Genomic DNA, 72,089 nt, shown 5'->3' on the forward strand with positions numbered 1-72,089 from the left:
GGGTGATGAGGGGCAGTGTCTCTGAGAAGGTGACATTTGATAAAAAATAACCGCAGAGCATAAGGGAGTGAGGCATTCAGATGTCTTGGGGCAGTGCATTCTGGATAGAGGGGACAGCAGGTGCAAATGTCCTGAGGTGGGGCTGTGTTTCAGAGACAGCAGGGAGGTGAGGGGGAGGAGGCGAGGGAGAGAACAGGCTTTGCAGACTACCGCAGAGACTTGGGCCTTTTCTCTATATGAGAGTAAAGTATTTTGAGCGGAGAGAGGACACATCTGACTTGCATTCAGAAAAGACCCTTCTGGCTGCTGTTTTGTAAATGGTCTGTGGTGGGGGTGGAGGGCAAGGACAGAGGCAAGGAGACCTAGTAGGGATATTGCAATAATTCCAGCCTGAGAGAGGAAGGCGGCTTCAGCCTGGCCATGGGGTCCTGGCCATGGGAACAGTCAAAAGTAGAAATGAAGGTATGAGACACAGCCAAGGAACTGCCTGGAGTCTGTGCCTCCTGTTTCCGGTCTTTTCCTTGAAAAGCCTTCATCTAGCTCTGCAGACTGCTGACTAATTGGTTGGCCAAATCAGCCACGAAATGTGGGGATCTTAAACTTTAGAAGTGGGCACAGCATGCCCCCAAAGATCAGCCACAACCAGTCATACCTCCACAGCCACCAGGGAGGCTGCTATGGGAAACCAGAGCCCCGTGCTCTGCCCCATAGAGAATATGGAAGCTTCCTCCCAAGCCAGAGACCATCTGGGAAAGGGGTGGAATGGGCTTGTTTAGAGAAGGGAGACAGCCCAGACAGGCAGTTCATCTTTGAAACCCCTGGATGTTGACTCAAAAAAGACTGTTTCAAAATGAAAGAGTCAGTTACATTTAATACCATATTAAAAAAATTTTTTTTCTCCACCATCATGGAGCAGGTCATTTCAGTTATAGGAAATAGTTTCTTCTTTTTTTTCTTTCTAGCATGCCTGAGTCGTAGGCTGTATATATATATTTTTGCCCATGACCAAATCTAGCCCGTAGACACTTTTTAAGAGGCCTACTGTGTGTGTAATTGGATCGATCATATTTTAAAGTTGGGAGATTTCACATAAACATGGAGAAGTTTGGGCTCTGAAAACTTGAAAACAGTTGCCACTCTGGGCCCATGTTCTGGCTGGCTAGAGTCAGGCAGGGCCCATGACCAAGGTCGCTGCCCACTTTACATGTGGTATGGGCTTCTCGGCGGGGTGCCCGAGACTCAAGCACCCCTGGCTTCTCACTCCTCATCAGCCTTATTACTTCCTGCTACGTGCGAATTCCCGTAGGGCTTTTTAGTTTCTGAGCCTCAGTCTAAGTACTTTGATTGATTGAATCATTGACAGGTTCCCTGGTTCATTCATTTCTACCTGGATTTATTGAACATCTCTGTGCCGGAGGCCGTGGACACAGCAACGAATGAGACAGACCCAGCCTGTCCTCTCTGAAGCTTAGAGTCTAGGGGCAGAAATGGGCATAACCAAACACGCAGTTGTGATGAGGCTGAGTGGAAGAGTGTATGGTTGATAGCACAAAATGGGGAGTTTGGCTGAAATGGAGCCAGGGAATACTTCTTGGAGGAAGTTGTGGCAATTTAGAACCACATGCCCCAAGTTCTTTGACTGTCTTCCAAGGGAGAGATGGTCATATGTACCCTTCCCCTGGAATCTTGGTTTTGTGAGTGGCTGAGCTATTAGTACGTGTCGATCAAAAGAAATTGGTGTGATGCCCGTTTCTGGGCCGAGGCTCCAGGAACTGGCAGCTTCTCCTTCTCATGTCTCGATGCTCCCTGTTAGCACCCAGCCATGGCCATGCTGTGAGGAAGCTGGCAGCTTGTGAAGAAGCTCAGAGGGAGAAGAGCCACAGCTGCTAGGTCTCAGCCCTGGCTGAGCTCACATGCTGACAGCCAGCTCCAAGTGGCCCCCCATGTGGATGCGCCATGTTGGAAATGGACCCTTCCAGCTGCCCCGGCTAGTAGTGCTAGAGACAGTCCTTCCCCGTTTGCCCAGCTCAAGTTGCAGATTTGTGAGCGACATAAATGTGTGTTGTCTTGAGTTCTGAAGTTTTGAAGTGGTTGTTCACAGCAGCAGTAACTGGAACAAACATTGAGCTAAAATCTGAGGATTGAATGGGAATTAAGTAGGTGAATGGGATGGAGAAAAGCCCTCCAGCGGGGGGGTATATCATGAGTGCAAAAGTAGGGAAATGTGTGTGGCTGGGGCGGAGGGAGAAAGAGAGGACTAGCCCATCCAGAGTCTTGTGGCCCCTGCTCGGACTTGGGTCTTTTTCCGGTGAGGAATGGCAGCCATTGAGGGTTTTAAGCTGAAAGCATTTTATGTCTTGAGAAGATCACTCTGGTTTTGTGTGGGGAATGAGGCCGAGGGGGGACACACATTAGGAATTTACCTTCCTCCTGAGAATTTGAGGACAGTCCTGGGGTCACAGAGTTAACTGAAACATAGGACCAGAATCTAGGTCCCCGGATTTCCATTTCCACAAGCTCATTATTCAACCCTAGAGCTGAGGGAGCCACAAGCAAATACATGGGCTTGCCCAGTTGTACTGGGCCAACCGTGTCCCCCGGTGGTTTAGATTACATAGAAATTAACCCAACTGTTCCAGTCCTTGATCTCTAGTTTTCTGTCCTCCCTTCAACCACGATAACAAGACAAATTCTACCCCTTGTTTTTTTTCACCTTTTCAGCTAAATCTGCAACTGAAAAACGAGGTCATTGAGCACAGTGGGAAAGACTGCTAGCAGGCAGAAATCTTTTGGGACATGCTTGATTTTCTTTTTTCCTTTGCCTACTTTGTCAGACTTAGAACTTTTGTCTGAAAGAACTTATCCTATGGTCTTGGGTCCAGCTGGGGTGTGGACGTGGGAGGGTGGAATAATCCCTTTTGCTTTTATAATGCGCAAGATCAAATACCTTGTTAAAAAAGTACTTTAAATGAACACTTGTCTTTTTGATACTTCTGTGATTGGAAGTATATTTATAGCATGCGGCTCTTAGATGAGAGATGCTTTCGAGCCTGCCTGGAAATGAAGATTTTTAGCCATAAATCTGAGGATTTTAGGTAATTGAGGCCCAGAGAGATCAAATTCACCTTATTGCATAATGATAGCTAATAGTTATTGAGGGCTTCTCGCCTAGTATGTCAGACTCTGAGCTAAGCATTGTTTCATTGGATCCTCATAACAAACCTGGGGGTTCGGTACCATTCACGTGGGTGAAGGAGGCTCAGAGAGGTACAGTGACTGGCCCAAAGTGAAACAGTTGTATGGGGGAAGTAAGGACTCGAACCCAAGTCCTGTGCTCTTGACCACCACTCTGTACTGGTATGGAGAATCTCCCATTGCTATTTTATAAACCCTGCCTCCCCACCTGCATTTGGTGGCTATGCAGCAGTCATGGCCTCCACTTTTATTTTTTTTTTTTTTTTTTTTTTAATGATTTTTTATTATATTTTGTTAGTCACCATACAGTACATCCCCAGTTTCCGATGTAAGGCTCGATGATTCATTAGTTGTGTATAACACCCAGTGCACCATGCAATACGTGCCCTCCTTACTACCCATCCCCAGCTTATCCCATTCCCCCACCCTCCTCCCCTCTGAAGTCCTCAGTTTGTTTCTCATAGTCCATAGTCTCTCATGTTTCATTCCCCCTTCTGATTACCCCCCTTTCTTTATCCCTTTCTTCCCCTACTGATCATTCTAGTTCTTATGTTCCATAGATGAGAGAAATCATATGATAGTTGTCTTTCTCTGCTTGACTTATTTCACTTAGCATTATCTCCTCCAGTGCCGTCCATGTTGTAGCAAATGTTGAGAACTCGTTCTTTCTGATAGCTGAGTAATATTCCATTGTATATATGGACCACAACTTCTTAATCCAATCATCTGTTGAAGGGCATCTTGGCTCCTTCCACGATTTAGCTATTGTGGACATTGCTGCTATGAACATTGGGGTGCATATGGCCCTTCTCTTCACTACGTCTGTATCTTTGGGGTAAACACCCAGTAGTGCAATGGCTGGATCATAGGGTAGCTCAATTTTTAACTTTTTAAGGGACCTCCACACTGTTTTCCAGAGTGGCTGTACCAACTTGCATTCCCACCAACAATGTAGGAGGGATCCCCTTTCTCCACATCCTCTCCAGCAATTGTTGTTTCTTGCCTTGTCTATTTTTGCCATTCTAACTGGCGTAAGGTGGTATCTCAGTGTGGTTTTGATTTGAATTTCCTTGATGGCTAATGATTTTGAACACTTTTTCATGTATCTGTTAGCCATTTGTATGTCTTCATTGGAAAAGTGTCTGTTCATATCTTCTGCCCATTTTTTGATCTGTTTATTTGTTTCTCCTGTATTGAGTTTGAGAAGTTCTTTGTAGATCTTGGATACCAGTCCTTTATCTGTAGTGTCATTTGCAAATATATTCTCCCATTCCGTGGGCTGCCTCTTAGTTTTTCTGACTGTTTCCTTGGCTGTGCAGAAACTTTTAATCTTGATGAAGTCCCATAAGTTCATTTTATCTTTTGTTTCTCTTGCCTTTGGGGATGTGTCATGAAAAAGGTTGCTTTGGCCGATGTCGTAGAGGTTGCTGCCTATGTTCTCCTCTAGAATTTTGGTGGATTCCTGTCTCACATCGAGGTCTTTCATCCATTTGGAGTTTATTTTTGTGTATGGTGTGAGATAGTGGTCAAGTTTCATTCTTTTGCATGTAGCTGTCCAATTTTCCCAGCACCATTTATTGAAGAGACTGTCTTTTTCCACTTTTATTTTAATAGCCAGACTTGTGCAGCTCCTAGAATCCACCAGGTAAGACACAAGGAGACCAGCGTCTACAAGAAGGACGATCTCATGCATGTTTAAGCTTATTAAACTTTAAATAAACCATGTCTTGCACTCTGAAACATGGATGGGAGAAGAGAGAATCGTGTTCTATGACCATGGATTAAAACCCCATCCAAACAAGGGAGACGTGGCAACAGAACTAGTGAAAAAGTTGCAGGAGAATCTTTAACAGAGGCCTCTCCCCCTTCCCCAGCGCCTGTTCGTTTGCCCATTAATCTGAGCACAGCTCCTGCAAGGAAGAGCCCCGAGTTCATTCCTTTTCTTTGTGTCGGGGAAAGCCAGCCAGCTGGCTGGTGTCACTAGGAGTACCAGGCTCTAAGCCCCAGCAGGCTCAGGCAAGGCAGACTTTGCACTAAGCTCTTGGAAGCCTCATGGAAAGAGTAAGAACCATCTTACTCAACACGTGGCCTTCTCTCTATCATGTGCCTCTGTCCCATGAGCCGACTTCACTGGTGGCCCATTGAGGGGCTGGATGCACGTGACTCAGGTCATGACTTGCCTGTTTTCTTTTCACTCTGAAAATAATGGTTCCAAAAGATGACACCATCAATGCCCTCCTCTTTCACCTCTGTCCTTCCTAACCAGAAATGCTGGCCACAGGAATTTCTGCTGGGCTGATACTGATGGGTAACTACATCTCTTTCTATTCAGCATTAAAGATCCTACTCAAAAGTCACACTTCTGGGGATTCTATCCAGACTCTCTTTTTGCCCCCTACCCTTGATGGGCTTTAGTGAAATAATAGAAACAGTATCTACTGTTCTCTGCCCCTGGCTTCTGGCACAGAGCTCCTCAAACCCTTGTAGTCTCTGAAGTGGTAATAGTACTAGGAACGTCTTTTGTTCTAATATTTGGTCTTAGACTCTGGTTCTTGACACAGAACTCCTAAATCCTTTAGCATTTCCTGCGTGGTAGGAAGGTCTTTTGCTCTAAGGAGGCAGCGGTTGCGTGGGCTCCTGGATAGCTTCAGGATAGGTGCTGGTCACCACACCGTCTTTAGAAGCCTGGAACTTTCAGCCCCAGTTGTCATCCTGCAGGAAAGGGGAGAGGGGCCGGCGATTGAGTTAATGATAGATCATGTCTATATGGTGAAGCTGCCATAAAAATCCCCAAAGTATGGGATTCGGAGAGCTTCTGGGTTGGTAAATGTATCCACGTAACAGGAGGGTGGCACTCCCCAACTCCATGGGGACAGAAGCTTCTGACCTTGCCCTGTTTACTTCTTCACCTGGCCGTTCATCTGTGTCCTTTATTATATAATTAACTGATAAATGTAAGTTAGTGTTTCCCTGGGTCCTGTGAACCACTCTAGAAAATGATTAAACCCAAGGAATGGGTCAGGGGAACCCTAATTTATAGCCAGTTGGTCAGAAGTACAGGTGACAAAGTGAAATAAGTCAAGCAGAGAAAGACAACTATCATATGATTTCTCTCATCTATGGAACATAAGAACTAGGATGATCAGTAGGGGAAGAAAGGGATAAAGAAGGGGGGGGTAATCAGAAGGGGGAATAAAACATGAGAGACTATGGACTATGAGAAACAAACTGAGGGCCTCAGAGGGGAGGGGGGTGGGGGAATGGGATAGACCGGTGATGGGTAGTAAGGAGGGCACGTATTGCATGGTGCACTGGGTGTTATACACAAGTAATGAGTCATCGAGCCTTACATCGGACACCGGGGATGTACTGTATGGTGACTAACATAATATAATAAAAAATCATTTAAAAAAAGTACAGGTGACAATCTGGGGCTTGTGGTTGGCATCTGATGGGGGGGGCAGTCTCGTGGGACTGAGCCCTTAACCTGTGGGGTCTGATGCTACCTCCAGGTAGGTAGAGTCAGAACTGAGTTGGATGATGGGATGCCCTGCTGGTGTCTCAGAGAATTGCTTGGTGTGGAGAAAACCTCACACATCTGGTGTCAGAAGTGTTGTGAGTGTGGTCATGGCATCAGAGTAAAGGCGAAACACCGGGCAGGAGTGTTTTTCCTTTATAGGTACACTTAATGGGCCCTTCAGTGGACACCCTTGGGTTGCTTTATTGTGCTTGTACTGTATATGGTGGGGACTGTCCCTTAATCCATTTCACATCTCAGTTACCCCAGAGGGCATGCACATAGTAGGTCTTCAATATATAATGGTTGGTTGTGCAGTGAGAAGGGGCCTGGAGCAACATAGCCTCCTCACCCCCAAAGTTACTTTGCGACTGGCTAAGGCGAGGGTCCAGGACTGTCTTACAGTAAGGGGCCATTGATATCTCACTGAAGATCTTGTGGGGAAACAGAGAAAGGGATTTATGTCTCATACTATGAGGCAGAACCTCATGAAAATCCCCTTAGATGTCTCTGTTCTCCCCCAGTGGTGGCTGCTCTCTTTCTCTCTTCTCTCCCCCAAAGGGTCCCTTCTGCTCACACTCTTGGCCAGTCTTCTGGATGTCTCCATTCTGCCTCTTACGTAAAGCACGTCTGCTCTTTGTCTTTATCTACCCATTCCCTTGAATACCTTGGCTATCCAAAACAGGCTTCTCCTTGGGATGCCCACTCATTGAAAGGGATGGTCAATCATACTATCTTCTCTTATCGTAGAATGAACAAATGAGTTAATAAATGAGTGCACAAATGATAGCCCCGCTCATTTAGATCGACCCTTACGGTAAAAATAATCACAAACATTGCACAAAATAGAAAAAATAAAAACAAAAAAAAAGCAAAGAGCTGACACAGAGTGGGAATCTCTAGACCAAAATGAAACCACGCTTCTGAGCCTCCAGACTACAGAGGTAAACTAGCATGGCTGCTGCCCTGGTCTTAAGGACATTTGCCAATTTAGAAAAAGTTAACTTTCCTTCTAAAATAGCATACAGGCCAAGGGAAACAGAAACCATAGCCCAGGGTCTGCACAAATGAAGTGTCAAAGAGAAGACCCTTCTTGTAATAAGCTGGGATTCCCAAGGGCCGCACTTTCTGGGAGGAGTAACTAGAAAGGTACCAGCCCTTCATGGTCTTGCACTTGGGGTTTGCATCCATCACCTGGAACCTTGAGCTTTAAGGAGATCCCCGACCATTAGTGTCCAGCCCGCTGACCCTCACTCCAGGACCTCACAGACCAGAACACCCCCCTTTTTTTCATTAAGGTGAAATTCATGTAACATAAAATTAACTGTTTTAAAGGGTGCAATTCAGTGGCATTTGAACTGATGGTTGTGCAGCCATCAACTCAGTGTGGTTCCAGAATATTTTCATAACCCCCAAGGGAGGCCCCCTACCCACTAAGCAGTCGCTCCCCACTCCCCCACTCCCTCGACCCCTGGCAACCACCAATCTGCTTTCTGTTTGGGATAAGCCTCAAAAGCATTCTGGTAAGTGAAAGAAGCCAGATGCAGAAAGGTCACACATCGTAGGATTTCACTGATAGGACCCTTGTTTTTAGGAAGCACATATTGAGGGGCCCCTGGGTGACATAGCTGGTTAAGCGTCCGACTCTTGGTTTCAGCTCAGCTCATGATCTCAGGGTCCTGGAATCGAGCCCCACATCAGGCTCTGCACTCAGCTTGGGGTCTGCTTGAGATTCTCTCTCCCCCCCTCTCTCCGCCCCTCCTAGAATTTCACTGATAGGACCCTTGTTTTTAGGAAGCACATATTGAGGGGCCCCTGGGTGACATAGCTGGTTAAGCGTCCGACTCTTGGTTTCAGCTCAGCTCATGATCTCAGGGTCCTGGAATCGAGCCCCACATCAGGCTCTGCACTCAGCTTGGGGTCTGCTTGAGATTCTCTCTCCCCCTCTCTCTCCGCCCCTCCTGCTCATTCTCTCTCTCTCTCTCTAAAATAAATAAATAAGTCTTAAAAAGAAGCACATATCGATACTTCTCTAAGTTAACACTGTTAAGAAGAGAATTTGGGGGGCACCTGGGTGGCATAGCGGTTAAGCGTCTGCCTTCGGCTCAGGGCGTGATCCCAGCATTATGGGATTGAGCCCCACATCAGGCTCCTCTGCTATGAGCCTGCTTCTTCCTCTCCCACTCCCCCTGCTTGTGTTCCCTCTCTCGCTGGCTGTCTCTATCTCTGTCAAATAAATAAAATCTTTTAAAAAAAAAGAGAGAATTTGGGACATATTGAGAAGGAAAGGGGGTATCTGCTGTGGGTTCCTTTCCTCTTTAGCTGGCAACCTGGCAGTTTGGGTCCTTGAAGCCCTAGCAGAGTGGCTCTCAACCTTGGCTCCACATTGGAATCGTTGTGGGAACTTTAAAACATACTCTATCCAGGCAATACCCCCAGGGAGTCTGATGTAGTTGGCCCGGGAAGCACCATGGGCATTGGTATTTCATGTTATCTAGTTGTATCTGTGGGATGAGGTGAGCTTTGGGTCCTCCTCCGCCATCTTCCCTTGGGCATTGGTATTTTGAAAACTGCCCAGGTGATTCTGATGTGGAGCCAGGGTTGAGACCACTGCTATAATAAGGACAGTGGCTATAGGGGCAGCCTGTTTCTACCATCCTTTCCTCTCCCCTGCCTCAGCACCTCCTTTCCATCCCAGATCTGTGCCTCATTCAAGTCTAAGTATCCTAGGAGTCTGTTCATGCAGAATGGTGCCGCCTAGGGATTTTGGTGTCACTCAGATTGGGACTCAGGGATGCTTTCTAACTTATGACCTTAGTCACAAGGGAATTACGTGAGCATTTCTAAACTTCATTCCTAATCTCTAAAAAGGGGGTAGGTAATAACAGTACCTATCTAAGGAACATTTTGAAATTTCGATGAAAAGATGTGCATAAAGCACAGAGTAGACACTCATTGTAATTATTGTTGTGGTTGTTACTGTCATCATCCCTATGAAAAGATGTGCATATAGCACATAGTAGACACTCATTGTAATTATTGTTGTGGTTGTTACTGTCATCATCCCTATTGCTGTTGTTATGTGAACAGAATTTTGTAATGGACCAGTCTGTCGATGGTCCTCTCCCAACCAGAGGAAAGACCTTTATGGAAAGAGGGGGGCTACTTTATTCAGCAAACCAACAAACATTCCTTGTGTACCTGCTTTGGGTGGACATTGAGCTAGGATGTGAGGGTGCAGCTGAAGGTCTAGAAGAGAGATACTGCTGTGGGGTTGAAGTAAACCAGCAAACATGTTACCAGAACCCTGAGTCTGAATGGGTCTTGGAGGGGGTTGGTCTGAAGTCCAGGAAGTATCAGGAGAGGGCAACATTTACGCTGAGCTTTAATAAGTAGAACTTTAGTTGGAAGAGGATGTGGGGCAGGGTATTGAAGGCCCAAGGAACAGCATGAGGAAAGGCCTAGAGGTAGGGGCAAACCTGGTGAAGAGAGGGCAAGAGGCACATTTGTTGACCAGCAAGGGTCCTTGGATAGCTCTTGGCATCAGACATGAGGACAGACATCTGTAGTACAGGGTACTGCGCTGAGGGCCAGGAGGTGAGGCTGACAAGGTAGGATGGAGCGGACTAAAAGAAATGGCCCTGTGTGGCCTGGGCTCCTGGCCAAGGCTGCTGTCTCTCAGATTCACCTGCATGCTCACATTTGCGTCACACGCTTCACAATGGCTGCAGAAGCGGAGTCAGTAAGGTGTGTCAAGTACCAGAATTGAGACTTTGTGATTCTTTTCTTGCTGACCCAACCACTGTTTCCTAGCCAGACATCTTGATACTGGCTTGATGCCAAGATGTTCTGTGCCCGATGGTCTACACACCTCCCCCACCTTGCCATTGGTCACCTTGGGGTTGGAGTTTGGCAGCATTCTGGTGGAGAAGGAGTGAACACATCTCTCTGTTGGTCCACCCGTCTGACTCTCTGGGAAGGTGTCAGGCACGCTGTTGAACCCCACCATGTTTCCCCAGGCATGAGTGTTGGTTCTGGGATTCACTTTTATTCTCAAAATTTCCTCTTGAGCAACCAGTGTGTGCTGGGGACTGTGCTGACTGACCGTTGGGGACACAGTGATGAACAGGATGCTGTTCTAAGAGTAAATCAGTGATGACACAGGATGGGAGTGGGAAGGACTCTGAGATTCTAGGAAGACGGGACCTAATTCAGACTAGGGGGTGGTTGGAGACATCTTCCTGGATGAAGTGAGACCTCCTTTCCTTTGTTCTGAGTAACCACTTTCTGTCTCCTTGTCTTTCTCTTGTGCTCACCTTTGGATGGGAATATTCTCGGCAAGCTCTCTTGGTTAGATTCTTTTTTTTTTTTTTTAAAGATTTTATTTATTTATTCGACAGGATAGAGACAGCCAGCGAGAGAGGGAACACAAGCAGGGGGAGTGGGAGAGGAAGAAGCAGGCTCATAGCGGAGGAGCCTGATGTGGGGCTCGATCCCATAACGCCGGGATCACGCCCTGAGCTGAAGGCAGACGCTTAACCGCTGTGCCACCCAGGCGCCCCTCTTGGTTAGATTCTGATAGGATTAATTAATCCTTGTTCATTTTCTAGGAAGAGTTAAGGTATTACTGAGGGCATTTGCATTTCAGTAGTGGATTCTTGTAATGTCCACTGGAACAGTGCTGGGAGGCAGGAGGTGGAGTTTTTCCAGTATTTTTCAAATTGCATCACACAGTGATGAAAAGTTTTTCATTCATTTATTTCTCTGGCGGACATTGTCTGAGAACCTGCTAGTCCAAGCACCCATGAGGATACTGAAGTTACACAAAACAATAAGATAAGGCATCTGCCCCCAGAGAGTTCACAGTATCATAGAGGAAGCACACCCACAAACATACACTCTGAGTGCAATGTAGAAAAAGCTACAGGGACCTAGAGAAATCTAAGAAGGCTTCCTGGGGGAGGTGACATTTGGGATAAGTAGGAATTTACCAGTAGGAAAACATGGGAAATGGCATACAAGTGGATGGAATAGCAGTTATAAATGCAAAGAGGTGTATTATGTACTAAATGTTCATGTCCCCTCAAAATTTATGTGTTGAAACCCTTCCCCCAGTGTGATAGTTTCAGAAGGTTTGGGGGAGGTAATCAGGATTAGATGAGGTCATAAGGGTAGAGCCCTCATGAAAGGGATTAGTAGCCTTATAAGAGTCATGGGAAAGCTTCCTTCCTCTCTCTGCTGTCCACCATGTGAGGATACAACAAGATGCCAGCAGTCTACAGCCTGGAAGAGGGTTCTTACCAGAACCTGCCCATGTTGGCATCTTGATCCAGACTTCCAGTCTCCAGAACTGTGGGAAATAAATTTCTGTTGTTTGCAAGCTACATGGTCTATGGTACTTCATTATAGCAGCTGGAACTGACTAGGACAGGTGAGTCTGAAGATGGCCTGTTAGGAAACTACGAGTATCTTTAAAGAGCACAGAAGAAATGTGGGAGAGTGGCCAGGGCTAAAGCTGGCAACTAGCAGGGAACAGGTGGTGCAGGGCTTTGGGGTCTGGATTGAAATAAGCCCCAATCTGGGAGTTGCTAGAAATAGAACTTCTAGAAATGCTTCAGGAATCTGCAAATGTTTGAGTTTTCATGAACAATTTTTCAAGCTAATAACAATACAAAACCACAAAACATCCTGTTGTACACCAGATCGATTTATTTTGTACAAGCTTTTTCTGCCATTTCTACTGTGTTGACTAGTTCTGCAATGCACATTTTTTTCACATCTTAACACGTTTGAGACGAGGGTGTGTCTTACAGCCACCGGCAGCCAGATGGCAGTTGTATTGTGTTTGTCATCATCTACACACTCAAACTTGGTTGTGACTCCGGACAGCCTGACCACACAATACCCCCCCTTGATGTTTTAGACTACAAAACCACTGGATCATGAACTGGGGTCTGAAATGTCCCTTTTTTCTTTTTTTGACATATTCTTATAAAATCAAGACAGTGGCAGTATCAAAATTTGCAGACTGGGGGTCAGCAGCTAGGAAGAAAATCTTGGCGACAAGGACGCTTGGCAAAGCATCCTTTTAAGAAATGTTGCATCCAGCGTTTTTGACTCTAATGGAAACACGTGATTCAGAAGAGCTGGACTTTAAATATGAAGTTTGAAGAGTCTCTTAAGCAATGTATTTCTCTTATATTTTTCCCTTTTATGCAGATGGAGAGTGGTATTTAAAAATTGTCTAGAAGAGTGAAGAAGAGCTTTTAAAAATCATGACCATATTTTTATGAACTAGAAATTCTGAAAGGATAACAAAGCATTGTTTTAATTTAATTGGCAGTGTTTTATCTTGTTTTGTTTCAAGTGATGTGTCTTAGCTTCATGGCAGCTTAGACGAGATATGGTATTTGAGTTTCTTATAAATATGTCACCACCAGGCCATCAGTGATCTTTTTCTAAACTTAGACCCTGCTTCTCAGCTCATGTCAACTTTTCTGAATGTCTACACTACCTGTCACATGTCCAACCCAGCCAGCCAGTTGCAGGCAAGGATCAGGCATTATTCCAGTTCATATACTTGTCACAGCAAAATAATCTCTCAGTTTCCTTTTGGACAAAATTGTGCAAAAATAAATGAATTTGAAACCTAGAGTAACACAGTGAAACCATATTACATACAACTTTGGCCCTTAATTGTCAGTTCTAGGTGCTTTTGCCTGGCTTTTACTTTTAGGTTTAGGAATGTGAGCAGTTGATATGATGTGGAATCCGTGTTTGAAACAACAGTGTGCTTCTGTTTTGCTTTCAAGCTTCTGAATCCACTAATCAAAAGAGTGTCCTGAGGTTGCAAGATAACCTGATAAAAAAGAAAACTGTTACCATTGGCAACCCCTTAATTTCACAAATGAGGGTTTTCTTGCTGTACCACAAGCAAAGCAGTTGTGGAGCCAACCTGGGGGCTGGGGCTGATGTGACAGCAACCTTTGTTGTGTTATTTTACTGAGGCCCCTTGCTCAAAATTTGGTTCAGAGGTTGAAACTGACACCACAGATGCATTAAAAATGTCTCACATAATGAGGCTTTCTGGGCAGAGCAGGGAAGGCTCCCAATCCGGTCTGAAGTCAGCCTGCAGGAGCAGGGAGGGGTGACTGGCTTAGGGTTTTATCGTGGTAAAGGAGTGGGGTTGGAGTGAGCAGTCCCTTGCCTGTGGCTTGAGCTTCCCTCCAGCACCAAAAGCAGCAGCAGCTGGACTTTCTTATTAGCTTGCCCAGGCGTGGGCAGAAGGGGAAGAGACAGTGAGGGGAGCTTGAAAGCTGTTGACAGTCACACATCAAAAATGGAGTTGGATTCTTTATTGAGTTAATTCACACCCAACTTGAGATTTGTCTGTTTGCTTGAATAGCTGCATCATTATTAACCATCCAGCAAAAATTTATTGAATGCCTACTGTGTGCTGGGCACTATTCTAGGTGCAAACAAAACAGCCACAAAACTCCTGTAAACTGTAGACAATATGTGAAGTGCTGTGGTGGAACATAAAGTTGGGACATGAGGAGAGTGACTGCCAAGGGTGGGGTGTGTGTGTGCAATTTTAAATAGAAGATCAACAGAATGGATAAGGAAGATGTGGTATATATTTACAATGGAATATTACTCGGCCATGAAAAAGAGAAATTTTGCCTTTTGCAGCAATGTGGATGGAACTAGAGGGTATTATCCTAAGCGAAATAAGTCAATCAGAGAAAGAGATTGTCTTATGATTTCACTCATATGTGGAATTCAAGAAACAAAACAGAGGAGCATAGAGGAAGGGAGGGAAAAATAGATTTTTTTTTAAAGATTTTTATTTATTCATTTGACAGAGATAGAGACAGCCAGCGAGAGAGGGAACACAATCAGGGGGAGTGGGAGAGGAAGAAGCAGGCTTCTAGTGGAGGAGCCTGATGTGGGGCTCGATCCCAGAAGACCGGGATCACGCCCTGAGCCAAACGCAGACGCTTAACGACTGAGCCACCCAGGCGCCCTGGGAGGGAAAAATAAAACACGATGAAGTCAGAGAGGGAGACAAACTGTAAGAGACTCTTAACTATAGGAAACAAACTGAGGGTTGCTGGAGGGGCAGGGGGTGGGAGGGATGGGGTAATTGGGTGATGGGCATTAAGGAGGGCACGTGATATAATGAGCACGGGGTGTTATATACAACTGATGAATCACTGACCTCTACCTCTGAAACTAATAATACACTATATATTAATTAACTGAATGTAAATTAAATTTAAAAAATAAATAGATGATCAACAAAAGGTCTTGCTGAGAGGGTATCATGCAGGTTTCTGGGGGAAGAGTGTTTCAAGTAAATGGAACAGCATGTGCAAAGGCCTTGGGCAAGTACAATTTTAGATTAAGAAATTCTAGTTTTCATGGAATAAAATGGAATATTGCACAATACATTTGTGCTAGTAATATATTGTATTTGCTTTAGATATTGGTGTTCTATTTAAGACTTGTGGTAGAAAGGTCCTGCACTAAAAAAGGAAGGAAGGAAAGAAGGGAGAAAGGAAGGAAGGAAAGAATGGGAAGAGGAAGGCAGGGAGGGAGAGAGAGGAGAAGGAAGGAAGTGCTATGTCCCAGATTGGAAAATGTAGGGAAATACCAGGGGACACTGCTGCTCTGGGCACCTGCTGCTTCCCCACAGCCTTACTCCAGGGTGCTCCTCCAGGAGGCAGTAGATTTTTACCACTTTAATTAAGAAGCTTATTGCTAGTAACTCAATCTAACATCATCTTGTGCAGGACCCCAGTAACAGAGCTGTAGAGGCCTCTCTCTGCTGCTGGATGTCAGTAAGACTCAAGTGCTTCCAGTGTGTTCTTGAGATGTAATAAATCATGCAGATAGGAAGCCTTTGTAGTGAACCAGGCAATGATGTGATTCTACATCTGTGGTGGAACTTAGCCCTGCCCTGTGCTGTTTCTGTGCCCCACCCTCCCACCCCCCTCACCCCTGGGTGTGTGGATTAACTTATTTATCCTCACAACAGCTCCATGTTGTATGTAGATGCGTTATCACTGGTCTGAACCCAGGTGGTGGATTCAGCTGTGGAGTCCAGCTGCCTGGTGTGCTGGTTTATAGAATGTCAGGATGTTTCCACTGGGAAGTCTCACCTGCCTATGCTGGAAATCCCTTCCATTGACTTTAGACGTTCTATGGGCCACTGTGTCTTCGGCTAACTTGGGTGGCTTGGCATTGACTAGCAGGTGTCAGAGCTCTCCTTTAACTGTGAATCCTCCCTTGCTGTCGCCTGGATTCTCTTAGGGAGTGAAAGGTTGTCAGTGAAAGGTGTCTGTCCCAGGACAGACCACGGTCTTCAGGGACAGAGATTGGGGGCAGGTGTGGAGAAGTCTCATCACGTGTGATGATTGTGCATGACAATGGGAGGGCTCCCACGGATGTGGAACAGACCTGGCCAGTTTGGTGAGCTTTGGGCTCAGATTTCAGTGTCTGATGTCAAAGCCTCTGTCTTCCCCTGAAGAACCCGTAGACCAACTAGATCCTGAACAGTGTGTATTATGGATTGAACTGTGTCCTGCCACAATTCATAGGTTGAAGCCTTAACTCCCAGTATCTCAGAATGTGACCTTATTTAGAAACAAGGTCATTGCTCATGCAATTAGTTAAGATGAGGTCGTGCTGGAGTAGGGTGGGCCCCTCATCCAGTATGACTGGTGTCCTTATCAAAAGGGGAAATTTGGACCCAGGCATGCACACAGAGAGAATGCCATATGAAGATGGAGGCAGAGATGGGGGTGATGCTTCCACAGGCCAATGGGGAGCACCAGAGATGGCTTGCAGATCGTGAGAAACTAGGTGGAGGCATGGAACAGAGTCTCCCTCATAGGCCTGCAAAGGAACCAACCCCCCCACACACTGATCTTGGACTTCCAGCCTCTAGAAGTGTGAGACAGTACATTTCTGTGGCTGAGCCGCAATGTTGGTGGTGCTTTGTTCTGGCAGCCCAGCAAACTCTTACAGCGTAATCAGGTATCTAGGCCTACGCTCATGCGACCGCTTAACTGTTTTTACTATGTTTGGCTGTGAGGGTTAACCACATCCTTATTAAGTTAATTTATAAAAAGTGACAGGCTGATGGTCCATGGCACAGCACATAACACCTGGACACCTGTGAGGTGTTGGACTCTGTATTAGGCACTGACTCTGTGTTAAGTTCTGTCCGAGCCACTGGTGTTACAAAGGTGAACAAATCCTCAAAGAATTCACAGCCTTTACCTCTGCAATCTTAGTTATCTACCTTTTTATTGTAATTAAGAGATTGGTGAGAGATTTATTTGACTTATTTATGTTCTTATTCCAAAAAGTATTAGAGGCAGAAAATTTTTTAAAAAGTGATAAAGGCAGGGAAAACAAGAAGGCCCAAATCAGGTAAGACAGGTGTCAAAACCCACGCCCCTTGATCGAGTGTGCCAGTTTGGCCGTGAGCATCCTAGTGGCTAATGCAAAGAGGGAAATACAATCCCTCACGTGATTCCTAATGACCATACAATTTTTGAAGAACTGTTCAGCAGATGCCCACTTATTCCTGGTGTTGAAACTGGGAAGAGATTTCTCTCAAGGATTTGTATAGGGAGGCCACGTCTGTAACAAAACCCCAAATGCAAATAGTGACGAATGCCTCTGTAACTCAGAAAGGGGTAGGGGAACCCAGCTTGGGGAATCTAGCCAGCAAGTCTTCTGTTGGAATTACCACTGCTTTTCAATCAAGGCAGCCAGACTCCCCCCTGCTAGATCTTCTGGAAAGAGCTGGGTGAGAGATGAGCAAGGTTGGGGGGAGGGTCTGGGCCCTCATGTCAGACACACCAGTCTGTTCTGGGACCTTCGGGCTACAAGATGTTCATTCAGTAGAGATGAGAAGTGCTCCCACAGTACCGTGGAAGCCCATTTAAAAATACTTAATATTTTAGCAAATTCCCATCTAATTCCCTTGCATGTTCCCTACATTTTCTCCATCATTATTGCTGATTACCAGGCTATTTGTGTGAAGGGAGCTATTTGCAAGGAAGAGCAGTTTTTGCCTTTAAATCCACTCACCCGGGGCCCCCTGTTCACCGCTTTCCACGCCGTAAAACTCCCCTGGCTAACATCGCAAGAGGAACGATGGGGAGTAAAATAATTAACTGCATCAGGCAAGCAGAGGAAGAAGCTGATTATAAAATGGAAAGTTTCCTCTACTCAGTTCCACTTATTCTTAACCAGTGCATGGGGGTGGGTTTTTATTTTTAAGGGACATATGTTCTCTGTAAGGGAGTCTGTGTGTGATCCCATGAATGGGGATTGCTCACTTTGGCAACAGGAGTATTCTCAGCAGGGCTTAGCTGAGACAGACCAAAGGCACAGAAGTAAGGAAGCCCGGGTTTTTCTCCCCAGCATCTTCAGACTTGAGGAACAGAAAATACATGGTAAAGCTTGCAGAGGATAGCCTCTGCATGGGACTTTTACTTTGCCTCTCTCTTAGGCAGGTTTTAAACCTTTCTGAACTACAGGGGCACCTGGGTGGCTCAGTCAGTTCAGTGACTGCCTTCGGCTCAGCTCATGATCCTGGGGTTCCGAGATAGAGCCCCGTGTCATGTTCCCTGCTCAGTGGGGAACCTGCTTCTCCCTCTCCTTCTGCCCCTCCTCCCACTCATGCTCTCTCTCTCTCTAATAAATAAATAAAATCTTTAAAAAACACAAAAAGCCTCTCTGAACTACAGCCTCATCATCTTTGAATGGGAAAAATCTTCGTTCTTGCCTCAAAGGGCCTTTGGAAGGATTAAATGAGATGGTGGGCATAAAGAGCTTAGTGTGGTGTCTAGTACATAGGACTCAGTGATTGGGAGCCAGAATTGTTATTGCCAACTCGCTGAACAGTCCCAAGGGTTTGGTGTGATTTACAGGTGAGAAAACGGGGAAAGGAGTAAGTAAATGGTGAGGGTCCATAACAGCTGGAAAGTGGCAAAGCAGGGACTGGAAGCCAGGATGGCTGGTTCCAGAATTTTCCTTCCTCCACCTCCATGCTGCAAGGTCAAGCACATTNGGCTTTGAAGCTTTGACTTTGTGTATCTCCAGGCTGTATGTTGTGTGCAGAGTTCATCTCTAGCTCTGTAGAATAGAAACGGGCGGCTTACCTCTTCCCCCTTTAGACCATGTTTTACCCAATCCAAGATACCACCTATGGCAGATTAAAGTCATTATTCACATTCCCCCATTCCCTGCATTCCAGGGTGGAATGTACTTCTCAGCACCCTGACTTTTGGCTATCACATGACTTCCTTGGCCTATGGATGTTAGCAGATATGACTTGAGCAGAAGCTTGAAATAAGCTTGCTCAGTTGGGTCATGCCCCACAAAACCCATGATTTTCCTGAACCCAGAAGAGCGAGAAAGGCATGAGGAACAGAACTGAACCCACCTAATCTCAGCCACAATCGGCCAAACCTCAGTTAACCTGCAGATACACGAGCAAAGGAAGAAATACTTATTGAAAGTCGCTGAGTTTGGGGCAGCTTGTTACATAGCGTTATGGTGAAAATAGCTGACCAATACGTTATCTATTGTAAGATGCATTTTTATTTTTGAACCACAAAGAAGGAAAAGCCCATGCTGGTTAAATTACAGCATAATTGTACATTATATCCCCAGTTCAGAGATGTTAAAATGTGGGGGGGAAATGTCCCTCTTAGATATGATAAAAATATGGTATTAAGAAAGAAATTGCCTCAGACCTGAGAAAAGATGGTCCAGAACAGAACTTAGATCATAAAGTTATTAACAGCCCATTGCGAGAAGTAGCTCACATACTTAATAAAATATTTGTGCAAATTTCTGATATCCTCTGATGAGATTAAGGGCTCTTTTGGGGTGTTAGATTTACCCACACAGCTGGCCCATCAGACTTGTAACAAGGCTCTTAACCTTGAACTAACCACTCCTCCCTTGAGCAAGACGATCTAGCTCTTTGCTGCTCAGAGCTTGGTGGTCTTTGTTCTAGCATCATCAGCATCACCTGGGAGCTTGTTAGAAACGCAGAATCTTGGGTCGCACTCAGACCTCCTGAATGAGAATCTGCATTTTAAGAGGACCCCCAGGTGATTCATAAACACATTGAAGTCCGAGATGCATTAGTCTAGCTGCCCCCTTTCCCCTATTAAAACAAAACAAAACAAAAACCAAAAAACCCCCCAAAAAACCAACAAAACAAAACAAACCTCCAGAAAGAAATCTTTGAACTGGCTCTATTAGAAGGCTGCTTTCCTTGCTACAGGATGTGAAATAAAACTTTTTTTTTTTTAAGATTTTATTTATTTATTTAACAGAGATAGAGACAGCCAGCGAGAGAGGGAACACAGCAGGGGGAGTGGGAGAGGAAGAAGCAGGCTTATAGCGGAGGAGCCTGATGTGGGGCTCGATCCCAGAACGCCGGGATCACGCCCTGAGCCGAAGGCAGATGCTTAACCGCTGTGCCCCCCAGGCGCCCCTGAAATAAAACTTTTAACACACTTCAGCAGTCTCTTCCTCACAGAAAGTTCTTTAAGCACATCGGGAGTAGACGTTGTCACCCTTTGAGGGCATTCTGCTTGCAGTCAGTCTCCTGTTACCTGAATCCGCCTCCATCCTGAGGGCCCTAAAGGAAACTAGGACTGAATGGCATCAAAAGCAGCCCCGGCTCCCTTCACAGGGGCCTTTCGAGAAGCTGCGGAGTTCTGCAGAGCTGGGGGAGTAGCAAAGGGAACTCGCGTTCACCCTTTCTATTATGGGGGCATGGGATTAACCACCGCAAATCACTTTGTTAAAAACCAACAGCCCAGACGTACTTAAAAAAAAAAAAAAAAAAAGCCAACCTAACTTTTAATGGTATTACGGCTCTGCATCCAGCTGGTTTTCACTCACATTTTCCGTCTTTGCCTGCAAGAAATATGAGGCTATAAAGCTAGGAGTGCTTCACCGGGGGAAGGCAGAATGACATTAAAATGAACAAACACTCCTGGCATTCCGATTTCGGGGATGTCCTGCTCTCGAAGACAGGAATTGCCTACACGGGAAATTTTCACTTAACAAATTTTACTGTTTTCAAATAATAGCAAATAAATCAGTTTCTTTTCAGTTTGTGGAGGCTGGAGACTTGGAGAGCCCTCTTCATCTGGCTGGCTCACGCCTTGCTTTGTCAGCCCACCCAGACATATTGATTTCGGAGGGAGAGAGAGCCAACCTGATGGAAAGAAGGGATCTGACATGCCATCCTAAATTCTTGAATTTTCAGGCAGCCCATACAGGCAAATTAATAACGCAGCCCCAGTTCAAACGCACCCAGCAAATATTTTGCATTTAAATTCCCGCATTAGAATGCCCTGTTTATACAATAACTTAATAAATCTAGCCTGGCTGCCAAATTGACAAGAAGGTGAGAATCATTCATTAAAATGCAAATGCAATTGAGATGAAATTTGGAATACATTTATTACAGCAATTGAACTTCAGTCAACTGTAGTCACAACACAGATTTTGAACTGCCTTTCAGACAAAAGGACGTGTTGTAGTATTCCCCCCACCACCACCCAAGTTAATATCTTTGTCAGCATGCAAATTAAAGCCATTTCCTGAGCGCTAATGATTTGCAATGGAGGATTTCACTCTTCTTTATAGGACAAGATTGCCAGAGATAAAGGTCAACTGCATACACAAAAGATTGCACTGGTAGCATATTGTGTATACAGCAAATTGATGGCAAACATATTCTGAGTGCTTATTGCAACCACATTCTTATTAAATCACATCCGAACATCTCTTTACCATCCCCGGGTCATTTGCTAATTGTAATGCCCAACAATGGGAGATTCGCCCAGTCAGGATTTCACCTCTCAGATCAAAAGTTTCAGATGGATCTCGGTCCTTCGTGAATGACTCAGCCTCCAAAGAGGTCCCGTTTGTTTGTGGGTTCCTTTTAATCATAAAGCAGATGGAAGGAAAACACGGCTGGGACTCGATCCTCCGTGGAGATGTCACTATTTACCTGCTTCAGTTTTATTCTCTCCGGCTCCTTTGCAAAAGTCGGGTGGCATTTCTGAGGTGTGGGCACCGTCCGCGTGCACCTAGCAGATACCATTTGAGTTGGAAGAAGTCGCGACATAGAGTGTTTCTTTGGCCACAAGTAAGTGTGCTGTTCAGGAGTCGCTCTAGGGTGGCAAAAAGCAGCATGTGTCACCTGTCAAACAGGGAGATTACTTCTGTCCCCTTGACCTGCTTCATGTCCACTAACTAATCAGGAAGTGATGCCAGCTCTGCTTCTTAAATATCACCTGCCTGCCTTCCTGCCTGTTGCAGCCATCTGAGCCAGAAACCACCATTCGTTGTCTGTTATTCCAAGTAGCTTCCTGGGTCTTTTTCCTTTTCCCAGCCTGTGTCCACCTGGCACTTTCTAAAATGCAAACCTCGTCATTCCCATCAGAGCGCTCCAAACCCTTCTACAGCTTTCCACTGTCCTCAGGACAAAGTCCAGAATCTTCCATGACAATAAGACCCTCTAAGATACGGGCTTTATCTTGAAGGGAAATAGAATGTGCCATCCCCAAATATGCCTCTGTGGCATATTGATTATTTTGAATTAAAGCGACTTAAGATACAGCCGGTGCAAGGAGGACACTCTGACCCTCCTTTGTCCCCCTGAGAGCAGGAAATAAATCTCTCTTGTGAAAGGTACCCTACCCTCCCTGTGCCAGGAGGAAGAGAGGTGTCCTTAACTGATGTGGGAAGCAAAGGCAGAAGAAAAATTATTAAATCTCCTTACTACCTATGAGCCCACTGACAAATCCTTCAAACAGCAGAGCAACATTAGTCTAGGAACTCAACTGCCTGAACGCTGATACTTTGCGAAGGGCAAAAGGCAGTCTTAGCCCAACTCCCAGGTTCCTGTAAGTCTACTTTAACATATAAAAATTCCTTTATCTCTATACTCCCCAAGATACTTGCTGGCAATCAGCCCTCTAGCATACAATCCACCGATACACATCTGAAGGGTCTCATGACTCAGGTTTTATTAGACGGTAATAAATGACCTTTTCCCAACAATAGCCAGCCCCCTCAAGGTCCTGGAAACCTTGCTTCCAAATTCCTTAGAGACTTACGCTATCCCAAACCCCCTGCCAACTTGGACGTATATAATAGGCCACTCCTCATGACCCCAGGGCAGCTCTTTCTGACCATGGGTCCTATCCCTGTGCTTTAATAAAATGACCTTTTTGCAGCAAAGAGGTCTCAAGAATTATTTCTTGGCCGTCAGCTTCGAACCCTAACATCTTTCCTCCATCACTTATCACTGGAGAGGGAATTCAGGGCTCAGAAGTCTGTATGAACAACCCTTGTTACTTCTCCACTAAGTTGCGACGCCAAACCCAAACCCCTTGCTCTTGGCAGTTCTTCATAAATGTTTCTTTGTCCAGAAGGTATAAAAGGTGCCTGCTTTGGGTACTTCTGAGTCTCGTATTTCTATGGATACCTGTATATACAAATAAGTAAATTGTTTTGTTTTTGGGGGGTTTTTTACTCCTATTAATCTGTCTCCTGTCAATTTAATTATTAGACCAGCCAAAGTACCAAGAAGGGAAGAAGGGAAAAGTTTTCCTGCCTAGCAATCTAAAACCACTTATCTGGCCGTTTCTTTGTGACTCTCTACCCCTTAAAATTGCACATGATTTTGCTTCTTCCTGCAGTACCTTCTGCTGCTGTTTCACTTGGCTGATTGCTCTTTGTCCTTCAAGGCTTGGGAAAAATTGTCAACTGTGGACCATTCAATCTCACACTCCTCCCCTCCCCCAGTTCCAGGCTAGTTCAAGTACCTCCTCCGGGCACTTCCCCCCCACTCTTCATGCTTATGTGCTCCCCATTATTGCACTCATCACCCTATATGGTGATGGCCTGTTTTTTGGTCTGCTTTTCCTACTAGACCACAGGCTCTTTGAAGACAGTGCCTGGCAGAGAGAGTGTAGGAGATCTACACTTGCTGGTTTTCCTTCACTGCCTTTCCTTCCTTCTGACGGCCGAAAGTGCTGGTTACCTGCCAAATATCCATTTCGCCAGCTTCCTTGCTAACAAACCACATTATCTTGGGCATCCAAATGCTTAGATAAAAAAATCAACAAAACAAAACAACAACACACAAAACCGTATTTTCCAGTTGCCCTTGCAGATGGGACAGGCCCTTGAGTACAAGTACAAGTCATTGGGAGGGGCTTCTGGGAAAATGCCTTGAAGGGAGTTAATGCAGCTGGGGGTCTATGCCCTTTGACCTTTCCCCCTTCTTCCTTCCTGCTGCCTGAGACTTAGCTGTAATGGTGGCAGCCCCAGCAGCTATTGTGTGAGCGTGAGGAAAATCTGCAGTTGGAAGCCAGTACTCAGGATAGTGGATTGAAAGACACCATATTCATACTTCCTCCAGAAGGTGAACCTCTTTTATGTGAGGGAGGTAAGCCTTTACCTTGTTTGAGTCCTGGTCGTTTCCAGCTCTGTTCACTATGCAGCAGAATGTAGTCCTGGCTGTGTCTCTTTATCTCTGTCTTTGTCTTTTTACTCTGACTAAACTGTCATGATTCTCATTTTTATTTATTTTTAAAAGAATTATTTATTTGAGAGAGAGAGAGTGTGTGTGTGTGTGCACAAGTAGGGAGGGGAAGCAGACTCCCCTGAGCAGGGAGCCTGAGGTGGGGCTCGATCCCAGGACCCTGAGATCATGACCTGAGCCAAAGGCAGATGCTTAACCGACTGAGCCACCCAGGTGCCCCATGATTCTCACCTTTAAAATGCCATCATCCTTGGCTAAATTGATGGCCATGGACTAAGGGAAGAGGTTGGGGAAGGTTCGTTTCGGTAGTGGGAGACAGGCAAGGAAAGTGAGAAGTATGAAACTCTGCCAAGAGAAGTAGGTCTCGGAGTCTCCCTTGACGGTGTCAGGGCAGCAGGGAAACAGATGCAGGAGGGTGTGAGCCTGTAAGAGTGCGGGCTGGGAGGCAGGGCAATGGCTGTAGCTGAAGAGAAGATGCTGCTATGGTGGTTTCCGGCTCAGATGGCAGAAGATGCTACTATTGGGGGAAGAATGTGCACGGTAAGGGCCTGAGTGAGGTGCTGAGCTGGGGACTCCAATATGCATTATCTCCCTGAATCCTCACAACATCCCCAGGAAGTCGGTAGTTATCCCCATTTGGCTGATGAGCAATCTAAGGCTCAGAGAGGTCAAGGAGTCTAACCATAGGTTAGTAAGTGCTGGAGCTGGAATTTAAACACAGGTGGTTTGATGCAAAGTGTTGCATGAGGAAAATGTGCTGGTTTTGGAAATGGCCTGTTCTAGTGTTAACTATTTATTGTTTATTTATCTCTTGGTGTCTGTGACTTTGGGTGCATCATTATCTCCTCTTCCAGATGCACTTTTCCTCACCTGTAGAACTGGGATAAATGAATACCCAGCCTAGGACCTTGTCGAAACTGTACATGAGAGGCAGTTAGCGTGGTGCCTGGAACCTTGGAGATATTCAGTAAATGGTAGCAATCATGGTTTTCATCACCATAATCACCATCAAAGACATAAATGGTTGCTGTTACAACCCTCTTGCTGTGCACACAGCGGTGGGGGGAGGGGGTGGTTTGGCTCTAAGCCCCGCAAGGCTTCTGGGAAGTGGCACTTGGTTCAAGTGGCGAGCTTAGGAGGTTCTGTGCTTCGAGGGTGGTGGCAAGAACAGTGTAATTAGACCGCAATTATTTTGGGATTTGGTAAATTGCATTATGCAGTAATTCATAAAAAGGTTCATGAATTGGCTGCCCATAGTGGTGGTGGGAAAAACACTTGGTTATCATGGAAGTAATGAAATTTATTAAGCTCAAGGGCCAGGAAATTAACCTGTGCTCTGCTGAATAAGAAATGACATGCGGAAACCTTCTAATTATTTTAAGTGGTTTTCTTTTCTGGGTTCTTTATTTAATCTCTATCTCAGATCTTTAGTAATAGAAAAAAACAAAGGAAGAGGAAGGGGAAGAGGAGAAAAACGAGTAGAGGAGGAAAAAGATGGAAAGAAGAATCTAAGGAGCCCATAGCACAGCCGGTGTGGGTGTCTCAGAGGGAAACTGCTGATAAAATGAATTCAAATCAGACCTATGGATTTAGGCGTAAACGGGATGTACATTAACGTCAGCTAAAAAGCTAGGTTCTGGGGCTCCTGGGTGGCTCAGTCGGTTGAGCAACCAACTCTTGGTTTTGGCTCAGGTCATGATCTCATGGGTCATGAGATTGAACCCTGCATTACGCTCTGTGCTCAGCGGGGAGTCTGCTTGAGAATCTCCCTCTCCCTCTCCCTCTCCTTCTGCCCCTCCCCTGCTTGTTCTCTCTCTCAAATCAGTCAGTCAATAAAATCTTTTTTAAAAAGCTAGGTCCGAATTCTCACTCTACCAGCAACTGGCTGTGCGATTTAGGCAGAACAATTAGCCACTCTGTTCCATCAGCTAGGGAGAACCGTCACCACCACCATGACCGCCTCTGCCATAAAACATCATCAGCACAGCTAGAACATGAATAATTACTATGTGCCAGGAATGAAAAAAAGGCTTTACAGAGATCCTAGGCTCTTTGACTTCTTTAACCCATCCCGCGAGGCAGGTATTAGTAGCCGCAGTAGACGCATTTCATGGTAAGGAATCTGAAGGACAGAGCAGTTCAGGGACTTTGTGTAAGGTTACCCAGACGGCGCAGAGTAGATGCCTGCGCCCGTCCTCCTCACCTGTTCTCTGAGATAATATTGTCTTACCTGACGTGTGATGAAAGCTGAGAAATGAAGAAATAGACGTGAAGGCATTTTAAGGACAGATCGTGCCAACACTGACTGCAGTTGGAAATTGGAGATTCAGAACGGCTTTGTGAAGAGGAAGGATTGGTCCTTCCCACCTAATCACAGTACTGCTAATTGCCAGGGCCACAACTGGAAGAGCAAGCCCTCTTATCAGTGTAGGGGCGCGCGCACGCGCGCACACACACGCACGCACACAGACGGGGAGATGAGAGCGAAATTGAGCTGCAAAGAAGCTGCACTTCTATGCGCAATGGCTTCAGAGTTTGGCCTAAACTCACCTCTAGAAATTAAATTGCTTGAAGGCATTCACCATACCACACTTACCACGTCTCCTCCACCCCTTCCCATTCTTTGGCATGTGATAAGAATATAATATTATTTTTGATCGCCAATACAAAACATGGCTAGTTGATTCAGTGAGTTTAAAAAAAAAACAAAAAAGAGGAAGGGCTCTGTGGATTATTTGATTCCTGTTGGAGGGCAGTTCTCTTCTTCTCTGTCTCTAGAATTAGAGACCGACATTTTTCAGGCAACATTTCTCATGACTCCCCAGTTGACTGTCCGTGAGTATTTACCTAATCTTAATCTCTTCACTGCTTGCCGGTCCCATTTTTATGTATCCTGCCTACTTTTGAATACCGTTCTTTCAATTCCTTCCTTCCTGACATGGACGGTATACAAGGTGAGATGTGAGGCTGAAGAAGGGTGCCAAAGCCAAACGATTTGGCCTTGGCCTTCAAAGATTTTGCATTCTAGTTGGTGTCTGGGGGCCATAGTTCCCCCCGCCCCAACTCCCGGTGTCTATAGCTTGGCCTTGAGCATGGTTCTTCTGCCCTGAGTCAGAAGCTAGACTGAGCGTTTTGGAGGTGAGAAGACCACTGGGGAAGCTCCAAACCCTCATTTTGCAAATGAGGAAACAGGCCCATAGAGGAGAGGTTATCACATGCAAGTCAGAGGCAGAGCCAAGACGATAACCCGGTCTCTGGATTCCCAGTCTCTAAACCCTCTGCCACCCCAGGCACCACTCAAAGAGCTGAAAAGCATGACCTGGTTAGTTGGGGGCTTGATGTTTGAAAATCTCGGCGTCACCAAAATGTTTTTGCTTCTTAGCTCTGCTCCTCTGCATGGCGCACAGAGCCTTCTTCGTCCGTGTGAGGATGCGCATCTTGTGAAAAGTGCTCCGTTCTGCTGTTCTAAGTCCTCCGATGACTCCCTTCCGTCCTCACTGCTTTGCCTCAGGGCTCTACCCCTCTGTGGGGCTGAGTACCAGAGTCTTCCCTCCCGGTCGCCATGCTCTAAAATCAGGCAGCAATCACGTCTCCTCTGGGTATCTGCCCTTCCCTCCTCACTGGCCTCCTCGCCTTGGACCTCTTTTCCCTCTCTGTGCTTCCTAATATGGCATGTGGTCTCCAGACTTCCCAGGGTAGCCCCCGGGGCTCTGCATGAGCTGGATTTGTCCCATCTCCTTGGCCTCTTCCTTGTCGCTGCAAGACCACGCTCTTCCTCATCTCCGTGCCTTTGCTCATATGCTCCCCTGCCTGGAATGCGCTTTCCTTCTTCTTCACCTGGCTAACTCTTACTTTATCCTTCAGAACTTGCTCAGGTGACCCCATCCCACCCCAGAAGTCTCCTCTGCTTTTCCCAGGCTGTATCAGGCCCCCCTGACCCGCTGACTGACATGCTCACCCACGTACTTCCTCCTCCCGCCCCGCCAACCAGACTGAGCTCCCTGAGGGCAGGGCCAATTCTTAAATCTTTTCTCTCTCCCTAGAACCAACACAAAGGAAATCCTCAGAAAATATTGATTGCACGAATAACTAAATCACTTGAAAGTCTTGCATTTCAGAACCTAATTAAATGCATGCCGGCTTTCTGGCACATACCGCCACCCTAGTTTGATGGCGTCTGTTCACATTCTCCTTGGATGGAGCAGGCATTTGGAACCGTCTGGGCAGATGCTGAATCATCCAAACGGGAAAGAGATAAATGGATACCTTTGAAATATATATATTTTTTCCAGCTGGGAGCTAGAATATAGCTGTGTTCTAAGAAGTGATCAAATGAAACAGGCTCCCCATGTGTCTCTCAGGAAAGTTATTTCTAAAGAAATGTGGCCTCTGTAATGTGGCCTCTGACCTCCCTGTGTCAAATGACTACAAGTGCTGTTTAAACCCCCAAAAGGAAGGCACCTCCAGCATCTAATATCAGCTCACACAGTATGCACGTGTTGCCCTTTGATTGAATTTCCTGGACTTGGCAAGTTTTCTGTGACCGCGCTGCTCACACCCCCGTAGACACAAACCCTTGTCTACACGCCGTCCTGCCCCCAGAAGTCGCCTCAGACCTTGTGCACATCCTGACAGGCAAACGTGGTGATGGTGACCTGAACTGGCCGTTTCATCAGAGGATGTGGACCGAGGCTGCCAACCCCACTGGCTTCTGTGTGGTTAAAAGGTGCCTTGGCCGAGGGCTACTCTTTAATGAATATGAGTCAGCATTTATGGAGAGGACTGCCTCTCTTCTGGAAGAAGAAGAAGAAAAACCTGCCAAGTGTCAACAAACAGTTCTACATGCATCCCAATTAGGATGATTTCTGGAAGGGAGCAGAAGCCCACCATAGCTCCGTTTCTAGGCAACTGCTATTAGGAGTTCGGAACCTCGCTGGGGAGGGAATATGGGCAAGTGTGCATGTCTAATGTGCCTCTTCCTGCTCCGCTCACCTCCCCACCTTCCTTCTGGTCTGTTTGCCCCCTCATCTTCAGAAGCAAATTATGGCTTGGAGGGGGAGGGCAGAAGCAGCTAAATAGCCTTGAGGGCTGAAACCCTGGGGGAGGGCTGGAAAATCACCCAAATGCTAGCCATTACTTACAGAGCACTTTCTGTGAGTCGGGCTGGGTCCTCGTGCCTAACCCGTGTTAGCTCATTGCATCCCTCCAACAGCCCTAGGAGGGAGGCACTGTAATTTCAAAGCTGAGGAAACTAAGGCTCACAGAAAATGGAGCCACTGGCCTAAAGTCACCCAACAAGAAGGTGGCGGTGTCAGGATTTGTACTCTGGTCTGTCTACACTGCTGTGCTCTCCAGCCGCCCCATCAGCACACAGGCACTGAGAAGACAGAAGCTTGGCACAGCCTCTAGAGGGAGTTCGGTTGGCTTTCAGTTCTGAGATAAACTGGTTGGCTTTTTTTTTTTTTCCCCAAGGAATGCAAACCCCACCCTACAATACACATTATTACCTATTGTGCTTAATGACTAAATGGAACAGGAGGATGGTTCTTCATGGACCTGCCAGCGTGGACATAAAAAGTGCATTAGCGGGGAGAGAGGCTTTTTCTAGAACACACGAGCAATCTCCAAAGCACTCCTGGCTTATAATTCGAGACAGACCCCAGACAATGGAATAAGGCACAAGACCACCCGCCTGCGGTCTTTGGACCCATGTCCTCCTGCCTGATGGATGGTGGGGATGACTTGCTGGAGAGGCTGTTTCGCTAAGCGTCAGGACAAGGACAGGAATCTGAGGCGTGGTGCAGTGTGTGTGTGTGTGTGTGTGTGTACACGTGTGTGTGTGTGTGTGTGTTGGGGTGGTAGTCAAAGGCTTCCCTTCTGGATTTACAACTTGGGTCTTGCCTGTCACCATAAGGAGCAGCTTCTGATGGCTTCCTGGTTATAGGATGGTTGTCTGCTGCTGCTTGTCCCTGTCTCAGTATATTCAGAGGAACCCCAGAAGATGCAAAACCTCTGCCCAGGACCACGGGCCAGCTCTCTCCCATCCACTCGGGGTCCGCTGAGCTGCACTGGCCTGAAAGCTGTTCCCGTCACTGTTTGGTCCCCAGGGTTAAGCTGTCATCTCTCATCTTGCCCTCACATTTGAGGTGACCCGACATCAAGTCCTAGCCCAGTGCCTGACATAGAGCAGGAACTTGGTAAAGGACGTCTGTAGTCACCCAGCCTTCCAGGTCCTGTCCTGACTGTGACCACGTACATAATGTTTTCTCTGCCTGGGATACCTCCTCCTACTCCCTCTGTATGTTTTACGTGGTCTTTTCCTATTTATTTTTCTAGGCCAAACACTTGCAGTAAGTACAAACTCAGAGACCTCCGTGGGTATTGCACGTAAAGGTACATGAGCTCCAACACACGCCTTTTAAGGTTGTATGTAGTCTGCGAACCACCAGAGACACTCTTAGCAATATCTGGTCTGTGATTCTCTCTCTCTCTTTCAATCTGTACACACACTTCCTCCCCCAAGCCCTGAGAGCTCTTTAAGCTCTTATTTTTATCTTTATATGACTACCAATAAAGGGCTGCTCAATTGTACAACCCCAGGGGCATTATTAACATTGCATTCTACAAATGGCATTTTGGGGACACCATTCCCCCTGGAGCACATGTTGTGAATGGTGCCCCTGGAGTTGTGCAAGAGGCCAGACCTGCTCTGAACGTATACTGCCTCCCTGCGAGTCCTTGTGCTTCCCTGAAGTAGACCTTCAGGAAAAGTACACAGGATCTAAGGGTGGCTTTGCAGCTCCTGTGCACTTTGTTTGGGCTGTCTCAGGGCAAGGATGGGGATTCAGATTCCTGCTTTAAGTGGTTGTTTGGATCTTGCTTTATTGAACAGATTCCTGAAAAAGCTCTTCTGATTTAAAGAATTATCTCGCGGGGCGCCTGGGTGGCACAGCGGTTAAGCGTCTGCCTTCGGCTCAGGGCGTGATCCCGGCGTTAGGGGATCGAGCCCCACATCAGGCTCCTCTGCTATGAACCTGCTTCTTCCTCTCCCACTCCCCCCGCTTGTGTTCCCTCTCTCGCTGGCTGTCTCTATCTCTGTCGAATAAATAAATTTAAAAAAAAATCTTTAAAAAAAAAAAAGAATTATCTCGCAAGGGGTGTCTGGGTGGCTCAGTTGGTTAAGCATCCAACTCTGATTTTGGCTCAGGTCATGATCTCAGGGTCATGAGATTGAGCCCTCGTGTTGGGCTCCATGCTGAGCATGCAGCCTGCTTAAGATTCTCTCTCTCCCTCTGCCCCTCCCCTGCTCATGCTTTCTCTCTCTTTCTCTCTCTCAAAAAAGAGGGGGGAATTATCTTGCAAAATAATGATCTAATTGATTTCTTTAACTTTGCATCCACATGCTGCCAGGAAACTCTTGTTTGGAGCTAATCTGACCCAGAAAGATTCCTAAGGCTAAACGTGTAGTCAGATGTGCTGAAGGGCAGGCCATTCAGTGGCACCCATAGGACTGACAGAGCAGCACCGAAGACATTCAGAAATTCCTGACCCTCAAACTTTGCCTGGCTCAGACACAAACTAAGAGAACTTGCTGAAACATCATCAGACACTTCTCAGGCTGTTCGATTTGGCTGTCCTGCATTTTTTCAGCTCAGGACAGAAAAGTGCTGCTGTGAGCATTCTTGCTGACTTTGTTCTTGTTTTAGTGGGAAATTTTGAGAGGATAAAGTCCTGGTGAGTGTCTAAGGAGTCCCCCTAATCTGGTGGTGTATGGCAAGGTGTGGCTGTGTTGGGGTTTAATTTTGGGAAAACATTTCACTTCGCCTCATTGCCCATCTATTAAAATGATTTATATAACATATCTGGGCTCCTCCATGGGGAAAAAAAAATTGTGTTCTCCCTGTAAATTTTTTTTTTCAAGAAAAAGGCCAGAAAATGGCTTTGGTCAGGCACTTGGGCAGCTTCCCTCAAATTGAACAGGGATAGGGCATCCTGGAGTCCCTAAAGGTAACCTCCCATGTGTAGGTAAACTGATTGTGAGAAGGCGTCTAATGAAATCCTATGGATTTTGAGAGCTATGATGATGGGATCAGAGAGATGTCAGCAAAGAACGGCCAGTATGGGCTGTGAGATCTCGGAGGATCCATTCTCTACAGCGACACCTTGTGGTAGCGAAAAGCAATGGCTGCAGAGGACGCAGTAAGCGCTCGCTTTCTCCTCTGGGTGTGCAAGGTAACTGATAAACCTCTGTTTATTAGACAATCCAAAGGGGGTAAGTGAAGCTCCTAGAGGGAGACACTTGACTTCCTGAGACTCTTTGTGTGATGGCTAACTGGAAGAAGTGTGACTTGAATTTGTAGCCTCTTTCGTATTACGAAATAGGTGGTCCTATGGGATACTTGCTTATTTGGTTCTTGACGATGGGGTTTGTGGGTATGGAAGAAGGACATAGGTTGGTTCTGTTGTTAACCATCCTTTTCTCTTTCCACTGATTCAAGCTGCTTATTCCACTAACAAAGTAGTAGCAATAAGAAAAACATGAATAATGACAAGAGCCGACTCTATTCTAAGTACTTCCTATGTGCTAACTAATGTTAGCTTAAAAACAATGTCTGAAAGGGATCCAGCTATAGCACCCTTAGCTTCTTAGAGTTGCGTGCTCTCCAGCATCTGGTTTTCCAATCAGACAGGAATGAGACCTCTCTGGGTCCCCTCACCGGTGACAAGAAAACCTCCCCTAAACAGTGGTCAAGCAGTTGGGGTGAGGTATACACACCAGCCATCAGGAGTGTTGGCTTTTCTGGTTGTATTGTGTATTTAACGCTTGGGCAATCCGAGTGCCAGACACATGCATCTTAACTCATTTTCTTTTCATCACTGCCTTGGGAAGGAGATTTCATTATTATCCTCATGTTACAGATGAGGGCAGTGAGACTCAGTGATTATCACTTGCCCACATTTAAACACCTCGTTGGGGGCCGAGCCAGCCGTCGCGCTGGTTCCAAAAGCCGTGGAGTGCTGTACTATCTGTCAGTACGTTAGATTTGGTGAAGGGCAGGTGCCTGGGGAACTGATTTTAGAGAGGTTTCTTGTTCTTACCCACTTCTGGAATAGAGTCATGAGGAAATTAATACCTGTTGAAGTATATTTACAAGCATTAATTTTGGAATAGCAGGGTTTAAGCCGCCTGCTATTTTTATTATTGTTATTGCCTTGTGCTCCTGTGGGTTGTGGGTTGGACAAATGACAGAGTGTCACTTTTCTCACGGTGGGCTGCCAGGTAATTTTTTGGTCGAGCATCCCAAGTGTTGCTCCTGGGCACTGTTCAGGTGTTCAGAGATGAGCTTGGCGAAACTGTGAGGTTTCTGGCTTTTTAATGCAAGTGTGTTTTCTTTTACTTATAAGTGAAATCACGACTGCAAAATGCCAGTTAACACTATAGAAAAGACCCCGGGACAGAGACGTGGTCAAAGGCTGTAGTCTGTTCAGGAAAAATGGAAGTTTTCACTTGCATTGCAAAAGGTGAGTGGAATACGGCCACTGGCAGTAGGCTCATGTGGGCGCAAAGAGTCTGGCTCATCTGGTGAGAACAGTCGCTTCTGGAGGGGCTGGGATTACAGGAAGTGCTAAGTAGGACAAATGTTTGACGTGAAGAATCCTGGGGATGGGAAATGATCTCACTGATGCAGGCTGGCTCTGCCTATGGCTCAGCTGGACGTTGCCAGTAAATTTAGGGGGGCTTTATTTCATGAATACTTTATGTTTTCATTTTGCTTTCCATAAACTGCGTTTATTGGCTGCTGGAGACGATGCTAAAGGGAAAACGGGCAGAGTCATGTCTCAAGTATTTTCAGCTTCTCACTCTGTATTTCTTGCTTTTCTCTCGTGTCTTAAGAGAAGCTCATTTTGTTTCAAACATTCCCGAATTAGCTACTTTTTAGCAACTGAAACACAGTGTAAGTGTAGAAGACTTCTGTGAAGGGTCCAGAACCTTAAAGCTGGCATGCTTTAGGAGTTTACCCTGAGGAACTAAAGTAATAATGATCTTACTCTGAAGATGTCCATCTAAGCATTGTTTAGATAATGGGAACAAACTGAAAACATCCGAGAAGTCCAGCAGTAGGATATGGGTTAGATAAATTACCCCGTGTTCTTACAATGGAATATTATACAACCAGTAACACAGTTGTTAAGCTTGAGTGGATATTTGAGATTGAAGAATGATCCCTATTTTTTTGTTGTGGTAATGTTATTGTGGTTGTGGTTTAAAAAAGAGTCTCTCTCTAGATAGTCATTTAAATATTTACAGATACAATAATAAATGCTTCAGAATAATGAGGGAGAACAATGTGTGAATGAAAAAAAAATTGGCTATGAGCTAATAATCATTGATCTTAGTAATGGGTCCATGGAGGTTAATTATGTTATTCTGTCTGCCTGTATGGCTGGTTGAACATTTTTTATATTGAAAAGCTTAAAAAGTGAAGTTGTACATGTTATGGGTTGACTTGGGAGATGTTCATAATCTATTGCTAAACAAAAAATCAGGTTACCAAATGGTATGTGCAGAATGGTTCTTTTCCCTTATAAAAATTACATGTCCGTATAGGAAAATACTGGGAGTTGATATGCCAAAATATGAATGATCATTCTTCAGTGATGTAAGTGTGTGCACGTGATTCTGTTACTTATTTATGTCTACTGGTTTGTATTTTCTAGTTTTTCAGGATTGACTTATTTGTGTATTTTTTAAAGCTCTTTAAAATATAGGGCTTGGGATACAGGAAGTATCTTCGAAAGCTGACCATATGCAAACTCTGTGAGCCCACAATTCCACTTTTAGGTATATTCTCACCAGAAATACACATGTTTAGTGAAACACATGTGTAAGAATGTTCAGGGCAGCTCTGTTCATAATACCCACGAAGTGGAAACCACCCAAATGTCCATCAGTACTGAAATGGATACGTTATGCTATCTTCACAGCAGGGAAACTAGATAGAAATTGAGAGAGAGAGAGAGAGAGAGCAGACTCCACCCAGCTTTATGAGACAGTGTGGATAAACCTCAGAAACATGTTGAGTGGAAGCACCCAGATATTGTGAGAGAGCCAAGTGTACAATTTCATAAAGTTCAAAACAGGATCAGCTGATCTCAGTCTTAGAAGTCAAGATAGCGATTGGGTGGGGGTAGGGTAGTGACAGGAGGGGACATGAGGCTTTCTGGGGGGGCCTTGGTAATGTTCCTTTTCTTGATGTGGGTGTGGGTGACCTGGGCGTGTTCGCTTTGTGAAAGTCTGCTGAGCTGTATGCTTAATGATTTGTGTGCTTTCCTGTATTATGTTATATTTCAATAAAAATTTCCAAAAAAGTTACAGGGCTTAATGCATGCAGCGTGTGCTCTAAGTGGTGGATTAGTGCTTTATTGTGTAGCCTGTGGTTACATCCATTAGAGTAATGGCTTGTTCAACAATCCCCAAAGGAAGAGATTTAAAATTAATATGGAAATCCAGTACTAACCGCTGATTTGCAGTCTCTACTTATGAACTACCCATCTTGACTCCCCCCCACCCCCAATCATCTTTGCTCTAGCAGCTCCCTAAAACCTGACCCTCCAAGCTTCAGAACCTTGGGATTGGGTGTGACATTCCTCATCTCGTGCTGAGCTCTGCCTGGAGCCCCTTGACTGGGGACCAGGAGGAATCCAATGAGATCATGATCGTATTGTAAAATAGTTACAGTCACTCAGGGTACGCGGATGATGTAACGTACACCGCTACCATTTATCAAGCACTTACTGTGGGTCAGGCACTGTTGTAAGTGCTTCACATGGATTAACTCATTTACTCCTCACAAGAGCCCTGTGAGAGGGGGAAGGTATTTATGCAGTCCCCACTCTGGGGCTCAGAGAAATCGGGCAGTTTTCATCACGACGTGGCTTGTGAGTGGTGACTCTGTACTCCCTGGTCTCATCTCTGTTCTCAGAGCATTAGAAGAGCTAAGGGAAGGGACCAGAGTGCAGCGGGAGATTGGATAGCATCCTCTCCTTTTGTCCTCATCCAAGAAATCTCTGGAAGGAGGCATTGATTCCATCCTACAGATGAGAAACTGAGGTTCGGGGAGGTAAAATGACCAGAGTAGGGTCACTCAGCTGATAAGGAAGACAGGGCTGGCACTGTTTGTCTCCACTGTTGATGCTTTTTTGTCTGTATTATGATGATCTCACAAAACCAGCTGAAAAACCAAGACTACCTTTTATTGGTTTATTCCGACATTCCTCACCCATATCTGTTCTCACAGATGCCAGCAACAGTGTGAAGCAGATCTTGTTATCCCTGTATCCCATACCACAGGTAAAGAAATCGAGGTCTAGAGAAGTGAATTGATCTGTTCATGGCCACTTAGCTAATAACTGGTAGTGCTGGGATTTCAACCCACCACTGACTGCAAAGCCAGTGGACTTTTCGATTGTATTATGAAAGCCCTCCAAGCCTAACTAGAAGACTGAGCACCTTGCCTGTCATCTGGGAAAGAATTTCAGAAAACAAGGTTTTGTGCAAACCCTTACATAACCAAGGGTTCAAGAGTTCAAGATATTTTGATAAATTTGAAAACATGGTCTTTTAGTTCTTTTTTATGTGGGATCCTCTGAGGTAGCCCTAGCTACAAGGAAGGGAATTAAAAAGATATTTACCCTCAGTGGAGACCAGTGCAAGAAAAGCAAAGAAGAAAATTTGCCCTAGAACTAAGGTTAACTAGACGTGTCAAAGACACTGAAGACATCAGTAACAGAGGGAAAAAATGGGCAGGGCCTCTGGGTCACATTCAAGATGATAAAAATGCAATTAACGTGAGCCAGGTTCCTCCAGCCCATAGCAGTGACCTACCCGTTGGGCGTGCGGCTGTGTTTATCAGTTCTGGGCTAAGGATGCAGGGCCAAGTGCTTGCCTTTATGGAACATGTCGGGGACTCATTAATGTCCACCCGCTGGCTGCAGGGTGGGGGATGATGTGACATGGGGATAAGGAGGACTAAGGTCTTCTCTGAGTGATTCATAAGGTGCAATTCAGAAGCCTTAACTTTGCCTACATCGAAGACATTGCCTGGCTTATAAATCCATGATCCTGAATAATTCTTGGGCTTTGAGGCAAGTCTCAAGTCAGGGGAAGGGGCCAGTGGGAAGAATCAGACTTGAATTTCTAAATGAAGAAGTTCTGAGTTTCAGGTTATGGATGTGGAGGTCCTGGGTATTGAATGGTGAGATGCAGAAGTTACTGAGAGCCGTTCGTGAACGTCTGAGGTCAATAATAATTTTTCCAACTATTTAGATTCACTGATTAAAAATCAGCCTCATTCGTAAAGGGATTTGGTGAGGTCTGTTCCTCCTGTTGGTCTCTTCTGTGCCAACCCTCAAATCGGGTTAACAGCTTATAACAGTTTATAGACACTAAAGTCTCATTTTGAGTCTTTTAGTTTGGACATGACAGAGTACATCCTGGATAGCAACTGTAGTCAGTAGGGGTGCCTGTCTGGAGTGCTGGGTTGAGAGGATTTTCGAAATCAAATCTGGGCTCAAATGGAGAGTGCTGTGATCCACTAGTGATGTCTGCCTTGGGCACAGGAGAGAGAAGTGGGGGTACATGAACCACATATCTATCATCCTGGATCTAACTTTTAATTAAATTATTAGTCTCATCTCTTCTTGTTCCAAAAGAAAAAAAAGAAGTTGGGGAAAGCTCACTCTACCTACCAACTCAGACACAAAACATATCTCAAAATGAATGTCCCTTATTAAACACTGTCAACTCATAAAGAATTAATTCATCCCATACAAACACTTGGGGACCATGACAGTGGATGTGATATAGTCTAGGCTATGATCGATCTTACATCCTACTGAGGGAGGCAGAGATAAACACAAGGCATTGTAGCACCTTGACCCTGACTTTCCCTTGTGCCTCACATCCAATCCCTTAGCTGGTCCCGTGGCTCCAAATAAATCCTGACTCCATCCACTTCTCTCCAGTTCACTGCTATTTGCCTGCCAGGCCATTGTCAGCTCTTACAACCTTTCTACTGGGCTCTACGCAGCAGATGCAATGTTCTCTTAAAAATCAGATCATATCCTTCTCTTGTTCACAGCCCTCCAGTGGGCTCTCATTACATTTATGCTAAGACCCAAATGTTCACCATGACCTATGAAGCCCAAGGCCCATCTCTCTAATGTCATTTACTGCTTCTCTCACGCTCTCTCACTCAGCTCCAGCCACACTGGATGTCTCTCTGCTTCTCCAACACTTCCAGCTTGTTCCAGCCTTGGCACCCATCTCCCTGTTGTCCTCTGGAATCCACCTATTGTCTCCTACCTCTCTTCCTCCTGTATCTTTATGTGAATGGTTCTTTCTCACCATTCAGATGTCAGGCCCAGGGCCCCCTTGACGGAACGGCCTCCTCTGACCACTCTAGCTAAAGTAGCAACTTTCTCCCCATCACCATGCTATACGCATCACCTTGCTTTATATTCTCATAGTATATAGCCAACAGCACCCCCAACCGCCCAATCCTGGTTAAGCACTCGCTAACTTGTTTGTTGTCTTTGCCCCATTTTAATGCACATCATTGCCCCTTATTCACCGAGGACAGGAATTTTGACTGTTGTGCTCACTGCCATGTCTCCAATATATGCAATGATGCCTGGTGTATACCTGGCAGTACCTGATATTTAATATTTGTTGACGAAAATGAATGAGCACAGAAAACTAAGAAGAAACCAAGAAGTGCCTAACCTCATACAAAAAAATAAATAATAGCTTCTTCCTTTGCCAAAATTCCACCTTTGTTATTTCTAACTGCCTTGCTTCAGCTGTCTACCAAATGCCGCTGGAAAGCCACATCTCAGGCCTCAGAAACACTTTGTAACCTGTACCCTGCTGGGGTCCGCTGGGGCATGGGGAGGAGGGCTAATTCATCACTGTGTGTTTGCAATTGCCTGTACACCTAACTAAGCTTCGCCGTGGGCTGCTCATGGCTTCAGGTCAACCTTTCAGTTGTTTAGTTGCAGAGATGTTTATATTACTTAAAACCCTCGCAATAAAAAGCACCAGCAGCTTTGGAGGAAGATATGTCATTGGCTGCACGCAAGAACTGGGCGCGTGCAGGCTGATGCCACCGTCTGCAGACTTCCACTAGGCGGAATTCGGCAAGCGAGCGCATAGCGTGCTGCCCAGTGCCACTGAACATCTGGTGGAGCGGGCGAGGAGGAAAGCAGTTAGATTTTTATTCTTTTTAGCGTCATGTTAAACTGGCCATGAAACTGGGGATGGTGCACTTGAATTATAAGAGGGCTGAAGTATTAAATAAAATTCTAAGAGGTCGTCAAGGTGTTTGGTTCGTGGTGGGCTTAAGTCTAATAGGAGGGGAAGTGGGTTTGAAACACGATAAGTGGAAAAGACAACATCTCCTTTGCTAATAATTCGCCTCATTTAGTCCCGGGAGATGGGCACACGGGGTTTGCATCTTTCGGAGAGGTGATTTCCCCTGCAAAGCAGGGTGTTTCCTTCTGAAGGGGACGCACTGTTTCCTTAAATATCAGTGGGATCTGGGAGTGTGGCCAGGTGGAACATTTTATTGTCGTTTCTTGTTTTCTTGCTCGTGGCTTTTCTGCCTGGCCTTTTCCGCATTCTCTTTCATGTCCGGCATGTGGACAGGCTGAGCCTGTCCAATGAGGATGTTCAATTTTAGCGAGCCTCAGAGTGGTGGTAAATGTGTCTGGCCGAGCGACAGTCTCAGCTTGTCAACTCAAGGGTGGCAGGAAGGCCGCTGTCTTTATCACCTTTTGACTAAAGCCCTATATTCTGCTGGGTTAGTTGAAAGTTCAGCCTTAGTCATTTTGGGGGGCATGTCCCCTGGGATGTGCGGGTGGTGGGGGAANNNNCTTTGGGGGGGGGGAGGGACAAATAAGCCCTGATTTGTGGTGTTTGTGGATCCCTGTGCCATCAATATTTCCACTGGGGCTGACCTCGAGCTACCAATGTGATGTCAGTAAACACGGAGCTGGGAAGACATTGTCAGCAGCCCTGTTACGCAGTGCTCCCACCGACCAGGTGCCGTGACCAGAAGTAAAGTCAGGGGCACACGTAGTGGCGAAATGTAACAAAATCATTAGAAAGTGATGGGTTTTTGAGTCTTCATGACCTTTGTTTTAATATGATGTATTTAACTGTACGTTTATATAATTTTTAAACACAGCTGTGTTTAATAATGGGCTTGCAAATTTCCTGAATATTTAGCACTCCGTTTGGGTTACAGGCTGGCTCAGCCCTGCTCATTGCCCTTCTTGGGCTGGATTGTGTCTTGGTAGCTGGAACTCACTTAAATCAAGCCATCTGGTGGTACCTTTAATTATCAACTATCTGGATGCCGATTATTGTGGAAAGTCTCATTTTTCAGGCTCGGGAGATTTGGTATGCACTTGCAGCTGGGGCTTTGGGGTAGAATCACCTATGTTAAAGCTGATCATATTCAGCTGGTAAGAGCCATGGTCATGATGGTTGTATGGCCAGTGTCTGTTCTGAGCGATTGGTACCCAGTGACATATGGCTGGTTCCGTATTTTGAACCTCACCTCTGATCCAAATTCTGTGCACATGATTCTTTCTGAAGCCTGGAATATCCTGCAGTCGTGACCATGGATTACAGTCCAGATCCCAAGGTTCCCAAGGCATCAGCCTCAAAAGCCCCCTAGCCTGGGTTCAAACACCGTAGAGGCCACTGTGTCCACAGCTAATAGAGCAGTCCTTATGGATCTCAGACCTCCATCCTGAGACCCAAGTTCACGTGCCATCCCTGAGCTCAGCTCCACGTGACAGTCTGAGACTGAGGTCCATCAGCTCTTGAGCCAGGGTTATTCTCTGCAGGGTTATCTCAACCTTGACTATTAAATTACTCATCGTGGAATGGGCTGTCATCGTAGAATACCACACAGACTGAGTGACGTGAACAACAGACATTTATTTGTTCCGTTTGGAGCCTAGAAGCTCAAGATCAAGGTGTCGGTAGGACTAGTTTCTCCTGAGGGCTCCTTCCTTGGGTTGTAGACAGTACCTTCCTGATGCCCCTTCCTCTTCTGATAAGGACACCAGTCTTGATGAATCAGGAGCCCCCCCTCTATGACCCCACTTAACCTTAATTACCTCTTTAGTGGTCTTACCTCCAAATACAGTCACTGGGGGTTAGGGCTGCGACATATAAATTTGGGGGCACAATTCAGTTCGTAACAACCACCGAGCACTTGAAAAGCGGGTGGTCCAAACTGACATGTGCCCTAAGTGTAAATTCATCACTCCTCGTCTTGCATCATTTTGTCACTTTACATTAAGTATGAAAAATAGGATATAGCATTTCATTAATACTTTTGATAGTGATGGCATGATGAATGAGACCACTTTGGGTATCTTGGGTTAAGTAGAACACAGTATTAGAATTAGTTTCACCTGTTTCTTTTTGCTTTTTTAAAACAGTGTGGCTATTCAAGGGTTTAAAATCACACACATGGCTTGCATTATATTTCTGCTGTGCAGTGGGTGTCGATACCTGCCTTAGTCCCTTCATGCCATTCCTCCTCCCCACCTTCCATGCCCACACCTTCCAGCCTCCTCTTGGGCTCAGCCGTCCGGTCCCATCAGCTGTGCTACTGGATGAGGAAGGGGTGGAGATGCAGGTGGGCAGTGAAGACAGAGGGACTTCCAGATGAGGGAGGTGATGGAAGGGAATGTGTCGCCCTGACTCTGTGGTCTGGCTCCGAGTGGGAGATTCGTAAGATAAACGGGCCTTCCACAACGCCTGTAAGACCCCTTCTTTGCACATCCTTGGGAGAGTCTCCGTCCCTTACTCTGCCTCGAGTTGCTTTGCTGAGAGTCCCATTTATGATCCCACCTTGGAACGTTCTAGGACCCAGAACAGGGTGAGAGAGAGAAACAGCTCAGCTCACCACCTAGAGATGACGAAGATATGGTCTTGGACCTCTTTTGGCCCACCCTGTCATACAGGAGGGAGTTGGGTGGTGGTGGGGGGGCGGGGAAGGAAATGGACGGCATTGTGTTTAAGGCCATGCAAGGGGCATTTTATATCCATTATTTCATCCAGCCCTTCTAGCGACCGCATGTTATATTCATTTTACGGGTGCGAACACAGAGACTCGGGAAGGCTAAATAAGTTCTCCGTCGCTACCAGCTGGAGGTAGCCGGGTCAGTATTTGAGACCGAGTCTACCTGACTCTGGGCTACCATCCTGTGCACCGGGAGTAAAAAGGAGAGATTTTTCTGGAGCACGTGGGAACTCTCTTGAGTTGAGTTCAGGTCCAGGAAGGAAAGCAAAGGGAATTCTAGGCAGGGACTGGCATGAGCAAGGGTGGAGACGTAAGTCCAGTGCAGGTACTCCCCTAAAAGTCCAGCCAAGGGCTACCCTCCTGCAAGTCTTCTGCCTAATGTTTAGGGTTGGGGGAACCTTGGGACTCCGCAAGGACTTGTAGGGACCACCCCACAGGCTGCTCATCCCTGTCAGGCTGTCTGTGGGCTATTCCTTGCTGGCCTCACTCACCGGCTTCGTGCAAGGTCTTTTTTGAGGTTCGGTATTTCCTTGTCCATGTATCTGATGCTCCTCATTGGCTTGTTTGGCACCTGATGGGAAGGCAAGAAGTGGAAGATTAAAGTGTTAGTATAACCGTTACAAATGGAGCCGGGCTGCAGGAAGAAGCTCCTGCATTCATCTGAGACCTCTGATCAGGTTGGAGCAGTCCCGGGTGGCATAGCCACCTTCTCTGCACCAAAGAGGGGCTGTATATACAGTGGAACTAGCAAGGGCTTTGGAGACAGGCAGACCTGAGCTCTGACCCTGGTTCTGTCTGGTGACTGGCTGTGTGACCGCGGACAAATTACTCAATCTCTCTGGGCCTCAGTTTCCTCAGCAGAGTGGAGGAATAATTCTTACCTTGTTGTGACAAGTAAATTCATTGCCACATTCCTGACTCGTGGAAAGCATTTGATAAATGGAGGCTCTCATTGGCATCATTCTCAAAGTAAAGCAAAGAATTAAATGTTAATAATCATTATTGGTGGCATAGGCAGCTGATTTGGAGAGCTGAGTCTTGTCAATGTAAACATACCCAGGTTCTTTTTTCCCCCCTCACTGTCCCCATAGCAGGATTTTAGGAGTGAATTATCCAGGTGGTTGTTCCTGGTTTTTTCTTCCCTGTCCAGCATTCATTTGCCTCGCCTGGCCATAAGGGAAACCTCACAAGACTTAAATTCATTACTCAGAGGTTGATACCAGGTCAATGTGAAGAGGAGAGTTAAATTAACTGTATTCTAATATAAAAGTCACTTTTCTCAGCCCCAGCTTAGCGAAACAATAATAAGACCATTATCTGGATTACCCTGTCTTGAAATGAATTCCTGCAATACTAATTTTTTTTTAATCAAAGGAAATCTCAAGAAATTATGGGGAAATGGGCGCTTTCAGATGAAGCTGGTGGGGGAACGCATTGCAGTGACTTTTCTGAAGGGCGATTCGTCAGTGCATACGAAATGCCGTCAAAGCGCGGTTGCCTCCAGATTTAACGATCCTTCTGCTGTCAGGCATCCTACGGGAGTATCCCTGCATGGGCACAGAGATCTGTCAACAGAATTGTTCACTGGGATGCTGCTTGTGAGAGCAAACTCTTGGAAACCACCTACGCATCTTTGCAATGGAAGACAGGTTAAATAATTACGGTGCATCTAAACAATGGAATAGTATGCAGCAATTAAGTGTGGTGACAATATAATGATGGAAGTATATTTACTGACATACGGGTATGTCTGAGTTCTTTGAGTGGGAAAACATGTTACAATACGTATCGCGATTCTGCTTTTGTTTCTTTGGAAAATGATCTGTGCGCATGTGCACATCTCCAAAGGTACGGAAGGCCATACCCCCCAAGAGCAGGGAGTCTCTCTGGGGGTGGGATTATGGCGGATTTTATTTTACTTTTCCTTAGCTTATGTGAAATTCCTGTTGCTCTGCAATAAATATTACTGGGTTATGTGTTAAACAAAGAGAAAAGATTACCAAAAACCAATAAGTGGCCAAATGAAGTTTGGCAAAGGCCGATTGATAGTGCTATGTGGAGAGTGTTTTCTCGAAGGTGGAGTGAGGACGGGTAGGTGTGCTCATGGACAGAAGTCACGATATGGACACGTTGGGGGGCGGGGCATGGTGTTTCCCCAGCAGCTCTCATCACCCACCTTCTCTGAAAATGAAATTGTGCGGTGATGCCCGCTGCTCTGGGCCTTTCACGTGGAACGTGGAAGGGGAAGAGTGTGGCTACATCAAAGGCGAATGGCGTTTGTGGCAGTGCTGTGGGGATGGAGAGTGGCGTCTGGAGTCGGGGGGAAGGGACTGTCACGGGCCTGCCTGATTCCCAGCCGTTTTTGTCCTCCGTCACCCAGTACACGTTCTGTACCGGGTGGCTCAGATGAAGAATGGAGACTCTCAGGGCACCTGGGTGGTTCCGTTGGTTAAGTGTCTGACTCTTGATTTTGGCACAGATCATGATCTCGGTGGTGAGATCGAGCCTCATGTCAGGCTCTGTGTTCAGCACAGAATCTGCTTGAGATTCTCTCTCTCTCCCTTTCTCTTAGCCCCTCTGCCCATTTGCTTGTGCGCGCTCTCTCTCTCAATAAATAAATAAAATTTTAAAGAAAAAAAAATGGAGAGTCTCTGGCAATCCCCCAGAATACTTGTCACTGCAGGTCCTTCTCATCCACTAAGTATACAGGGTACCAAAAAGCATCCGGGATAGCCTCGAATAAACAACTAGATAGGAAACAGTGGAATCATATATCAGCTTTATCTCTGTAGTTATCGTTAGCAATGAATTACAGGTAATATATCTTAATATACCCATGTGTTTCAACCCCTTGGCTGAAAATTAATGGCAAACCTGTCAGTTTTCATCTTGAAGGATGGGTGAAGTGGGAGAGGAGACAGACCTCCAAGGAGGCATGTAAGGATCTCCAGGAGTACTTTTTTTTTTTTTAAAGATTTAATTTTATTTATTTGACAGAGAGAGACAGTGAGAGAGGGAACACAAGCAAGGGGAGTGTGAGACGGAGAAGCAGGCTTCCCACCAAGCAGGGAGCCCGATGAGGGGCTCGATCCCAGGACCCTGGGATCATGACCTGAGCCAAAGGCAGACGCTTAACAGCTGAGCCACCCAGGCACCCCTCCAGGAGTACTTTCTGAAACTTCTACATAATGGACATTTGCTTTCCTCACACCCTAGGATCGCTTCACCCTCCCTCTTGATACTAGTTCCCTCATTAGACCATTTGGCCCTCCCCCCATGGGGGCTCTTGCACCCTGGGAGATAGTCATGGAACCAGCAGCAGGGGTGGTCTTGAGTGGCTGAAGCCAAACAGCACAGCCCATCCCTCATCACAGTGACTGGTTTAGGAATGGTCATGTGATGTAGTTTGGGCTAATGAGGTGCAAGCAGACATTTGTCAGGGGCTTCTAGAAGGCATGATTCCTAGATCTTTTGAGGAACCACAGGCAGAGAAGTCCTCTTTCCTCATTGACTGTAATTGGAGAAGCAGATATCCCTGGGCATTGCTGGCAGCCATTTTGTGCCCATGAGGGGTGCTAGCCTCCAGTTGAAGAAGATGTGGGGGAAAGCAGAGAAGAGAGTCAAAGAGAAAACTTGTTCCATGGTGCTTTGTTGAACTGATTAGTCATCACTAGACTTTTCATGAGCATCTCCTTTGTTATTTCAACCAGCTTGCATTGGATTTTCTGTTACCTGCAACCATAAGATTTCTGTCTGAATTATGTCCTCCCTTGAATGTGCCAAGGCAGTGAATAGATCAAGAATTATTTTAACTTGTCCTCTTTTCCTGCCTTTCCCTTCCTCTCTTGGGTGATCAACATCAGATGACATCCATCCTGCTGCATTTTGCCGTGAAAGCAATGAGACTGGCCATGTTGAGATCAAACATTGGAAGTCAAGGTTACCTCTTCCTAATCCCTCTCTTTTTCTGAGCACCTCATTAACTCTTGTGGGACCAAAGGAACTTTCTTAAAAGATACAGTGAATTAAAAATATTTACGGACAAAGGAACACCAAACACACTCAAATTTCCCTGCCAGGTAATTTGAAAATATACAATTGAAACCCTGCTTCAAGTCACAGTTGTGTATACATCTCTCTTAAATGTCTCAAGTTTCACCCCCCTCAGGAAGCAAATATGATACTGTTCAAATTTCACACACTCCCTCTCTCCCCCCCTTCCCAAATCTTGCCTACTGATAGTTGCCTATAAAAGGGAATTAGTATAGATTGGGGGTGGTGCTGACCTATTTATAGCAGCAAAGCCAAGTTGTCTTCTGGAATTGACACAAAACTTCAGCAGGACAAGATTGCCCCAATCCCTGCAATTATGTCAGCATTTCAGTGGAGTCTCAGGAAACCATTTTCACCATTGTTTAAGCATAATTATAATAAGCCAGTGGTAATCATTGGCATTGAATGAGGGAGTCCTGGCTGTCAGGACATTTACCAACATCATTTGATATTAGCACAATTAAAAGTGTACAGGACATCCAAGAATCACTATCTTTACAGCTTTCCAGAGGGCAATTTAGCCATGTGTATATGTAGCCTTAAAAGCACATATGCTCATAACCCTAGCAATTCTTTTATCCAAGGAGATTTTGCAGAAAGGATTAAAAGATTTATCCACAAGGATGCCTATCACAGCAATATGAATAATAGTGAAAAACGTCTAAATGTCCAGCACCGAGCATTGAGGGGATAAATCATGGTCTATCCAGATGATGCCAAATGATGCGTTGGAATCAGGGCTACTATTTAATGTTGTTATTGATGTATATTTGTTGCTATGGAAAGGAATATAATTTCAAGTGACAATGAATGCTACAAAAATACAAAGAACTTAGATCATAGAGAGTTTTAAGATTCATATTCATAGCAATCTATAGATATTTCTAAAAATGTGGATGCATGAACACAAATTACGTTTTAAAGTATTGATATACAGCACGGTATATATGCAATGACATAATAAGCTGGACGTAAATATAACAAATTGTTAATAGGGATATTGTCTCAGGGTGTTTGAATTATAGGTAAGCAGTAATGTTTAATCTGGGTCATCTTTTTCCCTTCCTTAAAAATAATTTACCTGTATTAATTACCTAATAAAATAATAGTGTTTTCATGTTTGTAAAGCAATTATGACTGATTCTATTGGTATAAGCTAAGTGTAAGTTTTCAGTGCTGTTTTATTTATTTATTTTTAAAGATGTTTATTTATTTGAGAAAGAGTGAGAGAGAGAGCACAAGTCAGGGGAGAGCCAGAGGGAGAGGAAGCAGCAGGCAGGGTGGAGCCTGGGATCCCAGGAGCCTGGGATCATGACCTGAGCGGAAGGCAGACACCTAACAGACTGAGCCACCCAGGCGCCCCTTGGTGCTGTTTTAAATTGAGTCATCTAAGAGTCTGGGGTGATGTAAGTTAATAGTTTATTTTAGCACACTGTATCAGGCAGGGTCTACGCAGGAAACAGAACTCATGGCAGGTAGTTCAATACAGGGAATTTAATATAGGGAAGCAGTTACAAAGGTGTGGTAAGAACTGAAAAGCTAAATAAAGGATGGCATGATACGCTACAGATTGGCAAAAGAAAGAAGCTTCTACCACCTCCAGGGATGGAGGGGCGAAGGGGAGAGGTAGTTTTCAAAAACCCTGGAATTGGGCCACCTGGCAGAAGGTGGGCTTATGGAGGAGCTGTGGTTTCAGTTGGAGCTGTCGCCAGAAACCAAGTAAAGGGAAGGGGAGAAATACTCTGGCTTCTTCCTTCCTCTGACCTTCCCATTTCCTCTTCACGCTTCCTATTGACTGAACCTACCAGGAAGCCTGCTGGTAAGGGCACCTGGGAAATGTAGTTTGCAAGGATCAGCCCCGTAGGGGAGCAGGACATGGAAATGGAAATGGGGGCCAAAAATCAAACATGTGGTTATCGTTTATGCTCTGGGTGCCAACTAGTGATTTTGGGACTATAAATCTGGTTCTGTTAATAAGGACCCCTTTGCTGATGGTAACGTTGGTTATTCCTAATCCTTGGATCCTAAGTTAGAGGTTCTTAGAATTTTCCATGCCTTGGATGCATATCCAGAATTGGGATCATTCTCTCTCTCTCCCTCCCTCTCTCTCTCTCTCTCAAAATCATTATCAAAACCCAGGTTTCTAAAGTATCCGGAACCCACCTACTTCTCCCAGTTTCTTTCCCTGGGGAGCTTGGCTGACCCTTGAGCAACATGGGTTTGAACTCTGTGTGTCCACTTTTACTTGGATTTTTAAATTTTTTTACAGCACAGTACTGTAAATGTATGTTCTCTTCATATGATTTTCTTAACAACATTTTCTTTTCTCTAGTTTAATTCATTGTAAGAATACAATATACAATACATATAAATAGAAAATATGTGCTAATCAACTGTTTACCTTGTCAGTAAGGCTTCTAGTCAATAGTAAGCTATTAGTAGTTAAGTTTTGGGGGCCAGTCAAAAGTTATATGCAGATTTTTTACTGTGTGTGTGTGTGTGTGTGTGTGTGTGTGTGTGTTGGGGGGGGTGTTCGGTGCTCCTAATTCCCAAGTTGTTTGAGGATCAACTATATTGTATATTCCAGATCCTCATAGACCCCTTCCTCTTGCACCGAAATTTAGATGCCCCACGTCCCGCACTGTGAACAAGCTGATGCTGTTTCCTCCCTGCCGACACTGATTAATGTGTCTCCCTACCCGGGTAATCTACTCTTAGATTACCCACATTTGCAATACAGTTCGACGCTTAAGATTGCATTCTGGTTATGAAACTAACTAATGAACATTGCAGAAAAATCAAGAAAAGATAAAAGAAAAAGGAGAAAATAAAAGCCATCACCATCACTTTGGATGTCCTTTGCCTTGCTTTCTGTGACGACTTCCAGCCAGGATTCCTAAAAACCATCCTGGGACAGTGAACTTCGGTTTTCTGTCCTTGCTTCCCTTGGCAGTGCCATTGGCCTTAAGAGCCTTCAGTCACTCCATTGACTTGCAGAGCACAGCGGATGCCTCCATTCTTGGTTCCTTGGAAAACAAAGCCAAATCTCTGCCCTGTCCACATTTTCCTTCTCTGATTGATCTGTAAATGGCGTCTTTGACAGCAGGTCTATGAGAAACACCACGTGACATCCTGTCCTGTGTCAGGTTCAAAGCTGATAAATGTGGAGGGGAGGAGTACAGCTCAAGTAGAGCCTTGGGTGGGGACGGTTTGGGGGCAGGTGTACTCCCATTTAACATTCCTGTGCTGGGACTGTTTTAAAATAGTAACATCGGGAAGCGATTTAGTTTAACCTGACAGCTGAGAAGTGGGGGTTGCAGGGATGAAAGGAAAGAGCTTTGTTGTCCAAAAGCCCCCAGGTTTGAGTGCCGGCTCATCACTTAGGAGCTGAGTAACTCAGACAAGTTGCATACCCTCTCCGCGTCTGTTTTCCCATCTGTGAAATGGAGTTAATGCTGTCTACCAGTAACATTACTATTCATCGGTGTGCGGGACACTCTTCTAAGTGTGTTCTTATTTGAAAAACATGATTCCAGTTAGACCTTGCCATATCATTATTTCCATTTTATAGAGAAGCAAGCTGAGGCTTTGAAAGGTGAACACGACATGCTATCGAGGGGCAAAGTCTGGATCTGAACTCAAGTTCGAGTGACATCAGAGCATGTATTCTTAACCATGACTTCATTCTGATTCCCATTTTGCATAGTCAGGGCTAAATGAGGGCTAGCAGTTGCGAGCTATTAATTTACACATACTACCTCTAAAGCCTGCCCACTGAATTTTGTTGGCTTTTGTCGTGAACAGTTTTATATGGAGAAAAATCAGAACGATTTGTTGGAGGTCATGGCTGGAAAGCCAATCTTTTAAATATCTGTTGTTCTCTGTCTTTTTATGAAAGAGTGCTCCAAACCCATCTTTGTTATTTCTTAAAATATGATCTACTTCCTAGAATCAGATTAAGATGGAAATGAATTCCTGCTAAATGTACTTGGGCTGATACAGACATCAGGGGAACAGCTGGGCTGCTCCGTCAAGTGGTGAGGGGGAAGGGAGACCATTTGAAAAGCTGAGAGCACTGAGGAGCAAGCAAGATGATTAGCAAATTTCAGACTCATTGTGGAGAAGCTGTAAAGAACAAGATGGGCAGAGAGTGGCTAGGATCCGTGGCAAGGGCATACGCATGAGCCCAGAGATCGTTGTTTGCACACTGATATTTAAGCGTTGGGTGTAGTTTATGGTGGTGATTAGTACTTTCCTTTGGGGAGAATGAGGGTTGGGTTGTTTTGTTTTTGTTTTTTGTTTTTGTCGTCATAAATGTAGGTACCTATGTATAGTGACTGGTGACCTCATCCCTGTGTAGACACTTTTAGCTGAAATATGAAGAGTGCTATTGAATTCCTTAAAGAATTTCTTCGCAGAAGTCAGGGTGCATCCTTTAGAGTTTTGATTCTGTTACTCTTGTTTTTCTCATCTTCCTGTGGACCCAGGAGAAATGAGGTTGGGGGCCTGGAGAATAGTGGGGTAGTGGAAAAGGGGACAGTCATCCAGGGGAGAGGAGTGAGTCCTCTGCTGGGAACCTAAGGACAGAATAAGCAGTAGGAATCTCTGGGGCAGGGGGCGGCGGGAGGGGAGGGATGACAATGGTCCCTGGGAAGAAAGCTTCTGATCTCCAGCTCCTGACACAGTGTCTGGCCCCGAGTTCAATCCATCATTGCTGAATGACGAGATGAATGCATCACGGTCTCAAGGTTCAACCCTATAGGTTAATTGTTAATTACAGAGGGAACAGGTACCTGCATAATGACAAGCTCTGGCAGATACCACCTGAACCAGCCAGCGCGAGCACACTCAGCATCACCAGTGAGGGGACAAACCGATGTCGCATGCCCCTGGAGCAATGCACCGGGGAGGACACAGCGTCATCTACATGGTATTTCTGCCCCAAATGCCTGGTCTGAGTGTGGTCAGGAAGGAACGAGGAGGAAAATAAAAAGTGAGTGTCATTCTACAAAACAAATGACCTGGAATCTTGGAAAAGGTCAACGCCTGTATCAGTCAGGACCCCTGGGAAGCAGGTACTGAGACGGGAGTAGCAGAAGCTTATTGGGATAAGCTTGTGAGAGAAAAAAAAAGGGAGAGAGCAGGGCTGGGTGGAGACCACCTCAGACCGTGTTGGGGATCTGACAGAGCCTCAGCCAATGCAACAGGGAGTTCTAGAGCGAAGACTCGCACTATGGGCGTGCAAGCATAGGGCTGAGTGATGAGCGCTTATTGACCGGGGGCTCAGGGTTGATCCTGCCCTCTGAGGGAGATCTGAAAGTACCCAATAACTAGAGGCTCTCAGCAACCTACACTCCTTAGGGCTGAATGGCAAGTTTTTGGAGAGAGGTCCAAGAGACACACCTCTGTGGCTTCCACAGTGTCAAATCTTATAAACCACCATGTGCATCCGTCACCAGCAGCATCCACCCTGCGGTAGAGGGCCCCAGCTATGTCGACAGCTTGCCTTGGGACTGGATGGGGAGTCTGGGGCTGGGGGCCTTTTTTCACATGGTTTTATTTAATCCTCACGCCAACCTTTATGTGGTACCCTTATTCCTATTTTGCTGAAAAGGAAGACCCTAGAGGTTAAGCTGCTTATTCAAGGGCCCATGGGTCGTCAGTGGGGGAGCTCAGTAGCTTGTACTCCTTCTTGACACCCTTCCCCCACCCTTCTCTAGTCCAGGGTCCATCAAACAATGGCCAGCTGTTGGCTTTTGTAAATTGGGAGTTTTTACCGGAATTTCCTGGAACACATTCAAACCCCTTTATTTATGACTGCAAACCGAGGGGACTGTTCCCCATGTGTACATGAGAGACAGAGATGTCAGTCTGGTGGCCTGCAGGATTCATTTGATCCGTGCAGTGTTTACAATTATTTGAAATTCCTTTCCTACCTTTGGAAATGATGATCTTTCACATGCACACTCAGATTTCTAGCTGTGCAATGACATAAAAGGTTGCAGAAAATGTGGAGTGTTCAGGCTTCTTTTGCTTTGAGAGTGGGGTGCGGGGGTGACTAAGCCTCATAAATGGACAGATGACTGTGGAATTGTTACACATCACCGCCGTGCTCAGCATTCTATGCCATCGATCCCATTTGCTTCTTCCCACAGTTATTAATAAACCCATTTTACAGGGAAAGCACAGAGGAAGTCGTGCAAGGTCACACAGCTGGTCGGCTATCAGAGCCAAGACTAGAACCCCAGTGCGATGGCTAATTTGAGGTGTCAGCTTGACTGGGCCACCGAGTGCTCAGATATTTTGTTAGGCACTATTCTGGGTGTCTCTCTGCGGATGTTTTTGGATGAGTTTAACATTTAAATCAATAGACTGAGTAGAGAAGGTTGCCCTTCCTAGTGAGAGTGGGCCTCATCCAATCAGCTGAAGCCAGAAGAGAACAAAAGCTCATCTCCCCAGGCCCATAAGAGTTAACTCCTCTTGCTGGTCTGTCCTTGGAGCTGGGACATCGGTTTTTTCCTGCCTCTGGACTCGAACTGAAACATCAGCTCTTCCTGAGTCTTGAGCTGGAAGGCTTTCAGACTAGAACGTACACCACCCGCTCTCCTGGGTCTCCAGCTTGTGAACAACAGGTCTTGGGTCTTGTCAGCCTCCACGATTACATGAACCAATTCCTTGTAATGAATCTCTTTATCTATATGCATCCTATTGTCTCTGTTTCTCCGGAGAACTCTAATAGATCCCGTCTTGTACTTAAAACTTGGGTCCTCAATCCTTCTGCCTCCCTGAAAATTCCAAGCCTTTTCCAATCCTTTGTGTTGGAGGGAAAGACAACATTATTCCATTATTTGTTCCTGGAATCCTCCTTGTTTTTAAGGAGGGTGATTGGTTTGTTGGGAAGGGAGATGAGTGTGAAGATGGGTACCGGAGAAGCATAGAGAGAGGGTGAAGGGTTCCAGTTGGTAAAAGTAGAGTGAGATATCATGTGAGGGAGGGGAGAGAGCCTTGGGGTGGGGCAGAGGGCAACTCACATCCGGTGAAAATGCACTAGTGTAACGGACTATTTTTCTGATTTTTCCTCCATGGGGCTCCAAGTAACTCCCCTCTCCATTTCTTCCGTGAACCCTCCAATGAAATCCACATTACACACTGGAATTTCTAAAGTAGGAGTTACACTTTGAAGGGCTGGACAAGGTATGAGCCAGGCCGCAAGGTGTGCAGGGGAGAGCAGAGGTGGAGGAGTTGACAGATACAGAGGGAGAATGGGATGTGGATTCAGAGTCCCAGCTCCTTGCCCCTCTAGCTGTGTGACCGAAGGTCTGTCACTCCCCTCTGTACATCAGGGCTCCCACCTGATACCTGCCCAGTCTTCAGCCAAGGAGCTGTGAGAAGCAGCTTGGTGTATGGGCTTTGTGAACCAAACATGTCAGAGAAGGTTACTATCATTATCACTAGATCATAAGTATGTGGAATTTTTACAAAATTGAAGCATAAATTAAAGACAAAAAGTATAATTTGAGTGAGATTACGAAAATATTCCCCAATACACTCAGGAAGATCAGATTAAGGCTCTCAGCCACCTGGAGACACCCAGCAATGGTAGCGATGCAGTGATTTAACAGTAGGTGGCGCTAGATGCCATAGCTTTCAATCAAGTCCCTGTTTCCTTCAATCTCTTTCTCTGCCACCCTCCCCTCACACTTGATTGAAATGGAAATTGGCTGCCAGCATCAATGAGCCCCCAGCAGCCCTGGGATTGAGCTGGCATGCCAGCAGCCAATGTGCTATATCCACCCAGTAAAAAAAAAAAAAAAAAAATCGAATACATTAATCTCATAAGCTCTTTTGAAAGACTAGATATGAAGGGGCCAGCAGTCCAGCTGTTGGGCAGCAGTGGCCAATGGGAATCCGTGTGATGGGCTGTCATTCAAAGTCCTGGAGGAGCTTCTGGATACGGGCCTTATGGTGTAACAACCGTCTTGCCAGCAGCACTTCTGTTCGATAATCATGCCTAAATTTATGCCTAAATAATTATGCCTAGATTTTCAGGACCTCCCGTGTGTCTGGAAAAGTGTTAGGCTAGAGACGGCAAATGGGCTCCTCCTTGAGTGCCAGCTTCAGTCTACATTAGTTGCAGTGGCTGTCTGGAGCTGCCTGCAGTCTGATCTCAGCAGAAGAATTCTGTGATTGATTAGCAATGTCTGCCATGGTTCCAAGGGAGGAAAAGTAGCATTGAGACAGACAACTGCCGTTCTGTGCGGGCACTTTACGTGTGTGTGTGTGTGTGTGTGTGTGTGTGTGTGTGTGTGTGTGTGTTAAGCCCCCATGCATGTTCAGTTTCTTTTCTCTCTCCCCGGAACAAGATGAAGTCAACATCTTTGCAGAATCCCAGTGAATCCCTTGAAGGTCCAAAGAAACCCAGCCTTCCATTGGTTAAACTCATTTAACCTCATTTTTCACATGAGAAGCAGAAACCAATGGTGAAAGGGACAAGAGCCAAGATGCAGAATTGCTGCTGGGGGCCTGAATTCCCCTGGGGATGAGCCTTCCCATGCTTCCAGGGCTGCCTTGATATGACTCCCACAGTCCTGTCCACAGGATGCCATCCAATGCCAAGGACAGTGAGTGAGGGGCAAGAGTAGCTCAAATATTTCTTTAAATACCTACTATGTGTTAGAAACTGGTCAGGGATATGATGCTGAACAAGACAGCCTCCCTGCCCTCAAGGCGCTCACAGTCTAGTGGGGGAGACAGGTATCAAGCAGGCAGTTTAGCTATAATGTGGTGACGTGCAGGCACTGACCCCAGCTTGAGGATGGTGACGGGAGGTTATTGGCCGAGGTTCTGACTGAGCTGAACACAAAAAGTGGAGAGTAAACGGTTTCAGACAGAGGGAACCACGAGGAGTTGTGATGTAGGGTATGATGGGGAGAGGGAGTGATGAAGGTTCTTCTGATGTCCCCAAGCAGGAGAAAATATGCCCAAAGCTGGTAATGCTGCTGAGAAGCCATGAGAAGCCACTTCAGCAAATAAGCTGAGAGATGAGGGCCCTAGCTAAGGACTGAAGATGAAGCCTCCAGTTTTATTTCATTTTTTATCTTAGTCTTTCTTTTGAATAGGCAGCATTTTCAAATGGTTTAAAAACACAAATAAAAGGGTATGTAGTTAAAAAAATATTACTTCCATCTTGTCCTCAAGCTATTCATTTCCCTCTCCAGAGAGGACTGGTGTTACCAAGTTCTTGGGTATCCTTCCAGAGAGATTTTATACTTTAATAACACACACACACACACACACACACACACCCCGCTGTACCACCTGGATGTGACAGTCATGCCAAGGGAAGGCAGAATACTCCCTCCGTGGCCCGAGAGGCCCCCTTGGTCCTGCATCAGCCCCATGGGCATCGTGGTGACTGGTCTGGCACCTCTCATGCCGAGCAGATGTTTGCTCCAGCTGCCCTCAGAGTGATACTTCCAACCAGTGTGTTCTGGACCAATGCATCCAATGCTGCAAAGGCTCCCTACTGATGAAGGAGCTTTGTAAACACAAAACAGAACTGCAGCCATGATGCCTCTCACTGTCTCTCCATCCCCAGGGGAAGGATATAATCCCCAGTACGTAAAATCTAGTTTTCTGGCTTTGGTCTCAGGATCACTGTGGGGAAGGCAAGTGGGCCACGGCTTGAGCACCAAACTCTACTTATATTCACAAAGTAAAAGGAAAACCAGCAGTACTTATTTAAAATATTTGTTATATTCAGCTTACCTCTTTATCACATTTCCTATTTTTAACGTAAAGTTAAAAACCACTGATTTAAGCCGCTACTATGCTTACGTTGTAAACTGTGTGTTTTCCCTCCCTCCTCTAAATTCTAGCCTTGCAGTGCCCGCAGGGAGTGTGACCTTGTCACATTGGCTCTTTGGTCTCTGGCACGATGCCAAACCAGAATGGTTTCTTGGCCATTAGTTGCTGGGTGGGCGGATAAACCCGTGAAAATAAAGCTGTAATATTCTTTGATTTCCAACTTTTAGACCCAACTCCTAGACAAAGCCTGGAAAACTGAACCACTGGCCCAGAACAGAGTGCGGCCTGTCAGTCTTGACGATATAAACGTAGTAGTAAAAGACCCAAGGAAAGATGATGAGCTGATCTTCACTCTACCAAGTGAGGAGTCAAAGATACTCTCTACCGCGAATGGGGACAGAAACGCAAGTGTCACATAGTTTTTTAAAAAGACCTTATTTTTATCTTATTTTCTTTTAAAATTGAGCAGAAGGTACAGAGATTTCCCATATATACCCTGCCCCCACACATGCCCCCACACATGCCCCCCACCCCCCATATTGTCAGCCTCCCCCACCAGAGAAGTGAGCTTGTTACAGTTGATGAACCTGCACTGACCCGTCATTATCACCTCAAGTTCATGGTTTACATTAGGGGTCACTCTTGGTGATGCACATTCTGTGGGTTTGGATAATGTCTAATGACATGTATCTGTCATGATAGTATCATACGAAGAGTTTCACTGCCCTAATAACACATTTTTTAAAGTTGCAGAATTAACCAGTGACAGAACTAAAGGTCATACTATTTTGGGGAGGATGGGGCATGGAGGTGGGGAGTGTGTAAGGATGCCAAGCAGCCAGATCCCCGTTTTTCGTAGGAGAAAGTCATTAAAATCTTAAACATACAAGATGAGAAATAGAAGTGCAACTTGAATAATTCGGAAATGTCGATCATTGGAAGAAACAATAGGCAAGTGTTAGACGTGGCAGCCTGGGGAATGCCTTCAGTAGTGAAAAGTGGGTTCAGAAGAGGGACTCTTACTCTTTGGTATTTTTTTTTTAACCAGTGGATGTTTTACATTATTTAAAAAATAAATTAAAAATAGTTTGAGAACCCTAGTTGGAAAGAATGAAAATACAGAGCGCTACTTCATTCCCATGAAAACCAACAAGCACAACAAGCCCCTAATATCCATTCTCATTTCGAAGTCAAGACAAAATTAATTTAGAAAAGAAAATACAGCCGGGGAGCAGAGTTAGCAACCTCAGGAAATTCAGGGAAATGTAATTGAGTAAGAATTATCTCCTTAATTACTTCTGACCAAATCAATAACAACGCTAGATGAGAAACCACGGTTGTCACCAATGAGTATCAAGTTACTGAGAAACGAATTGGGGTTCAGACTTGTTTGAAATAGCAAAACACCTGCTTCTCACAGTCAGCAAACATGGTTCCTGGGTGGAGGGTGGGCGGAGGCAGGAAAGGATGGTGGCTGGCAGCCCGGGGTGGATTACCTGCTTCTTGTATTCAAAGGGTGAAAGCCTATACAGAGAGCCCTTCTCTAAGGAATTGGAAGCATGGATGCCCTTGATGGTGTCAGATGTTCATCTCCATGCTTTGTGGACACTCACCAGGGGAGAAGCTAGTTAGCCATGTAAGTTAGAGGGAGGTGAACCAAACACCAAGTAGAGAGTGGGAGAGCGTTTTTGTTTGCAGAGCACAAGGTTCTGTGTGAGACCTACACAGATTTCTTTGAAACCATCTTGAATGTGCTTTTCTAGGGAGGTGGTGAGGATCCTTGTTCCAAAGGGGCCCTCCTGGGCACACCTTCTAGATCTTTCTAGGACATGGTATTTGGCCTGGGTTAAAATTCTTTCTAGAGCTGGAATCCAAGTGTGCAACATTTGCCTAACCTCATGCAGACCTACCTATTTCCCTCAATATTGGGGTCTCTTGACAACTGTCTAGGGCCTTCTCACTTCCCTCTCACACTCTGTGTCTTACTTTTGGCTCCCCTGCTCCCTGGGACTTGTCAGTGAGTCATCCCCACTGTCCAGGACACATTGGATATTCTTTTGTTCAAAAAAGACTTACCGGGGCGCCTGGGTGGCACAGCGGTTAAGCGTCTGCCTTCAGCTCAGGGCATGATCCCGGAGTTCTGGGATCGAGCCCCGCATCAGGCTCCTCCGCTATGAGCCTGCTTCTTCCTCTCCCACTCCCCCTGCTTGTGTTCCCTCTCTCGCTGGCTGTCTCTATCTCTGTCGAATAAATAAATAAAATCTTTAAAAAAAAAATTAAAAAAAAATCAAAAAAGACTTACCAAGTCCCTCTTAGGATTCCAGCTCGGTGCTAGGAAATACACATCCTTCCCAAAGCTCCTGCTCAGAGTCTTGTAGGGGGTACGCAGACAATTAAGCAAAGTACAGTACCATAGAATATAGGCAGGGGTAGGAGTGGGCCTCGAGGGCTGTGGGCACATGTGACCTAGCCAGGGCAGGGAGCAGTCAGAGATGAAGGAAGTGACTGCTAAGGCCAAGTGGAGACTTGAAGGACTAGGGGGAATCTAAAATAAGAGCAAGGAGGATGCGTTCCAGGCAGAGGAACAGAGTGTGCAAAGACCTGGAGGTGATAGGAGAACCTTCCTATTTAAGCATGGCAGCTGGGAGCCTACTTAGGCCCTTGGGACTGAAGGTGGGACACTGATTTGCAGCTTGAGCTGATTAAAGTTATACTCTTGGAGCCTTAGCCAGGGAAATCTGTGGACAGCTAGAGCTGCAGTAACGTCCTCCTAGGCACAGACCCAGCAATCACCTTCCCAGGGGAGCTGCCTCTCCCGACCTCAATCCATGTGGCTCCAAGGTTGGGCACATGATGAAGCCCTGGCCAGTGAAAATATGCCTGCAGCTCCCTGCCCACCAGGAGGGTTTGCTTCTTTTATGAATCTGAGACCCAGCGGACTAATGGCTTTCAATCCCAGGATACTTGCTGCAGCTGTTAGGAAAGAGATCTCTTTACATAGGGGTTCCCTAGCTCGGAGAATGTCAGCCTGGAGCTCTTGGTTGGTCATCAGAGGGGGCGCCTGGGTGGCTCAGTTGGTTAATCATCTGCCTTCAGCTCAGGTCATGATCCCAGAGATCTGGGATCAAACCCTGAATCAGGCTTCCTGCTCAGCGGGGAGTCGGCTTCTCCCTCCTTCCTCTGCCCCTACCCCCGCTCCTGCTCTCTCTCTCTCACTCACTCTCCCTCTCAAATAAATAAGTAAAGTCTTGAAAAAAAAAAAATGAAGTCGTCAGATATCGAGTTGAGAAATTACCCAGCACAGCCCCCTCTACCACATGACAGATACACTAGAAATGGCCACCATTTATTGAATGCTTACTAAGCGTTAGGCGCTGTTGTAGGCACTTTACACGTATTAACTCATTTCACTCTTGCAACACATTTTGTGGATAGGACTGTTCTTAACTCTATTTCACGATTTAGAAAATGGACTCACAGAGATGTGGAGTAGATTTCCTGACTTACATGACAAGTAAGGGGCAGAGGTGAAGTAGTTGAAATTCAACCCGTGGCCTGGTTCCAGAGCAGGTACTCCCCCTGCTCCACAAACAGATGAGCAATCAGAGAGGCTGAGAATTTTCCTAAGGCCACACAGTAAAGCAGCAGAGACTCAGGACAAGAATACACAAGGCCTTGCTTCCCAACGGGCCACCCAGCAGGTACGATGAATCGAAGGGCAGCTATGAGATTTGGAGTCAGAGTCTTTGGCAAATGGCAACAGGTCTTTGTGCTTCGGTTTTCTCGTGCACAGAGCCTACTTCATAGGGTTGTGATGGAGATTTAATGTGCTAATGTGTGTCAAGTTCTCAGGACGGAGCTGGGTTTATGGGGTCTCTCAATAAATGCTCGTTGTTAATGTAATTGTTGTAATTAATAAGCTGTGCCGTTAATGAAGGTGTAAAACGCAGGTGTCTGCCACATGACCACGGGCAAGTCGCTGAATTACAGTGGCCGTTGCTCCCATTGGTAAAATAGGGTTATTATCTGCCCTTTGCTCATGACACCAGAGCATTACGAGGATTAATTAGGAGTTTTATAATGTGCTGTGCACTTCGATGCTCTATAAACAGAGAAGTGTGATGGTTGAATATTTATATAATCCCCATTACTGAGGATCTTGAATTGCTTTACTGATGTTTAAAAAAAAAATTCCAATTTCCCGAAGGTGTATAAATCGGTTTGAGTTGAATAAAAGATTGGGCTTTTATTATGTGCCAACAACTTAGAAACTCAACAAGACTGGGCATCTGGGTACCAGTGGGCTGACTGCAGTGCTAAAGTCTCGGGAAGGGAGGAGATAGACTGTGGGGCTGTCTCTTCCTCTTGATTTGAGCTCCTTCAGGGCTAAGACGGAATCTTGTCCTCCAGTGGATCACAAGCACAGGGCATGACATGCAGCAAGCATGGGATGAACACTTGATGAAGGGAAGGATGGACAGATGGACAGACGTAATCCTTAACCTCTTGATGATAAAAGAGTAGGTGGGTCTGACCCCAAAACTATGGCCCCAAGTAGATAGGGAACCACATCGGGTGTTAGAAAGCCACTCAGGCAGCGTGACAAGTTGGAAAGATATTTGGCACCTCCCAGAACTGGGTTACCAGCTGTGTGACCTTGGCCTTGGATCAACTCTCTCTCTCTTCATCCAAGAATCATAGTAATGTCTGTTAGGATGCCTTGAGCTGAAGGCAACAGGAAATTCCACCCACCCTTGCTTAAACAATAGGGAAGTGCATTACTTCATGTAAGAGGGAGTCCAGAGTAGGGTTTGGGGTTGGCTTAGAGGTTCTGTCATGCCACTGAGCTGCCCACAGGGGCAGCTGTCCATAGAATCAGCTTCATCCTTAGACATCTTTGCCTCATGTTTGTAAAATGGCTGCTGGTAGCAACCGGGGTCAAGGCTTCTTTCCCAAAAGCCCTGGCGAATCTTTCATGTCTCATTGGTCCAAATGGGCTTGAGTTGGTCTATCACTTGAACTAATCATTGGCTAGGTGAATAAGATTGCTATGACTAGACCCACGCTGCTACAACTGTGGTCCATGGGCCAATATCATCAGCATCACTTGGGAGCTTATTACACCTGCAAATTCACAGGCCACATATAAGACCAGGTGAATCAGGACCTCTGGGGGTGGGGTCCAGGAATCTTCTCCATCAGGCTCTTCTGAGGGTTCTTTTGCCTGCTAGAGTCTGAGAACCCCAGGATTAGACGATTCAGCTGGGATGGATGTTGGTGAGTCAGCTACAAAATGTGGATGATAGTGACAACCTTAGAAGGTTGTTAGGAAGATAGAAATAACATATATGTAAAGGACTGGCACACAGTAGGTGCCTAATAACTTCCGGTTTCCTTCTTTCATTCTCTTGTGATGCCTAATATTTACTCTTCCCCATTAACTGTTCCTTCTCCCTACCCCAAGGTGCCAGATGTCCTCATGCTGCTCTGACCTATGGAAACCAATCTGTAGACTAATTTATACTAAGGTGGGAATGACATGAGGTATCACTGAGCCTAGTAGCATTTTCACCCTGAAAATGGAGTGCAGGGAGTAGGCAATGCTTAACCCAATGGTATGCTTGGAAAATGGTATAATTTCAGGTATGCACCTGGTTTAGGGTGTTGGAGTATGTTTTAGGGTGAGACCATGCTGGTCCACCTTCAGATAACACTGCATGGGTAACCTGATACTCTGGCCACACCAGGGGAACCAGCTGGCTTATCAGGATGCCCGTTGGTAGCTGTCACGGGTGAAAGCGGATGAGCGCAAGAAGCTATGGGATGAGGGAGGGGTGAGGTCAGTCAGGATGATGTGTCAACTTCCCCCTGTCCTTCCCCCTCTGTCTTCAGAGTCCTGTTGGGGCATTTAGGGAGGAACAGGGCCCTTCTTGATCTTTGCATCTGTAAGTTCCTGATTCCTTTTAAATAATAATAATAATTAAAAGGAAAAACCCTACAAGTATTTAAAACACACACACCCCCAAGCAGACACCAGATATCTGGGCATGACAGGCTCTGTTGGCAGTTTTCTGCTTCAACAGCTGGCTCTGCATGTCAGGCTCAAAGGAAAAAAAAAAAGTTGGTCATTCGTTCGAAAGAACCTTATTCTGAATAAGCTGAGCTGAAAAGGTCCCTTAATCCCCAGAGAGGAAAAGGCTTCTTTTGAACAGACTGGAGGGCAAGGGAAATGTTGGCAGGGAGAAGGGGATTAATTAAGTCGGAGCCCCAGCCCCTCACTTGACAGGAGGGTGCCCTTCTGGGTCCTATATGCATCTCCTTCGGAGTTCCCCCACAGACTGGGGTGGGGAGGGGTGACCCCAGTTTGTCATCCAGGCTTCCAGAACAGGTTCTTTATCCCAAGCTAGGGACATGATCAGATTTTCACACCCCACTTCCCTAATCCTGTATATTTTTCTCAATGGTGGGTTCTTTAAAAAAAAAAAAAAAAGTTTCTTTTTAGTTTAGAAACTGCCTTAGGCGTCACGTGGCCCTGGCTCCCAGTTCAGCTTTACCCCTGTGTGACCCTGGGCAAGTTATAACCTCACTGAGCACACTTTTTCTTACCTGTCAAGTGAGGACATTCTTAATATGGCTTTTCTTTTCAGACACGATGTGAGAATCACAGCTGATGAATTCAAGGCACCTCACATAGCACCTGGCATTTAGTGTGTGATTAATAAATGTTGGCTATTAAGACAATTATGAGCTCGGCCAATAAGCCCCTCAGCTCCTGAAGGCCCTATCTAAGCTAAACCTTACTAGACAAAGCCAGTATGCATTAAAAACAATCTTAAGAATATAAAGGGATGCTTGAGACAGACTATCTGCTTGTAAAATACCGGTTCCACCACTTAACAGACAAAAAACAGAGAAAAAGTGGATGCTCTGATTCCTAAGATCCTTTCCAACAGGGCTCATTGGGCCATTACCTCCCCCTTCACTATGGAGAAAGTCCAGCATGAAAGTCCTCAGGGTGGCGATGGGCCCCTCTTCCACTTACCCCATTTCCTCTCTGGAATTGGCTTCCTGCATGCTCTGGGGGTTCTCACTGACATTCTTGCCTCTTCATGATCTGTAATGGGTTTCAATAGTGTCCTCCCCCACTCTCACGTCCACCTGGAACTTCAGAATGGGACTTTATTTGGAAATAGGGTTTTTGCAGATGTCATTAGTGAAGATAAGGTCATACCCGATGAGGATGGGCCTTAAATCTGACGACTGATGCCCTTATAAGAAAAGGAGAACACAGAGGAGAAGCCGTGAAGAAGGAGGCAGAGTTCGGAGAGACGCAGGTACAAGCCCATGGAGACTAAGGGTCACACCAGAAACCCCAGGAGCCAGGAGAGAGCTCAGTCTCTCCAGCAGGAACCAACCCTGCCGTACCTTGATTTTGGCTTCCTAACCTCCTGAACTGTGCGAGAATATGTTTCTGTTGTTTTAGGCCACCCTAAAAGTTAGTGGTAGTTAAGGCAGCCCTAAGACACTAACATGCCATCTTTCTATAACAAACGTTACTATCCCTCTTTTACTTGAAACCCTTCAATGGCTCCCCGTTGATCTCAAAGCAACGTCCCAGTTCTTTGGGGGTTTTCTGCAGAGCCTTTCATGCCTGCATATGCTGGCTATACCTCTCCCCCCAGCACCCTGTCCTCTGCTTAATCTCTCTGGATGACTTTGAAACATGTACGCTCTTGGGAACACATTATGTCTCCTGCAGGGGATGCTCTTTCTTTCCTCTCCCACTCTGGAAACTTCTTCTCATCCTCTGAGACTCCATTTAAATATCACCACCGCTGTGAAGCCTTTCCAAGGACCCCCTTCGTCCATTCTCCCTCTCCTGGCCTAGTTAGGCCTGCTTCTCTGTTCCCGTTGCATATTGACAAGCCTCTGTCTTTGGAACACTGAGCTCATGCACCGGAGCTCTTTGCGTGCTGCACCTGCCCCGCTCCGGAGATCACATGGTCTTGTTTTTGTAAAGGATCAGTAAGTGTTTGTGGGTTGACCAAATGGCTCTGTGGAATGTGTCACACAAGGGGGAGGGGACGGATATCATTTCATAGGCGGTGCAAGAACTGGAAGGTAGCAGAATAGACGCCAGGTTGAAAAGGACACGGAGGATCAAGATCGTCGATCTTCCTAATCAATGTCGGGGAGACCAGTTGCCCGTGTTCTGTCACACACCATGCCTTGGTCACCCGTGAGAGTTACTGTTTTGTGTATAGCCAGGAGCCTGCCCACTCTGGGGGCAATTAGAAGGTGCAACTGTGCTTTCGGGGGGATGCCTGGAAGCAGGCAGAAGCCTCTTCAGGCTGAGCAGGCACTGAGTAGGGTCCCGGAATGGGCTACCACAGGGTGGGACGGCGCTCAGCACATGGGCCTTATCCCCTGCTTGCTCGCGGCCGGCAGAAAGAACTAGAGCGGATGCACTTAGGAAGCTGAAGGAGAGGGCTGGAGAGCACCAGAGGCCAAGAACAGAGACTTTAATGTCAGACGCAGATTTCAAATCCTCAAGTCTCCTACTTCCTGGTGGGGTCTCCTCGAACAGGTGCTTTCTCCTCTCTGAGCCTCAGTGTTCTTATGCCTAAGATGGGGACGTTGCCCATCACAATGCCTGCCTTGCGGGGTGCTTGTGACCAGAAGTGGTGTATGCAGAGTGTCTGGCGTGTAGCCAGCTGTTGGTAAATGGTAGCTGTCTTTTTCTTTTGTCTAGCTAGAAGATTATTAATTCGACAAATGTTTTCTGGGGACCCATTAAAGGCTTGTCATTGTTCCCAGATCTTGGGATTCAAACACGTTTAAGCTCAAGATGCTCGGGGCTGTTAAACACTCTTTGCCAGACCAAAGAAGGTGTGTGCGAGCGTTCTCTTCCAGAAGGGGCTTGTTAATGCCTGATGGCTCCGTTGTAGCCCTGCTGGACCAGAAAAGGTCGTTTGACCTTTTGTCGTCCTTTCCACACTGCTGAGGGGAGTTCCATTAAATGAGTCCTTATTTCCTTGCTGGATTTCTTCACTGAAAATGTCACACAGACGCAGGAAGCTGCGGACTGATATTTCCCTCCTCTTGAAACCTGCCCCAGTGTGGACACAGGGACGACTTCTAACGCTCTTCTCTCAAACACTGGGAGAAGATTCTTCTTGCAGAATTTTTCCCAGTGACTTGTACTCTGAGGGCGAGTTGATGAATCGCGTTTGTCTGTGTTTGTCCAAGGTACATTTCAGAAGTCATTTCTTGCCGGCTACATTTTAAAAATACAAACATTCTCCCTGTTTAATGCAGGTACAAATCTCCAGGATGTGCATTTTTGAGCCTATGGTGTAGGTGGAGATTCAAACAAAATAAATACTACTTAGGAGTCGTGAACACAGAACAGAAACCATTCGGGAGCAGGAGAACAACCACAGAAGCTGTAAAATGAGGACTAGGCTGTGGAAGTCTGCGGTGCTATTGCGGAATGCATTTCCCCGCACCGCCCTGTCAAAGGAGAACTCGGGCCATATTTCCTGCACTATGAGCCTCGTCTCTGAAATGGCCCAAATCTCATTTTAACGAATACACATGATTGAGTTTGTCTAACTAGAGGTTTAACGACCTGTAAAATGTATCACGAGCACCTGGCAACTCTCAGAACTCTTAGATAGCACCTGCACCTCACAACACGAGGCCCGGGATTGTGGGATGTTCAACTTGGGCTTATTTAGGCGGCAAAGTCCAGTGTTTGGCAGAAAGAAGCATTTTGCACAAACATGAGGTCCATGTATTGCTATAACTGAGCGCCATCAAATAGCATGACTACAGCCGATGGCGTGCTCGTGTTGACTGATTCATTCATTCATCCAATAATTATTTATTGAGCACCACTGTGTGCGAGGCTAGGGAGCTTGCTATTTGGAAGAACAATGATAACGCCAGTAAAACTACTGCGTGCTTGCTATTTGCCCTGTGTTGGACTAAGAACTTGGCATGGCTTCTTTTTACTAATTTCACCACAATCTGACAAGGTCAATATTACTATTATCACCACCATGTTGCAGAGGAGAAAGACTAATCAGCCTCGATCCCAGATTCCCAAGGAAGAATCTGATTGGCCCAGTGTGGGTCAGGTGTCCACCTCTGTTCACAGATGAGGTGAAGAGGGGGCAGTTGTGGTGCATTGTTCAAAGCTGGCTACCGTCCGGGGGAAGGCAGTTCTCAGAGGAGCGTGATCTCCAGGAGCAGCCACCTTCTTCCACTGCTGGTCTGCAGAGAGTGGATGTGGGGAGAGATGAAGGGACGGTGTCCTAGGTTCTGGGGCCCATCTTGGGAGGCTTCACTGTGGCTTCTGCTGTTGAATTACACAGGACATCCCTTGTCCTTAGGATAAATTCTCCCTTTTCGATCAAACTTCTCTGAAGGGGTTTGTGTTACTTATGACCAAGAGGGCACTGGGTGAGCCGATCTTGAAATAACAGATCTCTGAGTATTTCCAAGGGCCTGCCCTGAATTCTGACGTCTGCACCTTTGCGGTAAGGTACCCTGCAGTGCAGCAAACCGGTGAGTGTGCACGTAGGTGTCTTGAGCACTTAGTGGTGCCAAACATCCCACAGGCGCACTGCAGGACCCTGCTGCAGAAGTTTCTAGAAGTAGCAACCTGACGCCAAGCAATTCTCCAGGGTTCAGAAGGAAGAAAAGACACCAGACTTTGTATTGTCCTAGCGCGGAAAGGTCTCTTCAACCTACACATCAAAATTGTCTTAGCTTTCTTCAGGGGGCATCAACAATAATAACGTAGCAACAATAACACACTCTCATTCATTGACAGTCGTTATGTGCTGGACCCTGCACACACACTTTACACACACGATTCTATGTGACCTTCACTACAGCCCTTTCAGGTAGGGATTATTACTGCTGTCATTGTGCAGAGATAGAAACTGAGGCTCAGAATGGTTAAGTAACCTGCCTGAGGTCACACAGCTGTGAGTGCAGATCAGTGTGAGACTACAGTCCAAGCTCTAGCATTTATTTCTGTGCCTGACACATTGAACCATCGTCTGGCACCCCAATAATTGAATGGCTAGTGTCCAGGTTCTCAGAATATCTTCTATAAATCCTGAAGGCACCCCAATGTAGATGGCATTTAAGAGAAGATAGAATATAAAAAGGTACAGCCACTGTGGAAAAGACTATGGCCGTTCCTTAAAAAAAATAATAATGATAATTAGAACTAGAATTAGCATATGGTCCTGCAATTCCATCTCTGGATATCTATACTTAAAAGAAACTTTTATACCCATGAAGCTTAGAGTCTGGCGGGCGAGGAAGATGTTCAACAAACATCTACTTAGTTACTAGTTATTACTTAGTAAGTAGCACAATGGAAGAGTCTGGTAAGCACAGCAAGCACAGTGTTACAGGGGGGCCCGGACTGCTTAGTGACCCTTGCAGGGAGGATTTGGGAGGGCTTCTTTGGGGAAAGTGATGTCCAAACTAAGACTCAAATAATGACACAAGTGCATTTATTAAGGGAGCATTCTAGCAATAGCAGCAGCTGGCACAAATGTCTGGAGGTGGGAAGAGGCTGGGCGCGTTTAAGACTACAGCCTTGGCCCCTGAATTTTGAGAGTGGCGCTATTGTAGCACTGCCAGTAATGGGGAGATGTTGGGAGGCCCTCTCCCCTCTCAGAGAGATGCTTGGTGACCTGTTTATTTCCCAGACCCACGTATGTGTAGTTACAGACAAAACAGATGTTTCCTGGTGGAGAAAGTCTACTCTTTCATGTGGCCACTCACTAGACAGGAGTCAGGGTCCAGGGAGAGAAATGCGTCTTCATGCCCCATCTGCATTTTCCGTCAGTTTGCAAGCCCCCAAACACAAACGTAACATGAGCCAACCTCCCCAAACAAATGGCAGGCTCACTGTACGTGTGTGCATGCACGCGGTGTGTGTGTGAGTGTGCGTGTGTGTGCATAATAGTTGTGGAAGTGAAGGCGGCAGGGACTCTAACCCTCAAGATGTCTTGGCCCTGGACCTCAGACCCATCATTGTCTGCAGCCCTCTGCCTTTTTCCATTCCGTCCATTCTTCTCCAACTCTGCCCAGCACATCGCAGCTTTATGAGCACAAGAAATGTATTTGGCAGGTGATCCCAGAAAACACCAGTAAGGGAGTGGAACGAGGAAAGTGTGCTAATGAGCAAGCGGGTTACCCACTGTGGGTGACCTGACTCATCCCGCTGGGACCCCAGGGGAGGTACAGAGCGAGGGTCAGCAAACTTGTGTGGGAAGGGGCCACACAGTAAATATTTTAGGCTTTGCAGGGCACGGAGTCCCTGTTGTATAGGTAACTCTATCCTTGTAGCTTGAAAGCAGCCACAGACAGTATGTATGATATATTAACAAGTCAGCATGGCTCTTTGCCAATAAAGCCTTATAGCGGCAGGTGGTGGCTGGATTTAGCTGGTGAGCTGTGGTTTGTCTGCTCTTGGTACAGAATGTGCCTCAGAGTTGTCCCATCTAAAGGCAGTGCAATCCAGGTCCTTATCCACCAACATTTGTCTGCCACTGGTGGAGGGCTGCTCCTGAGGGCATTGCCCGTGTGGACTGCCCCTTCTGGACAGCCTCAGACCACAAGCAGAGAACCGAGGGTGTGCATAAGGTTGGGAAGAGCCAAGGAGACACCGGGAGAGCATGAACGCATCTGCTCCACTCCCTAGCAGCCCTGTGAGGTCTGTAGTACCCTGAGGACAACAAGGCTCAGAGAGATGGAATGATGGGGCTGAGGTCACCCAGCCAGGGAGTGGCCAGGACGAAAAAACAGAGCCGGTCCCTATGGCTGTTTGTGTATTTGTGAGACTCTGAAAGACATTTTATGTGGTGTTTCCGAAATGTACTGTAACATCTGGCAAGGCACTTCTGTTCTGAAGCATATAGTTTGGAAAGCACAACAACATAACCTTTTCCATCAAATGCAGTTTCTTCCTTTGTTTCCTGAACTGTGATAGAAACCCTTGAGAATCCAGGGAAGGACAAAGATGGATGATTTAAGTGTTCTTTACTCTTAACAACCTTTTAAAATTTCTCGATTATGTGTGTCCAGGATGTATATATCGAACTCAAACAAATCAATAGAAACCACAGCAAATTATCCAGTAGAAAGTCAGGCGAATGATCCAAATAGGTAATTCTCAGAAGAGAAAATAAAAATGAGCAATAAATACATAGATGCTCATCTGTCTCAAAAATCAAGTCAATGCAAGAAAACGAGATGTCCTCTTTGCCCTTCTTGTTGGCAAAAATTTAGACATCTTATTAAGAATAGGCGAATATGTGAAGAAACTGGTACTCGGGTGCTGTTGGGAGCCTGTAAGTGGATACATGTTTTCTGGATGGTATATGGGGGAATAAAACCCATCTTCTCCCCCATCTTCCTTCTAGAGCCAGAGGAGGAGTGAAGACAGTCCATGTCAGTAGGGGTGGTTGCATGGCCCTTGCCAGGGACTGGTGTGCATGTTAGCCGGCGGCTCAGACCAGGCTGATAGGCCTGCGGAACGTTGAAGATATTTCTGCAGTGTCACCTAGAACATCTCTAGCTATCATGTGACCCCTGGCGGGAGGCTTTCCCACCTTCTGAGGGTGGCGGAACACAAGGTTGGAAAGGAAGCCCCTATGTCCGTAATGATGGCACTGAGCCTTCAAATTAGCCATCTTTGGAACTGACCTACATTAGGCTTCTTATAAATAAAGCCCTTGTTGCTTAGTCATGCAGCCCAAAGTGTCCCAGTTGATATAATAGTCTCTCCCGTATAGAAATACGGGCTCATACGTCCAAGGAGGCAACATACAAGTAATTGATTGTAGCACCACTTACAATAAGCAGACGTTAGGAATCGCCTGAACATGCCTCCATAGGGACCTGGTGAAATAAGCTATGGTTTATTCAGTTGTTTAGTCAACCATTAGAGACAAAAAAGTAAATTTATATGCACTCACTGATTCTACCATGCAAAGATCCCCGAGAGTATTCTTAACTTTTTAAAAGTTGCGAAATAATACATATCATCGAGCCCCACTTCTGAAAAATGAAATTATCCTCAAAGTAAAATATGTATAAAGATTCACATGCATATGTTTATACCTATAGAGAAAGGGTGTGGGAGGAGCCGCATCAGACACAAAAGTATTTACCTCCAGAGACGGGAAATGGACGGGAAGTGATACTCAAAAGAGACTGGTTTTGTGTGTATAGCAGTTGCCTTTGTGGCAGCACAAAAAGGATTTCATTTATGACTTTCGCCATTAAAAATAATGTATAGAAAACATCCCGTGTGCTCATTATGGAAAAACGGAGCAAATTCTAGAACGTACAGATGCAAGTTTTGTTCAAACAATGCAAGCCAGAGATCTTTTTTTTTTTTTTTAACCACTATTTCTGGCTGGGAACAAAGGGAAACTTCTCTTCAGACCCTCAAATGTTTTTCTTGTGTGTAGTACAATTACTTGGGCAGAGTTCAGTGTTTTTAATCAAAAGCTACTTGTCGAGTAGGCAATGTCACTTTTCCTAGCCTGCATAAACAAAGCTTTGTGGGAACTGGGTTTGGAAAACAGAAGAGCTGTATCATTGGGATTGAAGCACACGCGTGTGCGTGTGCGTGTGTGTACGAGACACAGGAAAAGAGAAGAAGGGAGAGAGGGAAAGAGAGGAGGTGGATAAGGTGTTCTGTATATAATTCTGGAAAATTCTCCATTGAAAGGTCTGTCCTGTTTTCCCCAGTTCCCAGCTCTTTTCTTTTAACTACTTAGCACCATCTGAATTTGACCTTCCAGAGGGAAAGGGCTTCCTGCAAGGCTCAGATGGTAATGAGAGTTGTAGGCATGGACTGTGTGATAATCGCCTTCCAGTTGTCCCCTACATTTGCCTGGTTCCGATTTCTGGGCTGGGTCCCATTAGTCCCAAGGTTCCTGTCATGCTGCCGTTAAATCATTGTTTTCTCTGACAATGCCGTTTCTGGAGGGAGAATACCGCACAGTCCCTAGGACACAGGAATGCCGCCACCTGGTCATTATGCCCAAGAGCCCTTGCATGGCTGCTCCGAAGACTCACGCCTTTGTTGTGACGGCATAGCGTCTCCCGAGACTGAATAGCTCTGTTGTGTCTGGTGTCGCCCCCACGCTTTGTCAGAGTAGAATTAACCTGGTGAGGAAGCCCCCACCAGCGCTAATTTAGGAGAAGAGGTCTGGCAAATGGATGTACAGAAAAGAAGAATGTCAGAGGAAATATTGTTCTGGAAATCGCAAAAGATGCTTCTCTCGGTGTAATACTTATTTTTTTTTTTTTTACCCCCCAGTGAGAGAGAAAAGCAACATTTTTCAGACGGGGTCCTGTTGTCATCTAAAATACATGTTTGAGAACAGGGAGATTTGGGGTCCGCTGAACACAGAGAGATGAGGAGGGAGTGACAGTCCTGGTGACCAATTTCCAGCAGCCGAACTGCAGCTGAATAAAGAGGATGCCCCCCTCCCACCCTGTGATCTTCCGGCGGTGCCTCCTCTCGGCTGAATCCAGTCGGAAGCCTGAGAGCAAGGGAGCTCACTGAGGCGGACCGTGGAGGTCATCCTCCCCAGGCCTGGTGCAGGGAGGAGAAGGGTGACAAGCACCGTGGCTGCCCTGATGGAGCTTATATTCTCCTTGGTGGAGGCGGACAATAGATAAGCCGAGGGCTCTCCCGAGGCCAAGCAGCACCTTTGTGCAAATGAGGGAAACCACCTCTCCGCAGAGGTCTGCAGCC

The sequence above is a fragment of the Ursus maritimus genome, unplaced genomic scaffold (genome assembly GCF_017311325.1).
Source record: "Ursus maritimus isolate PB19 unplaced genomic scaffold, ASM1731132v1 scaffold_33, whole genome shotgun sequence".
Classification (NCBI taxonomy): Eukaryota; Metazoa; Chordata; class Mammalia; order Carnivora; family Ursidae; genus Ursus; species Ursus maritimus.